General features: G+C 35.4%; 2 protein-coding genes, 1 long non-coding RNA gene and 1 pseudogene across 5 annotated transcripts; all 4 read left to right on the top strand.

Annotated features, from left to right (window-relative positions):
• The first annotated feature begins 2,970 nt into the window (after positions 1-2,970).
• On the top strand, positions 2,971-7,146 carry LOC149564554 (uncharacterized). Its single transcript, XM_089818103.1, has one exon. The coding sequence runs from the start codon at positions 3,168-3,170 to the stop codon at positions 5,313-5,315; it is 2,148 nt and encodes a 715-aa protein (XP_089674229.1). The 5' UTR covers positions 2,971-3,167; the 3' UTR covers positions 5,316-7,146.
• Positions 7,147-31,643: 24,497 nt separating this feature from the next.
• Positions 31,644-40,221, top strand: LOC149564553 (uncharacterized; annotated as a pseudogene). The gene is made up of 3 exons (XR_016361371.1): positions 31,644-32,770; positions 34,919-34,965; positions 38,046-40,221. The product of XR_016361371.1 is annotated as an uncharacterized LOC149564553 (transcript).
• An 859-nt stretch (positions 40,222-41,080) lies between these two features.
• Positions 41,081-42,116, top strand: LOC149564552 (receptor like protein 22-like). Its single transcript, XM_089818104.1, has one exon. The coding sequence runs from the start codon at positions 41,102-41,104 to the stop codon at positions 42,098-42,100; it is 999 nt and encodes a 332-aa protein (XP_089674230.1). The 5' UTR covers positions 41,081-41,101; the 3' UTR covers positions 42,101-42,116.
• A 789-nt stretch (positions 42,117-42,905) lies between these two features.
• LOC149564551 (uncharacterized) lies at positions 42,906-44,980 on the top strand. 2 transcript variants are annotated; one of them, XR_016361853.1, is made up of 4 exons: positions 42,906-43,035; positions 43,872-44,289; positions 44,456-44,585; positions 44,690-44,980. It is a non-coding gene; the product is annotated as an uncharacterized LOC149564551 (long non-coding RNA). The 2 variants fall into 2 exon arrangements; XR_016361854.1 differs by lacking the exon at positions 42,906-43,035 and adding an exon at positions 43,766-43,792.
• The last annotated feature ends 27,109 nt before the right edge of the window (positions 44,981-72,089 follow it).

Raw genomic sequence — 72,089 nt, 5'->3', positions numbered from 1 at the left:
TAGTCTATTTAGGAGTATTTTGGTTATAGCTTTCTTATAATTATTTGATATTGATATACTTATCTTTTAGCATTTCTTTATATGGAATCTTATCTATCGATAAATATTTCTTAACAATATTTAAGGTTTGGGTAATGCAATTTTTAAATCTATTTATTATGGTTTTGGTCATTATGATTTTATTAGTTATAAATATTGTCTATTAAATTTTTTATAGTATGTCAACAAATACTAAATCCTACTTCTCACTTGTAATTACATCGAATTGTCATAAAATAAATTTTTACCAAAGAGCATAAAAAAGATCCATTGGCTACTTAGCATACTAAAATTTAAATTATAAACAAGTTCCATGTAGTGACTTGTATTTGCCGTTATTATTTTTGCAATAATTATAATTAAAAATTTAAATAATAAATTTAGAAATTTTATTATAATAATCTATTTTATTATAATAATCTATCTTTTGAAAACAAAATAGATTAGTTAATTGAAATAGATTTTAAAAAATATTTTAGCATTCTAAAGTTACAATAATTATTTTCCATTTATCTGTAAGAGATTAGTTTTAATCTTATAGATTATATATATTTTTGTTTATAATAAGTTATAAGACCAAAAAATTAGTTATTTCTAATTAGTGAAAATTAATTACTAAGTGAATAATGTTGAATGAATTATTGTATTAATAAAATGTAATAGTGTTAAAATTCTTAACTTAACTTGAATCCTAAATAAATAAAACAATTTTTATTACATGACATTTGAAAAAGAATTATATACCTATGACATATTTTAAAATATTAATAATAAGATTATATTACAAAATATTTAATTATATTATTATATTCTATATAGATTATATAGTAATATGTTTTATATAATTTGAATAATAAGAATAATTTATAGTGTGTGTATATATATATACACATATATGTGTATGTGTATGTGTATGTGTATGTATGTGTGTGTGTGTGTGTGTGTATGTATATATATATGTATGTGTATATATATGTATATATATGTGTATATGTGTATATGTATGTATATATGTATATGTATATGTATATGTATATGTATATGTGTGTGTGTGTGTATCTATCTATATATATATATATATATATATATAATTTAAAAACTCACAATATTATATTATAAAAATTTATATATATTTGTGATATATTATTAATAGATATAACTATATAGTTTTATTTTAATACAATTATATTTTGTAGTTTCATCTTTAAAATATATTAATATTAATATTTGTTAGCGAAAATTTAGCCGAGCAAAAATAATATGGAAGAATTTTGAGAAAAGGGCTCCTATAACACAAAATTGTTAGAGCCAATAGAATTTGAGATAAATAAATTTTATAATATAAAAAAATAATAAATTAAAATCAAAATTTTATAAATATTCAATTTGTGGAAAATAGTTATTGTTCATTGGTGAAAAAGAATAGAACTATTATAATAATTGTGGGGAACTGAATGCAATAGTATATTGCCTACAGCAATACAATAAGAATAACAAGAGTGTTTCTTTCATTGTATTTATCATAAATGATTGATTCCCAATCTATAGATGGATGGTTTAGCATCTTCTGAATTGCCTTTCGTCATCCTCTTCAACTGTCAACCTTTGATTTAAGAAAAAGAAGATTGTTCAGGTCATATAAATACTGTGATATATATGTATAATCACATGAACTTTTAAAATTAAAGCTATCCTTTTATTGAAGTCATGTGAACTATTACAGCTACCTTATATATATAGATAGACAGATAGAGCTTTCTTACTTTCATGTGAACTTATCTCGAAGTCTCTACAAAAACTTGCTTTCATGTGAAAAGCTGACCTCAAAAAAGTGTCGTGTTAATTTGTCAAGTAGTTTAATTATAATGTGAACTTAGCCACAATCTTGGTTTTCCCTCAAACAGAAAATGTTGATACACAGTGGAGCTGTGGTCCTTTTGATAACTTGTATCTTTTGGTGGGATTTATTGCTGCAAAATGCCATCCAGAAAAGTGCGGATTAACACTTCTGGTTGTGGACACCGTGGTTTTCAGATCAGCTGCGAGAGAGAGCCCATGACTAACTAGCCGACTCAATTGCTAGTATTGTCATTTTTATTAAATAAAAAAGATAAAAAGACATTGTAAAATAATTTTGTATCAATTATTAAATCTAAAAAATGGAATGTAAACAGTCCGAAAGAAAAGCTGTAGCTAAATTTCCACCGTCCTTGTTTTACTTGATTGACTGTAGACTTATATTTGAGGGTTGTAATTAAGTGGGTCGAGATACTCTAAGAAAGCTTGATTAACCTACCTTTTCTTTTTGCGTGTGAGAGAACCTTTTATACCTAACCCGATTCTTGACTCTACAAATAAAAGACAAAAGATTTTAACTTTGAAAGATCCTATAAAATTGCATATTAATTTTATACTCAACACGATTCTTGACTCTGCAAATAAGCGTGACTTTATGGAAGGCCACAATCGTGTAAATTTTGAATGGAGGAGATTTCTCCCTACTTTCACTGTGAGAGAGAAAGAGAGTTGTTTGAAGGAAGAGTAGACAAAGTGTAGTTCTGGTGAGAGGAATTCCTTGTTCATCTGAATCATGTGATGCAGATGACAGGAATTCCCTGCTGGATTTGAAAGAGGGCCTCAACTTCACTTTCTCTTTGAACACGTTGCAATCGTGGAAGGGATTTAACTGCTGCCAATGGGAGGGAGTAACATGCCACCCAATCACTGCCCGCGTCATCCCCCTGGATCTCAGTCCTCAGTCCCTCAACGCCTGATGGATTACTGATGTCAATCCCCGCTGGCCATTCATGTCATGGACTGAACTTCGTGGAGGACTATTCCAATAGCGGCATTTGGAGTACTTGAACTTGAGTGAGAGTGCCTTCTTCCCTCCTCTTGAAATCCCTTCACAGTTTTACAAGCTCAGCAACTTGAGGTATTTAAGCTTGCATGACTCTAACTTTGTAGGTCAAATTCCAAAAGAGATCACCAATCCCTCTAACTTAACATATCTTGATCTGTGTTGGAATTTTTTGAATGGTACAATTCTTACATTTCTAGGAAATCTGTCAAAACTGACACACCTTGATATTTATTGGAATTCTTTGAGTGGCACCATTCCATCATCTATGTGTGAGCTTCCAGAGCTCACATTTCTTGATATAAATCATAATTCTTTGAATGGTACAATCCCTCGAGAATTGCATAACCTTTCAAAACTCACACATCTTGCTTTGGGAAATTCCTTGAGTGGCATCATCCCAACATCTTTGGGCCAGTTATTAGAACTTACATATCTTGAGTTGAGGTTTAGCTCTTTGAATGAGACAATCCCACCCTTCTTAGGTAACCTTTCCAAACTCACACATCTTGCTTTGGGAAATTCCTTGAGTGGCATCATCCCAACATCTTTGGGCCAGTTATTAGAACTTACATATCTTGAGTTTAGGTTTAGCTCTTTGAATGAAACAATCCCACCCTTATTAGGTAAACTTTCCAAATTGGGACATCTTGTCCTACACGGAGGCTCTCGCAGTGGTACCGTCTCAAAATTTTTGGGTAAGCTATCAAAGCTCACATATCTTGACCTAAGTTACAATTCTATAAGTGGCCACATCCTAGCATTTTTAGGTAAGCTATCAAAGCTCACGTATCTTGACCTAAGTTCCAACTCTTTAAGTGGCCACATCCTAGCATTTTTAGGTAAGCTATCAAAGCTCACATGTCTTTCCCTGGGATATAACCCTTTGAATGGCACAATCCCAACCTTCTTAGGCAAGCTCACCAAATTAACGAAACTTGATCTTATACACAACCAACTAAATGGAACTTTGACACTTTCTATTTTTGATAAACTCCATAATATTCAAGAGTTATCTCTTTCTAGGAATATGCTGATTGTAAAAATAAATACCACTTATATTCCTAATTTTCAACTTGAATTCATGGATTTAGGATCTTGTAATATACAAGGAAATTTTCCAGCTTTCATTGCAACTCAATACTTCTTACACATACTAGATTTGTCTAAGAACTCTCTCAGTGGAAGTATTCCTGATTGGCTATGGGATTCTAGGCACCTTTATTATCTTAACCTCTCTTCTAATCAATTTGTAGATAATTTACCCTTCAAGTTGCATGGATTTGAGCATAGTGATCATGAAGGCTCAACTATTGATTTGCATAATAATAAGTTACAGGGAAATATTCCCCTTCCTCTACAAAATGTGAACTTCTTGGATCTTTCAGAGAATCTATTTCATGGACCCATCCCAACAAGAATTGGTAAAACTGGACAAGGTCTAGAATTTTTGTCACTAGCAAAAAACAATTTGACTGGTATCATTCCACATTCTATCTACGAGTCAAATAATTTAGAAGTTTTGGATTTGTCACATAACATGCTTATAGGTAACATTCCCTCAAGTTTGTACCAATGCTCAATGTTGTCCATGCTTAATCTGGAAAAGAATGATCTTATGGGCACAATTCCAAATATATTTGGGTACATGACTTATCTTGAAACATTGAAATTGGGTTTCAATAGATTAAACGGGGACATCCCATCGTCCCTTAGAAAATGTACCTCTTTGAAAATCTTAGATTTGAGGAACAACAATATGCATGGGGGTATTTCTACATGGATTGAAAGCTTGCAAAGCCTTCGCATCCTGATATTGAAATCAAATAGATTTGTTGGCCGGATACCTTCAGAATTATCAAAAGTACAAAGTCTTCAAATATTAGATTTGTCAAGCAAAAAATTTTCAGGCATTGTTCCAAGTGGCTTTATGAAGTCGATTACAATGGAAAATCAAACAGAAAACACAGAAACTATTGAATTGATAGGTGGTGATTTTATTTACATAGATAGTATAATCATCAAAAACAAAGGACGAGACATGGAGTATGTGAGATTATTGACATTAGTAAAATGTCTTGATCTATCAGACAACAATTTAACAGGCAAAATACCTTGGGATATTCAATCTCTCAAAGGATTGATAACTCTCAATGTTTCACAGAATCATTTCAGTGGCAAGATACAAAAATCTTTGGGAAGCATGGTACAGCTAGAATCATTTGACCTTTCTAGAAATGAATTTGTTGGGATGTTTCCTGTTGAGCTGATGCATCTTACAGATTTGAGCTACTTTGATGTATCTCATAATAACCTATCAGGAGTGTTACCGCAAGGAGGACAAATGATGACATTTAATGCTTCATCATTTTCCAACAATTTAGATCTATGTAGCCTACAAATTGCAGAAAATTAGAATTAAGCAAACAAGAGAAAAAACCATTGAGAGGAGAAGCCATGGAGAAACCCAAAAAATGGGCTCTACTGAACACAGGCCTAGTCCATTATATTTATAGATAAATATATATTAAATGTCATTTACACTATAGGAAGAGTTAGCTGAAATATTAATGAAAGGCAGTTGGAATGGACGGTGCAAGATCTATGGTCTGTGTTGGGCGCATGCAAAAATTTCTCCTTGGTCTGTGCTGGGCGGCTGGTCTGTGCCGACCATATTTGAGATAATTAATTTATTTCAACATCCCCCCTAAATTAATTATCAAAAGCTTTCACCCTTCTTGTTTCCCCCATCATAATCGCTCTAGATTTTGTACGGATTACCCATAACTGATGCAATATCAAAGTGGTTTTAAGTTCACCAAAACTTCTCAAACATCACACAAGTGGTTTTAAGATCACCACAAACTTCAAGCACTCAAGCGGTTTTGGATTACCACAAACCAAACACTCACTGGTTCTAATGACCACGAATCATCACTACGGGGAAACTATCATCACTCTGGGCCTTTCTCTTTTTGTATCTGCATCAAACTAATTATTGAGTCCATATAAAAAGAAATCCATCTACCGAGATACATGGGTGCCCAGCTGCTGTACTCGCCAGTTCTATAAGAATCCTTTTCACATACATGGTTCATCAATATGTCATACCAAAAACCTTTAGGGTGTCAGGTACAACCGATACTGCACCCAATACATTCACATAGCCCATTAACAATCATCAATAATTCAATTTTTGTCACTTGATTGGGGATATCAATGCAACCAAATTCTGTTACAAGACCACTATCAAGAACATCGTATCTTTCATAATTAGACAGACAAATTCTCACTTCCAATCTCAACACTTTTATCCAATCAGCACACACACATACCTTTGCACCATGACAACAAACTCTAGCATGCCATCTCTTTTCCTAATGAATGCTAACTCCTACAACTGATTTATAATACTCCACGCATATTTCAAAATAAAGTACTATTAATAATAACAAAATTAGCTTTCACCTTCAATTTTAGCTTCCTTCTTTTCATGGCTTCTCTCTTTCTCATAGCACTCCCTTGATATTTTCTTGTCACATTAGAAATATGTATGCAATCTTTGGCTCTCCTGCTTGCACAAAGTTGCTCCACAAACTACTAATCTCTGATTGTCATCTTCATACAATGCTCTGCGTTTGCCTAAACATTTCAACATCACAATAGATGTCCGTGTTGCGCAAATCACAAACCAAATGACCTTCTTTGATCTCAATAGCAATATGAACTTCTTCTAGTGACTACTAGTGAACGTAGCATGCAAGATCTTTAACTTACTGCAAATTTTCTTCTTTCTTCAGAAACAACTCCTTTCATAAACCACACAACAATTTCATCTTTGTCAATCTGCTTCACAGAAATTTCTTTTCTCAACAAACAATCAGCTGTCATGTCTTCTCCTTTATATTGGGCACCTCTCTAGCAACAACCTCTCTAAAGAGTACTTCAGCTTACACCACTTTCCACACCAGTATAATTGTATTATGCTCACTGCAACATTCATTACTACTTGACTTAAAGATCACCATTCAAATCACCATTCTTCATTTGCTGATTTGATAAATAGCATGCATATTACTGTCACATTTAGCTCACTCTGCAAAACAGGATACAACAGTCCTCAGTCACGATCACAAAAAACTTCCTCAAATAATAGCAGCATTTCACAACTCCACACTTCAGCACTCTTTTGCCTCTCTACTCCACACATTAATAGTTTCTACTATTTATCAACCATCTCCAGGAAACTCAGCACTTCATTGAACCATTTAAACCTTCTTAATATATGCTTCAAACAGCTTGCAGAGCATTCTCTCCCTTTAGCTCTGATACCATGTAGAAAATTAGAATTAAGCAAACAAGAGAAAAAACCATTGAGAGGAGAAGCCATGGAGAAACCCAAAAAATCGGCTCTACTGAACACAGGCCCAGTCCATTATATTTATAGAGAAATATATATTAAATGCCATTTATACTGTAGGAGGAGTTAGCTGAAATATTAATGAAAGGCAGTTGGAATGGACGGTGCAAGATCTATGGTTTGTGTTGGGCGCATGCAGAAATTTCTCCTTGGTCTGTGCTGGGCGGCTGGTCTGTGCCGACCATATTTGAGATAATTTATTTATTTCAACACAAATCAATGTGTCATGTTCAAGAAATCATCCTGTTTCTTCGATTGATGGTGAAGAAAATAAAGAAATGTTGGAAGAAGATATGTGGTGGGATGTGGGATTGAGAATGGGCAATGTACTTGGATTTTCAGGCGTAATTTGGATGTTGTGTTTTAGTGAATCTTGCAGAGCAAAATGTTTCAGAGTAATGGATGACACTATTGACTGCCTTTTCCAAGCATTCAGAAAAAGATTTTACAATACAATATAATGATTATATCTTTTGATCTTGATCTCCTTTACGTCTGTATATTCACCATGAAGGAAAAGTAAGTTTAATTCACAAATTTTATTTGTGCTGTTAATGATTTTCCAAGTAAATCACATATGAAAATCACATATTTTCTTTATATTGAAAATGCTTTTGTAGAGTAGCTTAAATCCACTTTGTACAACTATAATAAATGTAATGTTTATGTGTATTATGTCAGGTTCCAATAGCAAGTCTATAATATTATGTTGGATATATAGATCAGGAACCATCATTCACAAATGGAGCATGTTTTGTTCCTCAATAAATGCAATTTCCTCTTGCTGAAAATAGAAATTTACACAACAAATTCCTTCATATCTTTCTACCATTGTTAGTTCTGTGACTGTCAAGTTTCAGTATTATAGAGGTATGGAGAACAAACTCAATTCTCACGTTTCATTGCTTTTCTCCACTACAATCTTTGCTCCACATAATGAATGCTAAAATGGACTTGCAAACATTCACCGTACATAAAGGTTATCATACAATTTCAAAGATTTGATAAGCATTATTACTAGTTCTGATCTTTTCTGTTCATTTAATAAATAATGTCTTTGAGATTTTAATTTTAATTTTTATTTATTAAAGCATTCAATTTGAAACAATTATATCTCTCCTTGATTTTGCATGATTAATTGCAGGACAATGAGCAGAATGGAAAGAATAATTGATTAAATCATTGCATAAACTTGAAGGCTCTATTTCTCATCCACTTCAGGGAGCGCTGCAGTTCAACCAGAGGTGTGTTTAATTTGAGCGACTGTTGTTTCTTGCCTCAGGCTGGATTATTCCGGACTGCTGAAGTTTGATATGATTTCAGTGTGCAGGTTTTCTATTCAAATTTCTCAATTTCTTAGCAAATTTTAGGTGGAGCTTAGGAGAATCATGTATTGGTATAAGGTACCATAGCCGCTCTACTAGAAATTCATGGTACTCACTTTGCATTGAATAATTACTTATTGTGGTTTTGGTTAAAAAGAAATTTGTATGAATCTTATTTGTTCTATGACAGTTGAGGATTTCTAGGGATGTGCAACGAAGGCAGCTTATAATTGACTATTTAGTTCAAAGTTTACAAGGCATGAATCAGAGAAAATGTATGTCCATTCGATTGTTAGGAGTTCAAACGAGCTTGTCTTGAAAGTGGGAAATATGCTTGAAGTCAAGCAGAATTTAAACAAATAATTATTTTATGAGAAGTCTTTTAAAAAAAAATTAATTATTTTATGAGAAGTCTTTTTTACTAATTAAAATATTAAAGTTACATATCTTGTGGACAATTGTACATCTCTGATTTGTTGCCAGTGTATTGTATTTACTATATCTTAAATTGGCAGATTTTGTTGTAAAGTTAAAAATAGGTCATTGCTGAATGTTTAACACTATCTTGCCAAGAAAGTAGCTTTTGTGGGGAAAGTACAAAATTAATTTCAGAGCCAATTTGAATGGTAATAAGAATAATTTCAATTTTTATATCAAGCCTCAATATGTTTCAGATATTAGATAGTGCTATCCCTAAAAAAAATGCTAATTATTATCTGGTTGGCATTAGAGAATCAGTAGTAGAAAGTACAACAAATAGAAAGATTGTTGAGAACAAGAGGAAGGATATTCGCTCCATTGTCTTCAATTACTTAGCTGGGATAATTGTTCACATAGAGCATATGGAAAGTACAGACATCTTCTCTTCAAAGTAACAATTTGGAATACAATTCGTGGCATTTTCATTGCTGATTTCGATGGTAAGAATAATTCCTCTTTTTATTTCAAGCATCAAGATGTTCAAACAATAGCCATATCCACTATTTCAGGCATTAGATAGTGGCACCTCTACTCAATGTAACAGGCCCAAAGAATGTTAAACTGGGAATGAACACACACTACAAATTTATTAAAATAACAAGAGAATATATACAACCTAAAAACTGTTTGGGCAGTTAATGAGCACAAATCTTTCATTTACTTTTTTAACACTCCTGATTCTATTCAGCACAGGATTGTTGGTATCCTACGGTTTCAGATAGGTTCACTTCCTTTGACTTATCTTGGCATTCCTATTGCTGTTTCCAGGCAGCCACGTCTCTTCTGGCAAAATTTGATTACCAAGCTTCAGGATAAGGTAAATCATTGGACTCATAGATGGCTTTCTACTGCTGCCCGGGTTACTCTTCTTCAAGCTGTTATCCAAGCTCTTCCTACTTATAGAAGCATGGTTCATGCTGCACCTATTTACTTTCTCAAGGAGTTTGATGCTCTTTCTCGACAATACCTTTGGAGTGGTAATTTGCGTAGTACTAAATGGAGCTTGGTTAATTGGGCAACTGTTTGTAGGCCTAAAAAGGAGGGTGGTCTTGGTCTTCGTTCTGCTCTATTGAGTAGACAAGCTTTGGCTGCTAAACTTTATTGGCGATGGTGCTCTGGACAGCATCAACTTTGGGCTCGTATTATCACTCATAAATATTTTCATGGTGCTGATCCTTGCTCTGTTTCTGCACTTCCTCTTGAAGGTCGTGGCTCAATGGTTTGGCATACTTTGAAGACAGGTGCGATGTTGGTGAAGAGGGGTCTGTTCTGGATATGTAAAGGAGGTTCTCAGGCTTTGTTTTGGTCTGATGCTTGGGATGGATTCCCTTCCATTTTATCCATATAACCTTATCTCCAGCCTCTTTGTGACTCTTTTCTGGCCGTTGGATGGGATAAAGTGGCTCATTACAAGACTCCTTATCAATTGGGACCTGTTGTTGGTTATAGATGGAAGCATTCCTCTGATTGGCCTCTTGGAGGTACAGACATGGATCGTCAGGAGCTTTCTCAAATTCTGGCCTCTAGAGAGTGTTCCTCTTTGCTTGGTCCAGATGTATTGGCTTGGGGCGGTACCTTGTCTGGTAAATATCATGTCTCTTCTGGGTATCAGGAGATAACTAGACAATTATTTGGGGATGCTGAGGTCCCTTGGTGGAAGCAAGTCTGGAATAAAGTTTCTTGGTCCAAGTGCAATTTTTTCATGTGGCTAGTGGCTCACAACCGTTGTCTTACCTGGGATAATCTTTGTAAACGTGGATTTTCGGGCCCCTCTTATTGTGTTTTGTGTGGTAATGGAGAGGAGTCTGTCTCCCATCTGTTCTTCCATTGCTCCTATTCTACTCAGATATGGCACCTTTGGTGGAGTGCTTGGGGTTGCTCTTGTCGGCATGCTTCCTCTTTGCCTAAGTTCTGGGCTCGCTTGGGTAGTGCTCCCTCCAAGTCTTCTTCTCTCCATGCTGCTTGGATTGCTGGCCCATCTTTCATGCTTTGGCATATCTGGTTGGAGAGGAATTGTCGCATATTCCAAGATGTTCGGCTTGGTGTTTTTCATCTTTGGTGGAAAATATCACATTCTCTCCAGGAAACTATTGTTGTGAAGTGTGAGCTTGATGGGGGTATGGATCCGGTTGATCTTGCTATCTGTAATCGCCTCAATTTTCATCTGCAGGATGGGGTTGCGGCTCGTAGGTTTCCTTCTATGTCCAGGCAGCTTCACCATCAGAGGAAGGGTCGGGTTAACCGGGATGGGCACTGGACTCCTCCTCCCTGTGGAGTTCTGAAAATTAACACTGATGGTTCTTCTTGTGGGAATCCTGGTCCGGCTGGTATTGGCGGAGTGGCTCGTTGTAGTTCTGGGAATGTTAAATTTTTTTTCTCAATTCATAAGGGTGATTATACTAACAACCTCATGGAAGCTCAAGCTATTTTATATGCTGTGGAACGGTGTTGCTTGTGGGGATGGAGTAAGATTATTTGTGAGTCTGATTCCTAGGTGGTGGTGAACATGCTTTCTTCGCAAGAGCTTGAGGATGTTAGTTGGCAGCTGGCCACTGTTGTTAAGCATATTCTTTTCTTCTCTTCCTCTTTTTAGTTCATTAGGTTCAAGTATATTCCGCGAGAATGGAATAGACCTGCTGATTGTTTAGCCAAATGGGCTTCTAGTCATGATCCGGGTTGGAATATTAGGGATAGGGGGCAACTGTCCTTTGAGATGGTGCAAGAATTTGATGATCTTGTTGCTTAGGATCGAGCTCCTTGTTGAGCTCTCCTTGTTGTATTGCTTTCTGTCTTAATAATTTTTTACCCCTCTTTTTGCAAATTGTCGAAAAACTACATCTTAAACTAAAGATATCCCGAATGATTAGTTAGCATTCCCCCCTTAATCTGAAGGGAAATTTTTCATGCCAAGTAGCATTCAAAATTGTTCAAATTTAACACATCCCAGTGCTTTAGTAAAAATATCAGCAATTTGTTCTTTAGTGGAACAATGTTTCGGCTATATAGTTTTTGCTTCAACATGATATCGAATCAAGTGATATTTGGTATTGATATGCTTGGTTCGAGCATGACATTTAGGATTCTTCACCATTTGTATTGCAGAATTATTATCAACAAATAAAGTTGTTGAAGTTGTATGTTTCTCCTGCAAGTCATCAAGAATTTTCCTCAGCCACACAATTTATTTTGTAGCTTGAGTTGCTGCTATATATTCCACTTTAGTTGTAGAGTTAACATGAATTGTTTGTTTCTTTGATCTCCAAGTTATAGCAGCTGATCCTAAGGTCATCAAATAACCAGAAGTAGATAACCCATTATCTTTGTCACCATCAAAATCTGAGTCAGAATAGCCAGTAAGATGGAAGTTTGGAACTCTTGAATATTTTATGCGAAGAGTTTGAGTTCCTTTTAGATATTTTAAAACTCATTGTGATGCAATCCAATGCCTGTCACATGGTTTATGCATAAATTTGGACAAAATTCCAACTACAAAGGTAATGTCCGGGTGAGTAGTGGTGAGATAAATCAAACTTCCAACAAGCTGCCTGTACTTGTTGGATCTTCAAAAGTATTTCCTTCATTGGATGAAATCTTCATATTTTGCTCCATTAGAGTGTAAATAGAATTACAATCTTTCATGCCAAATCTGTATAATAACTCTCCAATATATTTTTTCTCAGAAATAAAAATGAACTTAAGATTTTGAATGACTTCAATGCCTAGGTAATAATGAATTAATCCCAAGTCAGTCGTATCAAAACATTTTTTCAACTCTCTCTTAATAGATTCTATATAATCATCATTGTTGCCTATGATGAGAAGATCATCAACATATACAACTAGATACACAATTGATCTACCAATTTTTTTGACAAAGAGAGTTGCATCATCTAGACTAAAATGCTTGTAGTCTAATTTGAGGAGGTGCTTAGTTAATTTTTCATACCAAGCACATGTTGCTTGCTTCAAACCATACAAAGATTTTACCAATTTACATACCTTTTGTTCCTGGCTTTTGATAAAAAAACCTTGAGGTTCCAACATATAGACATCTTCCTTCAAATCTCTATTTAAAAAGGTTTCTTTTACATCCATACGATGTATATGTCATCCTTTTTGTGCTGCCAAAGAAAATAGTGCTCGAATAGTTTCCCACTTGGTTGTAGGAGCAAAAGTTTCAGTGTAGTCAACACTTTCTCTTTGAGCATATCCTTTTGCTATAAGTCTTGCTTTGTGTTTATCAAGTGAACCATCAGCTTTATATTTGTTCTTATATACTCACTTTTAGCCAATAGGTTTGGCTCCAATTGGAGGATCCACTAACCTCCAAGTTCCATTTTTTATGAGAGCATCATACTCCCTTTACATTGCACTTCTCCATACATCACTTGTTGTTGCTTCTTGAAATGAAGAAGGTTCATCAACAATAGAAAAAATTAATTCAAAATCTTCATACCTCTAAGAAATTTTCTTGGTCTGCATTGATCTACAGATTGATTGCTCTGATGTTTTATCAACCTCTAGAGCCTTTGAATTAGATTCTTCACAAGCTAGTTCACATTCTTGTGCAACAGGTTCTTCACAAATGATTTCTAATTTTTTAGAATTGTTGTCTTCTCTTTCAGTAGTTTTTTCACAAACTATTTTAGATTCTAGAATTGTTTTAGAACTGTTGTCTTCTCTTTCAATAGGTTCTTCATTCTTTGTAACTTCCAAATATTGACCTAGAAAGGGAATCCCCCCTTCAAGAGTTGGAAGTTCATTATCCCATTCATGATAGAATTTTTTTGATTGAAATCTATCAAGATGAGAAGGTTGTTTGTCAATATTGTGTGCATCTTTATCAAATTCAAGAAATATAACATCTCTAGAAATAATGAATTTTTTATTCTCCTCATCATATAGATGGTAAGCTTTGGAAGTAGTAGAATATCCCAAAAAAAATACACTTTCTACTACTAGCTTCGAAATTATTTCTCAACTAAGTAGGAATTAAAGCATAAGATGTGCAACCAAAAATCCTAAAATGCTTGATGCTTGGAAGATGGCCATGCTACATTTCATAGGGAGTTTTACTTTGTATTGCAGCAGAGGGACTTCTATTCTTTATGTAGACAACACAGAGAACTGCTTCTCTCCAAAACATTAATTTAACATTTTAAAAAAATATCATAGATCTTACCATATTCAGGAGTGTGCAATTCATACGTTCTACTACACCATTCTGTTGTGGGTTATATGGAACAATTTTCTGATGCTTAATACCATTTTCTTGCAAATATTTTTCAAAATCTTTAGAAGTGTACTAACCACCGTTATCACTTCTTAGGGTTCGAATATTGAGTTGAGTCTCATTTTTAATCCACAAATAGAAATTTTTGAAGGTATCAAAAGCTTGAGATTTCTCTTTTAATAAATAAACCCAACACATCCTAATATAGTCATCAATAAAAGTTATTATATATTTGTTTCCATTTTCTGATGGAAAAGGCATAGGCCTACACAAATCTGTATGAATGAGACCCAGCTTTCTAGAAGCTCTAAACATAGAATCATGAAAATGTTGTTTATTGTGTTTGCCTAAAATACAAGCATCACATTGAGAAATTTGTTTTGGGATAGTGGGAAGTCCTTGAACTCCATTTTTTTTCATAATTCTGAGACTATCATAGTTTATGTGACCAAATCTTGCATGCCATAACAAGCTGGAAGAAATATTACCACCATACTGTGAGAAATTTGCATAATTCTGAGAACTTGATGAAGTACCTTTCAAATATAAAAGTTTGTCATATTTAACTCTAGTCATTACAATCACATGATCATCATCTCTTCTAATCTCAATAATACCATCAAACATATGTATTGAATGACCTTGTTGTCTAATATGCACAAGTGATATTAAATTTCTCTTCAACTGTGGAAGATATAGAACATTAGAAAGTATGTAATCAGCAAGACTTGGTAATTTAAGTCTAATAGACCCAATGCCTGAAGGTTTTAACTCAGATTTTTCAGCAAAATATACTACTCCATTCACATTATCATTGAATGTCTCAAAAAAATCTCTTCTAAAAGTCATATGACATGTGGCTCCAATATCTAACAACCACGTATCATTCAAACTAGAATTTGAAGTACTAAAAACTTCTTCAATCCCAACATTGCAATGTGCTATAACATAATCTGCAGATTCAGGAGGGTTACCTCTTTCTGGTGGCTTCTCCTTCTTGTCACAAATCTTCTGCCACGGAGTTCGACAAAGATTGGCACTATGACCCATTTTTTCACATCTATAGCATTGTATAGATTGCCTCTCTTTTTGTTGATAATTCCTATGCTGGTGTTGTGGTGGAGAATATTGTCTATCACCTTGATAATTTTTATTCCCACTGCCTCTAGACTATCTTCTTCCACGACATTTGTTGCTACTGTCATGTCTGGAAGGCTCATCTTTGGATGTTTGCCCCTGTTGTTTTTGTGCAAGACACAAAGTCTCAGCATTTGAAAGTGATTCTTTTTTTCCAAATGCTTTTTCCCTCTCTACAATATTCTTCACAAGTTTGTCAAATGTTATATCTTTCATCTTTTCACTAGCTTGACGAGATTCAAGATAGTGTGAATAGGTAGGATAAAGAGCTTTAATAAAAGCAGTGAGTTGTAGATCTACTTTTACACTTGTGGCTTCAATATCATGAAATAAAGCCCTAATTTCAGAGGCTAACTTCATTGGATCATTATCTTTCATTTCTAAGTTGAATAACTTTATTAATAATTGAATGATTTCAAATTCTGATTGATATACATATAGATCTTTGAGTTTCTTTAATGTTGCAAATGCAATCTTACAAGAGATTATATGTCTACTTACCTCTTCAGTAATGGAGGAAGCAATGAGAGCATAAGCCTTTTTGTTTTTACCCTTCTAGATAATGAGTTCCTTTTCATCTGTAGGCTGCTTCGGCTCTTCATCTTCATCTTTGCTTTCACAAACCTCATGCCACAAATCATTGAAAATAAGAGTATTTTTAACTTTTCGAAACCATTCATGATAATTCTCTTTTCCAGAAAGAACTATTCCAACAATTGAAATTAAAGAATGCATTGGAATCACAATTCAATCTAAATTCCTTTTCTCCAACAACTTGGCTCTGATACCACTGTAATAGGCCCAAAGAATGTTAAACTGGGAATGCACACACACTAAATTTTTTATTAAAATAACAAGAAAATATATACAACTTAAAAACTGTTTGGGCAGTTGAGAAAACTCTATTAATTGTTACATAATCAAATTGCCAGAAAACTACATCTTAAACAAAAGATATCTCGAATGATTAGTTAGCACTCAAATGCTAATTATTGTTTGGTTGGCCATACAGAATTAACAACAGAAAGTGATGCTAATGCTGATGGAAAGATTGTTCAGAACAAAAGGAACGACATTGTTCCCATTCTCTTCAAATTTTGCCTGCGATAGCAACTGTGTTAGAGCATATGAAAGGGAAAGAGAGAGCCTTCTCTTCACAACACCAATCTGGAATGCAGGTGAAAAAAGCTTGAATTCCACCAACTGTTCTAGTACAGAGATTGGGATTTAAGATTTTCATTGAACAAAGATCAAAATACATTACTAAAGATTTTGTCTTGAAAACAAATGAAACGGAAAACTCAAGGGAAGGAAAAGAGTAGCCCTTACAAATTTAGAGTCAGTGGATGTCTTGATATGCCCAAGAGCATAATATATTGTTTCCAATCACAAGTGGACCGACGTATACCCAAAAACTGCAAGCAAGAATCTTTATGGTCGAGGAATTTCCAAGGCAACTGAGGCATATTTCACAATTCTGGTATTGTTTTTAACACCTTCAAAATTTTGATGATCATATTCTATTGAAAAACTTAAAAACTACGGATATTCAATTTGGAGTTTTCTTAACAAGCATAACCATTGTGGCAACACAAGATCTAATATCAGCCCTTTCGTATTATTTGAATTGGTTTCCCTAACATTCTAGAATGTGTACACAACCATACCTGGAGAAAATAGATTGCAGAATGCCGAAGAGCAATCTTATATTTGAATCCGTTGGTTTCGCCACAGTTCCTCAAATGAAGGAAGATTGTTTAAACCTTCTAAACCAATAAAGCTTAATAACAGTAAGCCGAAGAAAATTTTCTTTATTTTCATTCTAACAATTTCAAAATTTCTTGACTTTTGATGATCCTTACATTTTCCATATTTGATTGCAATTTGGCTGCAGGTATTGCAACATTATTTATGATATTTCCCTACTGTGTTGAGGGTAGCAACCCCAAGAATCTGTTGTACAAGGAAGATTTCCCACATTTTCCTTCCCAAGAAGATCAGGTGGACAATTCCTTTTGCTCTTTGAAATGAGCACACTAGCATTAACAGATGTTTTGCTCATTTTCCCTTTTTCATTATTTGTTAGTCACATCCTCTGTTTGGCTTTTAGTCTATTCAAAGAGCAGAAACCAAAGTTGACCAATTTATTTTAATTCTATTTATTGAATTATGTATATAGCTTGCCACTTCTTTAATATGTTTTATTTGGGTGGTAGTGTATTGCAAACCTATTATGTGATTAATGATAAATAATAGCTTTTATGATATTATTTTTTTGTGTTATTTTATTTATTTACGTGTACATTACTTAATCTAATATAATAAAAAAAATATTTAAAATTATTCTAAAATATTGTATTTTTTGTTTTTGTTTTTATATGATTTTATCTTCTTTTCTATCTTTTTTATTTTTATTCTATTATTTTATTTCCTTTAATGTATCTTTATTTTTAAATATAAAATTCATTTGTTTTCCTAATGAAAATCATAAGATTATTTTTGATCAGATTCCAATTCCAAATACAATGTTATCTTGATCTAATGAGAATGAGATTGATTATTTCAATGATAGATTTCTAATTTATTGAATATCTCTACATGGATGTTAGTTTTTTCAATAAATCCATTTTCTCAAGTCATCTGCTTGGTCTATTGATGTAATTCTTGGCTTTGTTTTCTCAAAGGAAGTCATAGTTTTCTAAAATTGGCATCCTTTCCTTCTGTTTTATTTTCCAAATAAGATTTTATCTTCCTTTTTATATTTTATATTTTTAGTCTATTATTTTAATCCCTTTAACCTATTTTTATTTTTAACAATAAAGTTCACTTGTTTCCCTAATGAGAATAAGATCGCTTTAGGTAAGTTTCTAATTCCAATAGGATGTTATTTTGGTTCTAATGAGGATAAGATTGTTTCAATGATAAGTTTCTAATTGATTGAATGTATGTAGATGCATACCATTCTTTTTTTCAATGAATCCATTTTGTCAAGTCATATACTTGGTGTATATTGATGAAATTCTTAGTTGTGTTGTCTTCTTTAATAACAAAGGTGGTCATAGATTTTGTTTTGTTTTGTAACAAAACAAAAACTATCGATGCAACTATATGAATTCCTATTTTAACCCAGCATTAGAAAAACAAATTAAAAAGATAGGGTAATGAGAAATTAAAGAAAGTAACTTGAAAGGGAAATTCCTAACGAACATAAACCATGGTAAAAACATGTTTGCAAATTAAATCATCAAAAAGATCAGGTAGAAAACCAATGAAATTAGGAGTAGCACTTCCTCAACTCCAGTAATGCAATCGTCGATGGGAACTCAATAATAACTAAAAGATGTTTCATGTTTCAGCAAATCACAAGGCCATGGAAGGTGCACTCATACGAGAAAATATGCTATGCAAGAACAATAGATGATCTTTTATCCAATTTGTTACTTTAGAAAAATTCATTAACATGAGGCAAACACCTAAACTAAAAGGGCACACAATCATAACAACACGATAAAACCATTGGCTCCATTATTATTCATGAATATGTATTCACAAAAATAACACACTTTGGAAAGAATAACTACACTAAGAATGAGAACACCAATAACATATATTATTGCATCAAAATAATGGCCTAGAGTACATATTATATCCATGTATTTATAAGAAATTATCTCCTCCCTTTGTGTTAGGAGTGATACTTCTTAAAATGAAAACTCATGCAAAAAAACTTATAAAACAAATCTAATTATATCCAAACTGACTCTCTAAATGGTGCTTAGTACACTACTATATTTGAGCCTGAATTATGACCGCCACCTATCACCCAAGTGAGAATACCACAAATTGGCTCCCGTCAGATGGGTGTTGAACTTTTGCTATCGCAAATTGCGACAACAAGGGCATTAGTCACAATTGCAATGGATAAAGCTATCATAATTTGGAACAAGGCAAGGGCAAGAGTTTATCTTTACACCATCCCAAATGCAGTAGTAGACCATCACAATTATAACAGATTAAGCTTTAAGTCTTCCATAGGACCAATGACTATTCATTGGAGCTAGCCATCGCAAGTGCGACAAGTATGTGATAGCAATGTTGTGGAAGTGATGACTATCTGTCAAAATAGTCTGTTGCAATTGTGATGGGTATGTGACAACAATGTTGTGGGAGAGAAAAATATCCATCAGAACAAGCTATTGTAATTGTGACAGCTTGCTAAATTATTTTTTAAAAAAAAATTGGAGGTAAATGTTGAATAAGTATTCCTAGATTCTCCATTAGGACATCACAAAGAGGCTCAAACCCATCTATGATGCCCTAGGGAAGAAAGAGAAGGATTTGTTCTTGGATGCATCATGTTTCTTCATTAGAGAAAGAAGAAGTGCAGCTATAGCAACATGGGACACTGAGTTTTATGGAACACTTGGTTGGGGAACTCTTTTCAACAGATATTTGTTGAGGAGGATGAAGGAGGTTAGACAAGAATGTGCAATCACTTGAGGGGCATGGGGAGGGACATTGCAAATGGAACTTGAGTTGTACATTTAGTTGTTGTTATATAAATTAATGATGTCTTATAATATTTTTATTTTAATAATTTGTGTAAATAGAGAATTAAAAAAAGTTAAAGTTTAAAATATTATATTAATATGTAAAAATATGTATTTAACCATATACTATAAATATTATATTGTATAATATTATTATAATACTTAAAAAACTAATTATTTACAAATGTACATAAAAATAGATTGATGGATGTGTGTTGTCATTTATGGCAACATATGTTTTTGATATTTCATGTTGTTATCGAAGTTAGAAAATTGTCTAACTGTTAGATAGTTTACAATAGTACAAAGATAGTTATGGTCTGTATGGATGATAGACTTCAAGTTAGCTCATGCTTAGTTGAGGATCGATAGTTGACAGTGTCATGATGACATATATCAGTGCACATACATGTACATATAGTATGACACAAGTTAAAGCCAAATTACCCATTTAAGTATTTAATAGAGAAGAACAAAGCATATCAAAAAGTTGGATTGTACAATTTAAGGAATTATTTTGTTAAAAAAATAATTACTAAGTCGTGATGGGCCAATATCCTAGATATTTACCCAAAGTTATTTTATAATTAGTCAAGCATGTGAAAGCATAAAGGCCGATTGAGCAGAGATTTATTAATTTGTGAGATATAAGTAAAGATCATATCTTGCGCAGATAAAGTGTGAAGTGAATGTAATGCAAATGATTGTGAAGAAATCTTAAATGATATGTGAGTCATATGTGATGCAAAATCTAATGTATGATAAGATCAAGTGATAAAGTAGTAACAAAGTATTGTATGTATACCTATACTTGTGAATAACTTAATTATATATTGCATGTTAGGGCAGTGGGCTCTTCTTGCATACATTGTGTTTGGTTGGAGCAACTCCTAATAGGCTTGAGGATTTTCATAGGGTATAGTCCTCTAACAAGGGCTCAAGACACTATATGTACTTCATAGACTCTTAATAGGGTCAATATCCTTAACATGATTCTTTTGTTTAGTGGATTATCTTGTGGATATCATCCCCTCCAAAGTTTTCCCTAGTTAACAAATTATGGTGTTATGAATTCTCTTTGTGTATGGTTATATTTACTATTCAACATTGTTGGTTTACTTTCATATGCAAGTTATAAAGTAATTAACAATATTTAGTTGTGGAAAAAAGTTTGTAGAATACTAATTCACGCCCCCATCTCAGTATTATCTATTTCTAACAATTAATATCAGAACCTAGTTACTCAGAAGAGGCTTAATAGCTTGAGTAAGTTACCCATGGATATGTAACAGTTCAAGAGAAATCTTGAAGATGCTCTTGAGAAAATTGACCTTGTTTTAAAAAAAAAGAGATAACTTGAAAGATAGGTATGAAGATACAAAAGTTTACATTGGCAAACTAAAAGAGAAGATTGATGATCTAAAATATGATAAGGAATCAAATATGTAGACTAGTGACAATGATGAAGAAGGAATTCTCAAGAAAGAAAATGAGATTTTGAAACATGAGTCGAAAATTGTTGAACTTTAGTTAAGTCTTAAGAAAGTTGATAGTAAGAATGAACTAGATCTAAAAGCTGAAAATGAAAACCTTAGATCCCAGTTGACTTAAGTAACACCTGAATTAGGCTCTATTAAGATAAAAACATGCTAAGGTAGAAAACTACAACACTATTGTGAAAGGAGAACTGACACAGGATACATAATAGTTAGAGAAGCTTTTTTCAAGTAGTGATAAAATTGATGATCAAATATTTTATCAAAGACCCTCTTATGATAAGACAGGTCTTGGATATCTTATTGAGAAATCAGCCAAGAAAAATGAAGTTAAAAGGGAACTAGATCTAGTTGTAGAAACCCCAAAACCTAAACAAAATGATCAAAGTAAGATTGAATCATCTAAAGGAGTTGAACTAGTTGATTTGTCTGATACATCTGATGAACCAAAGATAACAGAGTAGGTTGATGAACCTAAGCAAGTTGAATCATCCAAGGAAGCTAGACATAAATTCAGAGGTAGATGTTTCATATGAAATGGAGTTGATCATATGAAGATAGATTTCATAGGTAAGTCTTTTAAACCTATTACTAAATTCTATTGTTATAATTTTCATGATTATGGACATAAAGAAGTAGATTGAAAGAAACCTAAATTTGATGGTAAGAATGGGAATAATATAATTTTTACGAATACTAACCCTCTAGTTCCAATGATGGTAAAAGATCTAATGGTGAAAGGAAATACTTTGTATGTTACAAGTGTAACAATATTAGACATATTGCAAGGAACTGTAGAGCACCTAAAAATTAGAATGGAACCAATTATGTTAGTTATGTAATAACTTTGAACACACATCAAGATTTTGTAGAATGGATAGAAAGAACTTCAACAAGAATCCTAATCACACAAGGAACAATAATAGAAATGACAGAAGAAACAGTAATGGGAGCAACAACAGTCAAAAGGAAGCAATCAAAGAACATGTTGATGAATTCAAAGAGGCAGTTGTGAAAGCGTGTAATCCAGAAAGTTCTTAGACAATTTTGGAAGAGAAGTATTTTGATGCACCTAATGGGAAATTGAAGTCATAAATTGTTCCCGACTCATCTGATTTGAAATAAACATTTCTAGAAGAGACAAAGTGTTACTTAATCAGAACTAATGAGCAATTGTGAATTAGAGGTTGTATAGTCAATAGAAGGTAGTAAACATGGAGAGGAAGTTGTGGTCGAGTGCCCAAGTATTGATATGATCACAAGAAGTTGTGCGAAGGAAAATAGGCTTATTGTTAATCAATGATAGTTTTTGAAAATATGGTAGATGTACATTTAATGCGATGTTATATTTGATTTGAAATTATTTAAGGATTGGGAGAAATATTGTGAGTACTATTTGATTGGGTGAAGAGTTTGGAGTAATTAGCGTGCGATTTGACAATAGATTCAAGTGTGAAGTGAAGCATTTGAAGTGAAAAGTTGTAGAAGCCCTAAACGTGACATTAAATGTATTTTACAAAGCTTAAATTAAACTTTTCAGTATAAGCAGTGAGCATTATGGAAAGCCAATCAGTATGTGATGTCAGTGATAGACTCGGATATAAGTTCAAGAAACACCCATTAGCTTCTTTACTTGATGATCCATTAGGAGCATTTTCTTAAGCCAAATGTACTTCACATAGAAGACATCAGAAGTTACATTCACTATAAATTTGAGAGTATTGGTGATGAAGATATACATAAAGATTTAGGAGTTGTGTGTAATGGAGACCTAACCCTGAAATCTGAATATGCATACCTAAATGAGTTGAATCTAATTAAGTATATGTTCTACACAAAATTCAGCAATCATTAATGGACTATATTTATCCTAAGTAGAATCCATGAAGAGATGTTTTGGATAGGTGATGTACATGTCACAATTGACAATGACCTAATTCATAAGGTCACATATCTAAGAAACAAAGGATGCAATCCAATGAACAACAAGAATGTAACAAAGGTTGTTAAAACAAACCTTAAAACTAAGTTTGATGACATGAACATGAGAGTTGATCTAATTTATGATATTAGAATTAGAATACTAAGCAAGATTGTAGGTTACAAGTTAAACCACAATTGTAGAGTTAGCTTAGTGCCAACAAGATTTTTGCATTCAACATACATCATAGAAGTTGAAAGAAAGAAAGTGAATATGTGTGAGATTCTCAATGTATAGTTGTTGGATAATATTGCTAAGTTGAAGAAGTCCAAGAATACAGTCTTTAGATTTGAATCTCTACTAACACACATATTCTTCTATGCAACCAAGTAGTTCCCTGGTATGACAAATTGGAATTGTAAGGAATGCTCAATGAAGTTAGTTACACAATGTTACAAGTCTAGATCAGAGAATTTCAAAGATAGTTATATTGACAGATTGATGAAGAGTTTCCAATCTAGGATGAAGTTGACATATAGAATCCCTCCTTCTGTGGTGGATAAATATAAGGATGGCATATGTTTCATGGTAGAAACTTGATACTACATGTATGGAGGTAGTAGATCCTAGGGTAAATTTTATTGAACCTATGGGATATGAAATGAGTGAAGAAATCGTTGAAGGCTACACGCATATCATATTGCAGTCAGAGAAGGATATTGAATGTCCTAGATGGGGTACCTATGAGGAAAAGATAAGGGAAGTTCATTGTAAACTTCACAACAAAGAGATTAAGAAGAATGTGGAGAAGAAAATCAAATCCATTCTTAAAGAATTAGGTATGACAAGAGAGGAATTCAATGAGATCAAAGGTATTGTGCTAAAGATGAAAGCTAGTGGGAAGATTGAGGTGTTGAAAGCTACAACTGTAGCCATTGCAGTGCCATATGTGGAAGTGATAGTAGCAGGATCTACTTCACAAATTCCCTTTTTACTGTATGCAATAGTTGTGTAAGTCCAACCAATTAAAGTGCATCAAGATCAGCCTAAAAGGAAATAAGAAGATGATACATTAGTTGCATAGGGGAAGTTAGAGAGACTAGTGAAGGCTAAATAAGAACCTACACCACCATCAAGGAAAAGGGTCAAGCAGACCTCTAGTGGACCCAGAAAGAGAAGAAAGACTCTACAAATTAGTGATTCAAAGGAATCTAATGAAGAAATTGAAGAGAAGCCAATTGAGCAAGTAGTTGGAGAAGGAAGGACACCAACAGGAAAGAAAGCTTGGAAACTAGAGGTAGAGAATCTAAACATGTAGATAATTGACAATGACAATTTTGTTTAGTTGAATAAATATTATAGCTTGTATAATAATATGGATAGGAGACAATTAGAGAATGCTATAGTAAGGAATATGATCTTGAGAAAAAAGAGATTTTATAGCATTCAGAACAAGATTCTAGAAGATCTATACAACAGGTTACTAAATAGGAAGAAAAGAGTGGTAGAAGAAGATACAAAATTGAGAGAAAACATTATTCCAAAATTGTGTGAAGTTAACATAAAGGAAAATATAGATAGAATTGTGAAAGGTATTGAAACTTTGTTGAGGAACAAAAGAAGAGTAATTCTTCTTATGGGAGGCAACTATGAAGAAGTTAAGAAGGAAACAAAAGAAGCCATAGTAAAATATATGACTTCTACGCCTAAGGTGACAAAGGAGAGTGCACAGTCAGAAATAGATAGTCCAGTATATGTGGATGTCAGTACTCCTACTCATGATGAAGAACAATCTGAAGAGACATAACAAGCATGATCACCTCCTCATATAGTTATTTGTATTGAATCCATGCAAGTGAATAGTACTCGCATAACTATAGATACTAAGGAAAATTCTTTTGTAGAATATGGAACCAACGTTGTTGGCAATATTGTTACTTACTCAAGCTCTAATGAAGGGGAAGAAAAAGATTCAAAGGAAAGTGTAGAAAAGAAAATATTAGAAGAAGAGGAAAGGAAGACACAAGAAAAGAGGACAGAAAATGAAAGAAGAAAAGAAAAAGAAGCTAAAAGAATTGAAAATGAGAAAAGGAATGAAGAGAAAAAGAAAAGAAAAAGGAAGAGCAAAAATTAAAGGAAGAGGGGAAAAGAGAAGAAAATAACAAAGAAGAAGAAAGAAGAAAAGAAGAGGAGAAAAGAAAGGAAGTAGAGAAAGAAAAAAAATAGAAAAGGAAAGAAAGACAACTGAGGAAGAAAGAGAGAAAGAAGAAGAGGAGAAAAGGAAACAAGAGGAAGAAAGAAGATTATAGAACTAAAAGAAGTTGCATTAATCCTAAAAACAACTCTAGTAGCAACAATAGCAACCATGAAAATATCTGATGATGATGATGTCTAGAAAGGGTTAATGAGCTCCTTGAGAAAGTTACTTAAAAGGAACAAATTAGTAAAGACCTTGGAAAGAACATTGACAAAATTCTTGGAGAGAAAGCAGAAGACAGTCCACACAACTGTCACAAATCCAAACTTGTAGACAAAAGCAAAAGATTTGGTGAAATATTTTGATGAAGAGTTCACAACCTTGTCAGAAATTGCTTTAGTTCATGCACAAATGAAGCATGATGCATCACTATTTGATATAGTATGTATGAATGTCAAGAATGATTTTAAAAATTTAGATGTGTGCATTAAATAACTGAGGAAGTGCATTGATGAAGATAAGAATATGTATGGATAGTGTGCAATGTCACACAGTTACCTATCAGACTTTGATAATCGGATCAAAGGAAAAATAAGTGAGCTTCATACACTTAGTACAAGATTGCAGCAACTAGAGACAAGAATTGAAGATTTTGAAACAAAGATGGAGAAGGTCCACAATGATGTCAAAGGCATTGAATCTAATAAGGAGATCGAAATAAAGAGATTCTCTATCCACAAAGAATACTTATCACCCAAAATTGCCGTTTTGCAAAGGAAATTGGAGGAGTGTCTTGTAGCTAAGTCATCCTATGATAAATTTGCCTATACTAGCTTGAGAGCAGTAGAATTAGCATCTTATGCGCTTTGCACACTTATCAACATATCTAATATAGTAAAAAAAAACTAGAACAAGGACTATGACAAGCTGAAACATGACTTTACAGATTGCATATCTGAAATGTCCAGCTGATCAACAAAAGGCAACACAGTTTTGTGGCACAATTTTTGACACCTTTTCCATTTTTGTCAAAGTGGGAGAAGTATATGTAAAGAAAATTGTATATAATTGTAAAAGTAAAGTATGTGTATATAAGGGGGAGCTTAGCTACATATCATTGTAAAGGAGTGATAAGGAATGTAATGCTCCATCAAGACATGAATAAAATCTTATGTTTTGAAGGCATTTATTTATGTATGACATCATCTTGGGACTTAGCCAATTTTTCCAAATATTTTCATCAATGCGTTGGGGGGAGGGGGGGGGGATTGTTGAAAATATGGTCAGATAGATGTATGAGTGTTGTCATTTATGGCAACATATGTTTTTTGATATTTTATGTTGTTATCTAAGTTAGAAAATTTACCAAGCCTTAGCTACTAGCCCTTAAAAATTTGCTCCTACACTTCATCCTCTTTTCCAAGCTGGATGATCCTCAATTCACTCCTTGAATGAATATACCTAAATGACTCCACAAAATCCCTTACTTACACCCAACTAAGCCATAGGTTGGCCTAATTCATTACAAATTAAAATAAAACCTTATATTAAATATTTGAATAAGCCACAAGTCAGCTGCAACATAAATTAAATTCCCATACATAAATTAAATGCCAAAAGTTAGCTCATTGACAACTCAACACCACAGAAACCAAGACCAAACTGAGTGTCAGATAAACCAAGCCAAGCATTAGCCTTCAACTCCAACCATAACTAAGTTCCTTCATAGACTGGGCTAACTTGGGCATCACTGCAATGCAAACTATGCATACCAAGCCAAGCTTGCTAGTGTAAACCAAGCCATAGACCACACTGAGTTTGTCAGAAGTAACCCGAGAAATAGAGCACATTGAGTCCTCTAGAAGTGACCAATCAACTCGAGAAACACTGTAACCAAGCTTCATCGAGCTTCCAGTGTGTGTTGAGTTCCTACAACCATTGTCGAGTGCCTTCGATGACTGAGTTCCCCAAGCTATGCCAAGATCCTTCAACAACTGAGCACCCCTTCTTCAACCGAGTAACACACGAAATACTCTCCAAACCAACTACCAAGCCTCCTCCCATAAACTCCAAAGTAGCCACTAAGAAAACCCAAGATGCTCCTACATCAGACTCGCTAGGTAAATAGAAAAGTGTGTCCCACACTTTGATGCCCAAAGAAAGATCAACATCCATCTTCATCTTCACCAACGGTTTCCATTCCAAAAGGGACAAGAAAAGCAATATGCAAATCATCCACATCTACATCCATCTAATAAATACTAGAATCTCAACCATCCAATCAACATGCTCACTCCTAGGAACAAACTAAACATAATGCTTCATCAACAAATCCTCATCCATAGTAGCAACTACAGAATCCACATTAGGAGAAACAAACTCCATATGAGCAACAATATGTAATCCCTCAGTAACGTATGCCAAACTCTCAACACCAGCAATCTCATTGCTCACAACAAGATTCTTTACAACATTTAACACATCACCAACAACAAATTGGTCCTCCATGATCAAGTGTTCTACAATTTCCATGTCAGACAGAACTGAATGATCATGAAAACCAATCTCAACCTCAACATCAAGAAGGTTAGGAATATCCTCAACAACCAGCTCAAGTTTCTCTATAGGTTTTGCATCAGACTCCACAAATTGATTATCAAAACCAATCTCTTCCACCTCGACCTTTCTATGCCGTCTTCTCTCACAGACAAGTCTTTTAACTAGCTAGACAACCCTCTTCCAAATTGGTAGACTCCAACTCTACAAATATCTACAAAATGCCCTCCTCATCCCATCAATAACTTGATCAACCAAACTAGCGTCAACATGAGAAGACACCTTAGAAAGTCCCTTCTCCACCACATCAAAGAGATTTGCAATCATCTGAGGGTCCAATCTTCTTGGATACATCTTCCAAGATCTTCACAAACCCTTTGTAATAAATCCTTCCCACACTCCTTGTGAAAAACTTGAATTGTTTGTAAATCATATCACAACCTACCACTTGGATGAACAACCAAGAATACATCACAAGTCCAGGAATATGGATCTGCAGCACACATCACACAAACTCTCGACAATCATGCTCCATCAAGATCAACCTTCCATCTTTACATCCATCGATCCATCTGCAAGTCCTCTGCAATTGTAAATCAGAACCATGATTTGCCACCTCACAACCAAGAGATCTAGGACTCCAGAAAGAACATTCCACCACAACATCATGATCTACTTAGATCAAATTCTCCAACCCAAGGTCCTGGTGCAAACTGCTTCAACTTCAACACTCGATCTACACACTCTCAAATAACTGAGATCTGATATCACCTGATGCAATGAGAATCCAAGGGTACCCCCACTGGAGGTAATATGGATCTATAAGAATTTTTCTAAGGGCAAAATTCACCCAGGAACTAAGAACTCAAACACAAGCACAACTATAGACTAGAAAGAGAGAGTATGATCAGAATGATGATATATTCAATATGCCATAATCAAGAGTACACTAGTGGTGCCTTTATATAAAGGCCTCAAAGATTCATCTAGAATGCCTCGTAATCAACTACATGATAAGTCATACAACCAGACACATGTCCACCAGATTTGGTTTATCCTCCATTAAGCACAGAAGTAAGTGCGATGATGAGAGGATAAGCCTACAAGGGTGTGACACGCAAATCAGTGTTGTAGACACCATGTGCTAAAATAGAGTTGCGTAATCCTGTGTTGTCAACATGACAACTCAAAAAGGTGCACAAACTCCTAAGTGTCTCACAAATAAAATAATAAAATAATGTAAAATAATTAAATAATGCATTAACCTAAGTAAACTTAAGTAAGTGTAAATAGTAAAGTACATATTTACACCAATAGGATCCCTAGAAATAACCACATAGCGGAAACACAACATAAAGCAAGATCTGATACCAAATCACAATACTTAATTCATAAATATAACTATTTACATGCAATATGCCCGACTATAAGGCCTTCCAGGTCAGGACCAAATGCAACAAAAAATACAAAACAGTTATGCAAGATCCCACAAGATCCAACTCAGAATTCCAATCCCAACTAGTCTAGATCCACACTCTAGTAAAAAAGCTCAAGGAAATCTCAACTTGCACTTGCAAGCCCACCAAGTAATCTCTTTGTTTACCAAGCCTCAATGACTAGCCCTTCAAAATTTACTCCTACACTTCATCCTCTTCTCCAAACTGGATGATCCTCAATTCACTCCTTGAATGAATATGCCTAAAAGACTCCACAAGACCCCCTTCTTATACTCAATTAAGCCACAAGTCAGCCTAGTCCATTACAAATTAAAATAAACCCTTACATTAAATATTTGCATAAGCCACAAGTCTATTGTAACACAAATTAAATGCCAAAAGTTGGCTCACTGACAACTCAGTACCATAGGAACCAAGGCCAAACCAGGCATCAGCCTTCCACTCCAAGCATAATTGAGTTCCTTCACCAACCAAGCTAACTTGGGCATCATTGCAACCCAAACTATGCAGACCAAGCCGAGCTCACTAGTGCAAACCAAGCCATAGACCATGTCTAGCTCGCTAATAGCAACCAAGCAACTTGGGCAACACTATAACCAAGATTCACCAAGTTCCCAGTGTGTGAAGAATTCTTGCAAGCAACGTCGGGTGCCTTCGATGACCGAGTGCCCCAAGCTATTCTGAGCTCCTTCGCCAACCAAGCACCCCTTCTTCAAGTGAGTAACACTCCAAATACTCTCCAAAGTAACTATCGAGCCTCCTCCTGTGAACTCCAAAGTAGCCACCAAATAAGCCTAAGATGCTCCTACATCAGTTGTTAACACGAAATGTGGTCAAATATAAGTCAATATGAAATGTTCCATGAAATGTGGTCAAATATAATTCAATATGAAATGTTAATGAAAAAAGAGAAGAAAGCACAATGTTTTCCTACTTTTCATAAGAAGGAGATTTCATACAAAGGAGCACTCTCTTTATTTTCAATATAATACTACTGATTTGTTACACAAAAAATTGATAAATATATAAATTAAATATGAAAATAAGAGCTAATAAAATATGACAATATAAAACAAAATAATAGATTGAACAAAGGTCAGAATATGTATGATTAATTATAATGTAAAAAGAAAAAGCATAGAAAACTAAAATCAACCAAGAATACATACAAATACTACTATATAATTATATTTAGATACAATTCTTCTGTAATAAATCTAAAACTACCTAAGAATTGACACTCTTTCTATTGCAAAACATGATATAAGTTTGTCACTTCTTTATTAAGATATTTGTTATAAAATATAACATCAACTTCTAATTAGACTATTTAAAAAAATTAATTTATCTTCCATACATTTTAGATGCACCTATTGCACAACTAGATGCAATTGCTATTATCTAACACATACACAAACAAATAAAATTGACACAAGTTGGAATGATTCAAAATATTGTTGTTGGTTAATCATCCTTACGGAGGACAAAACCAGTCTATCAGCCGTATGCTAAAGGAGAAAAGTAAAATAGAGTGAGATTCCAATTTTGTCCCCACAAACTTTTCCCCAATTTTTCAGGAAATTCCACAACTCTATAATGTTTTTTCATCACCCACAAAGTAAACAGTCCGAAAGAAGAATAGCTAAATTTACACAGTTATTGTTTTACATGATTGACTCTAGACTTATATTTGAGGGCTGTAATTAAGTGGGTCAAGATACTGGGAGAAAGCTTGATTAAACTAACTTTTCTTTTCGCGTGTGAGAAAAAAACCTTTTATACCTAACACGATTCTTGACTCTGCAAATAAAAACAAAAGATTTTAAGTTTGAAAGATCCCATAAAATTGCGTATTAATTTTATACCGAACACGATTCTTGACTCTCTGCAAATAAAAGACGAGATTTTAAGTTTGAAAGATCCCATAAAATTGAATATTAATTTTATACCGAACACTATTCTTGACTCTGCAAATAAGCATGACTTTAGGGAAGATCACAATCATGTACGTACAATCGTGGAAATTTTGAATGGAGGAGATTTCTCCCTACTTTCACTCTGAGCAGAGACAATTATAAATCAGCTTCGTTTACCATCATTTTCCTCCACAGAGAGAGAGAGAGTTGTTTGACGGAAGAGTAGACAAATTGTAGTGCAATCTGCAATGAAGGCCGTGAAGATGTTGATGATGATGTTGTTGTTAGTAATTCTGATGAGTCGAGGAATTCCTTGTTCATCTGAATCATGTCATGCAGATGACAGGAATTCCCTGCTGGATTTGAAAGGGGGCCTCAACTTCACTTCCTCTTTCAACACTCTGCAATCGTGGAAGGGATTTAACTGCTGCGAATGGGAGGGAGTGACGTGCCACCCAATCACTGCTCATGTCATCTCCCTGGATCTCAGTCCTCAGTCCCTCAATGCGTCATGGGATCGTGATGAGTTCTGGCCATTCATGTCATGGACGGAACTCCGTGGAGGACTATTCCAACTGCGACATCTCCAGCACTTGAACTTGACTTCGAATGCTTTCTCCCCTTCTCTTGCAATCCCTTCACAATTTAACAAGCTCAGGAACTTGAGGTATTTAAGCTTGTATGACTCTAACTTTGTTGGTCAAATTCCAAAAGAGATCGTCAATCTCTCCAACTTAACATATCTTGATCTGTATTGGAATCTTTTGAATGGTACAATTCCTACATTTCTAGGAAATCTATCAAAGCTCACACACCTTGATCTCTCTTGGAACTCTTTGAGTGGCACAATTCCATCATCTATGTGTAAGCTTTCAGAGCTCACATTTCTTGGGCTGAGTTCTAAGTATTTGAATGGTTCAATTCCTACATTTCTAGGAAATCTGTCAAAACTGACACACCTTGATATCTCTCAGAATTCTTTGAGTGGCACCATTCCATCATCTATTGGTGAGCTTTCAGAGCTCACATATCTTGAGCTGAGTTCTAATTCTTTGAATGGTACAATTCCTACATTTCTAGGAAATCTATCAAAGCTCACACACCTTGATCTCTCTTGGAACTCTTTGAGTGGCACAATTCCATCATCTATGTGTAAGCTTTCAGACCTCACATTTCTTGAAATGTCCCTTTTTCTGATTTGATATGTTATTTCATGCCTCTAATCAGATTTTCAAAATCAAACAACTGATATCACAAAGATCCACCAAATTCCTCCAGAAACTCCAAATCGGGTATGTTGAAAATAGTGCTAAAAGCTTCACAACTTCACAAATTATTAATGAATCTGAAAATGGAAATTTTTACAGAACTTTCAGCAGCATAACAGCCTACAAATTGACATTTCCAGATCCGTATAGCCTTTACAAACAGCTCGAAAATGTAGGACCAAAACTATGCTCATCGGGCTCCCGAAATAGCACAAAATATGCCCGAAAACACCACAAGAACACTAATAATCTATCTCAGAAGTTTAATCACGTCCCAATATATATATTCAGATCTATTTTAACAGCTTAAAGTATAAAATACAGTAGCAACCAAAATTGATATGAAATACTCAACCGGAAACACCAAACTCTCACAAAAATACACTCGGAAACTCACAAATCTGCACTGTTCAGCACAAAGGCAAACTCTGTATGAGCATGCACATGGAATGGCTTCAAACTCCCGTCCTTAGCCTTCCTGGAAACCTGCAAACTCCCGTTCTTGGGTCTCCCTGGAAACCTGCAAACTCCCGTTCTTGGGTCTCCTTCTCCACAGGTTTGGCAGCCTCTGAAGAATAACAAAGAATGAGCAAAAATCAAGTTCTGGAATGAGCCCAAAATGCCTCCAAACCTCTTTAAAAAGGGCATAACTGTAACTCACGTCCAAGAGAGGTTAATGAAACATATTTTAATAATAATTATCATTTATTAGTCCAACGGTTTCCAAAGATTAACTCCCTTTTTCCGAAACTTCACTTTCTTGGGCCTGCCTGTCTTAGCAAAGATTATTATTTTTTAATTATTTGAAAAGGGGACATGACAAGTCCTCCCCTCCCAAACATTGCTTGTCCTCAAGCAATGGCTGAACAATAAACCAATCAATCCTCCTGGATCCCAAATGTAGTCATGAACTATACTACTACCAATTAACACAGACTCCTCCAAGATCCTCTGCAATATGACCAAGAGGAATCCATAATCAAACTGGAAATTATAGCTCAACCAAACTCCAAAATCACCATTACCACAGTCAAAAAGCCATGAGACACAAACTCTTAGAATATCAAAACCCAAGTAAAGTGGACTACCATCATAGTAAATACCATCAATGCATTCCACTGGCCTATATGGAATGTACAATCCAACTCTGCAACAATGGTGAATGCTCTCAAATGAAACTATACCAAGTATGGAGAATCCACACACTGTACAACTCCTGCAGTCAACACAACTCTGTAGATCATTGGCCACTGTCTCATAACCATAACTCCCATGCACCCCTGATGGTGAAAAGCCATCACAAGATAAACAACAAGAAATGGAACCCAAACCAAATTTTCCTGCCATCAACTCCTCAGCATAAGGATCAATTTTTAACTGATGTACATACCCTGCAATATAATGTTGATTAAAAAACCCAACCTCAGTCAACAGCTCACCATGAACAAGTGATACAACCCACTGCGACTGATCACTAGCTAAGTCAGGAGATGTCATAGCCAAAGGAGTAGAATCAATAACAACACTTGCTGAAGCATCACTCCAAAACTCCTGCTCTAAGTCATATATTATCAAGCTATCAACTACAGAACCTGTCGCCATGTTGTGCCCATCACAACTCTCATCTCGAGGCATCAAACTATTCCATAACTGATGATAAGCACTAGGAACCAAAGTACATCTCTGTATCATAATCTCATCAACATGGTCATCAAAGGTAAATTGATGAGCGTACCTCACAGTGTAATGCCGATAGAATGCGCCAATCTCAGTCAGTGGCTCAGACTGCAATCCAGATGTAACTAACTGCAATCGATCATTAACCAAGTTGGAACTGACTACTACCTCTAAAGAGATTGCGAAGGGAGTAGTATTACTAGTAGGAACCATGCCAACTATCAGCTCACCAACGTCACACATGGTCTTTGATACAACATCTCTAGTCTTCGTGCCATTAGTACTAGAGGTCACCACCATGTCAGGCACACCACAAAAATCTGCTACAGTACCCAACTCAATTGAACTTGACTCTAGTGGGAATGAACCTGATGTGCCAATGTTAGTATCAAGGATGGATGCATCCCCGTCTCCATTGTCTCTAACAATCTCGGCCATGGACATCCTCGGATCACCAAACACCATAGCTTGTGACTGTATAGAATTAGGTAAAGACTTTAGTCGCTCTAACTCCATGGTCACCTTAGCCAAATGAAACTGTGACTCCTTGAGAGCCAACTGTGTACTCTCAAGAGTCTCAGAAGTCACCTCAAGCTGCTCAGTAAGCTCACTCACCTCATCTTCCTTGGCCAACAATGCATCATATGTTGTACTGCCCCACTCCATAAGATAATCTCTGTCGGCTACCAACTGCATATAATTTTGTCTCAAAATCCGAATAGCCTCCCATAAAGAGTGGATCTCTGTCAAGGAAAGATAACTTCCTCCCTGCTCAACACTAGTAGGAGAACCCCATCCATAAACTGCTAACAACTGATGAGCAGCATCGAAATGTTGGCAAGTGATAGCAATGTCTTGGTCACTAACTCTCAACTGATTAGACACATGATGGCACTGGTTTGACTGTCTCCTACAAACCTCCTCTGATGCACTATCTGAAGGAGTGTCCTCAAAGTTACTAGTCTCTAGAGTATTACCATCCATATCCTGTGAATCAAATCTAAAGCTCATATCAGCATACAAAGTATCAAAAACATTAGCATTTCTGTCCAACTCCTCTATACCCAAGGGAACTAAGTCTTCAAAACTGCCCACTGCATCCTTCTGGATGTCATCAATGCCAATATGATCCTGGGACTCATCTATACACACTGCCAAATATGAGATATCATCAACACATTCTAGCAAGTATGGCCGACTGGATATATGAAAAAAGCCCAACATTGGTGTATAAAAACTAATCCCAACATCAGACAAGATACTGGCACAAGAAAAGACAACACCGTGTAATCTGCTAATCAAATCCATGATAGCACCCAAACAAACACTGCTACCAAAAAGTGTTAAAGATCTCCAGTCAACTGAATCCCAAATGCCAATATAACAATCTCGAGTCCATATCCGTAAACTAGAATCAACTGGTAACTCAAGAAAACTCCTCATCTGAGTAATATGACCAATACCAACTAACTCCACATACCTATCATGATGAGATAATGAAGTCACACTACTATCTTTGTTCACCTTCAGCTGGCTGGACAAATCATGTGAAGTACTACCAGCCTCAACCTCATGTGATGAAGCATCTAACTGTGTCTGGTACTCTTTCTCAGCAAAGTCATGAATGCTCAATGTCTGCTCATCTCTACCAGGTATCTCACCATCCTGCACAACAACATCCTCATAATCATCATCTGAACCCACTACACTGAAGTCACTGCCTGTTGTAACTATACCATCCTGAATACCTGTGGCATCACCCTTTGACAACCTGTAAACAATTGTCTTAATTTGAGTATCAAGTTGACCGTTACTATCAATCTGTGTAATATCCTTTCCCACCACCTCCTGTGGCAGAGTAGAATCTGAGACCTCTACCTGGCTATCAGCTAGTTTCTCAAACTCCTCATGCAAGTTCTTGGGAATTGTATCATCTGTCCTATGAGAAAATCTGCCAAATAGAAATCTAGTCAACTTATCCACCTTAGCTGGGTCAGATAACATGTCATTCATTATACGGTGGTGCTCAACCAACTGTTTAGACATGTCATGGCTTATTTTCATAAGTTTATCTCGAATGTCTAAATAACCATCCTTTCTACTATTTTGACTCTGGCTATCAATTGTCCAAGATCGTTCCCTCTGAGACTCTGTACTATACCTGTCCATTCTGGATAAAGTAGAGTGTAACCCCAATAGGATATAACTTCTTCAAACACCAAGAACTAACATGCAAATGATTAGAAGTAGCATGCAACCATAGATTTGGACATGCAACTGATTAGAAGCAACATGCAACCACCAAATTATGACATGCAAGATCTGGGTAGTTGTCAAAACTGACATGCAAGATCTGGGTACTTGTCAAAACTGAAATGCAAACTTCTACAACCACCAAATTCACCAAGAACTAACATGAAAATGATTAGAAGTAGAATGCAACCATAAATTTTTACATGCAGCTGATTAGAAGCAACATGCAATCATAAATTATGACATGCAAGATTTGGGTAGTTCTCAAAACTGAAATGCAAGATCTGGGTAGTTGTCAAAACTGACCTGCAAACTTCTACAAACCCTCAAGCTGGCAAGATCATGGCTCTGATACCACTGAAATGTCCCTTTTTCTGATTTGATATGTTATTTCATGCCTCTAATCAGATTTTCAAAATCAAACAACTGATATCACAAAGATCCACCAAATTCCTCCAGAAACCCCAAATCGGGTATGTTGAAAATAGTGCTAAAAGCTTCACAACTTCACAAATTATTAATGAATCTGAAAATGGAAATTTTTACAGAACTTTCAGCAGCATAACAGCCTACAAATTGACATTTCCAGATCCGTATAGCCTTTACAAACAACTCGAAAATGTAGGACCAAAACTATGCTCATCGGGCTCCCGAAATAGCACAAAATATGCCCAGAAACACCACAAGAACACTAATAATCTATCTCAGAAGTTTAATCACGTCCCAATATATATATTCAGATCTATTTTAACAGCTTAAAGTATAAAATACAGTAGCAACCAAAATTGATATGAAATACTCAACCGGAAACACCAAACTCTCACAAAAATACACTCGGAAACTCACAAATCTGCACTGTTCAGCACAAAGGCAAACTCTGTATGAGCATGCACATGGAATGGCTTCAAACTCCCGTCCTTAGCCTTCCTGGAAACCTGCAAACTCCCGTTCTTGGGTCTCCCTGGAAACCTGCAAACTCCCGTTCTTGGGTCTCCTTCTCCACAGGTTTGGCAGCCTCTGAAGAATAACAAAGAATGAGCAAAAATCAAGTTCTGGAATGAGCCCAAAATGCCTCCAAACCTCTTTAAAAAGGGCATAACTGTAACTCACGTCCAAGAGAGGTTAATGAAACATATTTTAATAATAATTATCATTTATTAGTCCAACGGTTTCCAAAGATTAACTCCCTTTTTCCGAAACTTCACTTTCTTGGGCCTGCCTGTCTTAGCAAAGATTATTATTTTTTAATTATTTGAAAAGGGGACATGACATTTCTTGGGCTGAGTTCTAAGTATTTGAATGGTACAATCCCTCCAAAATTGGGCAACCTTTCCAAACTCACACATCTTACTTTGGGAAATTTCTTGACTGGCATCATCCCAACATCTTTGGGTCAGTTATTAGAACTTTTATATCTTGAGTTGAGGTTTAACTCTTTGAATGAGACAATCCCATCCTTCTTAGGTAACCTTTCCAAACTGGGACATCTTGTCCTACATGGAGGCTCTCACAGTGGTACCGTCTCAGCATTTTTGGGTAAGCTATCAAAGCTCACATATCTTGACCTAAGTTACAATTCTATAAGTGGCCACATCCCAGCATTTTTAGGTAAGCTATCAAAGCTCACATATCTTGACCTAAGTTCCAACTCTTTGAATGGCACAATCCCAACCTTCTTAGGCAAGCTCACCAAATTAACGACACTTGATCTTAGACACAACCAACTAAATGGAACTTTTAACACTTTCTATTTTTGATAAACTCCATAATATCCAAGAGTTATCTCTTTCTAGGAATATGCTGACTGTAAAAGTGAATGCCACTTATATTCCTAATTTTCAACTTGAATACATGGATTTAGGATCTTGTAATATGCAAGGAAATTTTCCAGCTTTCATTTCAACTCAATACTTCTTACGCATACTAGATTTGTCTGAAAACTCTCTCAGTGGAAGTATTCCGGATTGGCTATGGGATTCTAGGCACCTTTCTTATCTCAACCTCTCTTCTAATCAATTTGTAGATAATTTACCCTTCAAGTTGCTTGGATTTGAGCATAATTATCTTGAAGGCTCAACTATTGATTTGCATAATAATAAGCTACAAGGAAATATTCCCCTTCCTCTACAAAATGTGAACTTCTTGGATCTTTCAGAGAATCTATTTCATGGACCCATCCCAACAAGAATTGGTAAAATTGGACAAAATCTAGAATTTTTGTCACTCGCAAAAAACAATTTGACTGGTGTCATTCCACATTCTATCTGCGAGTCAAATAATTTAGAAGTTTTGGATTTGTCAAATAACATGCTTAGAGGTAAGATTCCCTCAAGTTTGTGCCAATGCTCCATGTTGTCCATGCTAAATCTGGAAAAGAATGAACTTAAGGGCACAATTCCAAATATATTTGGGAATATGACTCGTCTAGAAACATTGAAACTGGGTTTCAATAGGCTAAATGGGAACATACCATCGTCCCTTAGAAATTGTAGTTCTTTGGAAATCTTAGATTTGAGGAATAACAATATTCATGGAGGTATTTCTACTTGGATTGAAAGCTTGCAAAGTCTTCGCATCCTAGTATTGAAATCAAATAGATTTGTCAGCCAAATTCCTTCAGCATTATCAAAGCTACAAAATCTTCAGATATTGGATCTATCAAGCAACAAATTTTCAGGCACTATTCCAAGTGGCTTTTTGAACTCAAGTGCAATGACAAATCAGACAGAAAATACAGAAACTCTTGGATTTACGGGTGGTGGTGGCATTTATATAGATAGTATAATCATTAGAAACAAAGGACAAGACATGGAGTATACAAGAATATTGAGATTAGTAAAATGTCTTGATCTATCAGACAACAATTTAACAGGTAAAATACCTTGGGATATTGAATCCCTAAAAGTATTGATAATTCTCAACATTTCCAGAAACCATTTCAGTGGCGAGATTCCAAAATCCTTGGGAAGTATGGTATGGCTAGAATCACTTGACCTTTCCAGAAATGAATTGGCTGGAATGTTTCCTGTTGAACTGATGTATCTGACATATTTGAGCTATTTTGATGTTTCTCATAATAACCTATCAGGAGTGATACCGCAAGGAGGACAAATGATGACATTTGATGCCTCATCTTTTTCCAACAATTTAGATCTCTGTGGCCTACAAATCAATGTGTCATGCTCAAGGAATAAACCTGTTTCTTCCAATGATGATGAAGAAAACAAAGAAATGTTGCAAGAAGATATGTGGTGGGATGTGGGAATGGGAATGGGCAGTGCACTTGGATTTTCAGTTGTAATTTGGATTCTGTGTTTGTACGAATCTTGGAGAGTAAAATGTTTCAGAGTAATGGATGCCACTATTGACTGCCTTTTCCAAACATTCAGAAAAAGATTTTACAATACAATATAATGACTATATCTTTTGATCTTGATCTCCTTTAGTCTGTATATTCAACATGAAAACAAAGTAAGTTTAATTCACAAATTTTATTACAAATTTTATCACATATTTTCTTTGTATTGAAAATGCTTTTGTAGAGTAGCTTAAAACCACGTTGTACAACTATAATAAACGTAATCTTTATGTGTATTATGTCAGGTTCCAATTGCAAGTCTACAATATTATGTTGGATATATAGATCAGGCACCATCATTCACAAATGGAGCATGTTTTGTTCCTCAATAAATGTAATTTCCTCTTGCTGAAAATAGAAATTTACACAACAAATTCCTTCATATCTTTCTACCATCACTAGTTCTGTGACTGTCAAGTTTCAGAATTACCCAGGTACGGAGAACAAACTCAATTCTCATTTTTCATTGCTTTTCTCCACTACAATCTTTGTTCCACATAATGAATGCTAAAATGGACTTGCAAACATTCACCGTACAAAAGGTTATCATACAATTTCAAAGATTTGATAAACATTATTACTAGTTCTGACCTGTTCTGTTCATTCAATAAATAATGTCTTTGAGATTTTTATTTTTTTATTTTTTTATTGAAATATTCCCCTTCCTCTACAAAATGTGAACTTCTTGGATCTTTCAGAGAATCTATTTCATGGACCCATCTCAACAAGAATTGGTAAAATTAGACAAAATCTAGAATTTTTGTCACTCGCAAAAAACAATTTGACTGGTGTCATTCCACATTCTATCTGCGAGTCAAATAATTTAGAAGTTTTGGATTTGTCAAATAACATGCTTAGAGGTAAGATTCCCTCAAGTTTGTGCCAATGCTCCATGTTGTCCATGCTAAATCTAGAAAAGAATGAACTTAAGGGCACAATTCCAAATATATTTGGGAATATGACTCATCTAGAAACATTGAAACTGGGTTTCAATAGGCTAAATGGGAACATACCATCGTCCCTTAGAAATTGTAGTTCTTTGGAAATCTTAGATTTGAGGAATAACAATATTCATGGAGGTATTTCTACTTGGATTGAAAGCTTGCAAAGTCTTCGCATCCTAGTATTGAAATCAAATAGATTTGTCAGCCAAATTCCTTCAGCATTATCAAAGCTACAAAATCTTCAGATATTGGATCTATCAAGCAACAAATTTTCAGGCACTATTCCAAGTGGCTTTATGAACTCAAGTGCAATGACAAATCAGACAGAAAATACAGAAACTCTTGGATTTACAGGCGGTGGTGGCATTTATATAGATAGTATAATCATTAGAAACAAAGGACAAGACATGGAGTATACAAGAATATTGAGATTAGTAAAATGTCTTGATCTATCAGACAACAATTTAACAGGTAAAATACCTTGGGATATTGAATCCCTAAAAGTATTGATAATTCTCAACATTTCCAGAAACCATTTCAGTGGCGAGATTCCAAAATCCTTGGGAAGTATGGTATGGCTAGAATCACTTGACCTTTCCAGAAATGAATTGGCTGGAATGTTTCCTGTTGAACTGATGTATCTTACATATTTGAGCTATTTTGATGTTTCTCATAATAACCTATCAGGAGTGATACCGCAAGGAGGACAAATGATGACATTTGATGCCTCATCTTTTTCCAACAATTTAGATCTCTGTGGCCTGCAAATCAATTTGCCATGCTCAAGAAAACAGCCCGTTTCTTCCAATGATGATGAAGAAAACAAAGAAATGTTGCAAGAAGATATGTGGTGGGATGTGGGAATGGGAATGGGCAGTGCACTTGGGTTTTCAGTTGTAATTTGGATTCTGTGTTTGTACGAATCTTGGAGAGTAAAATGTTTCAGAGTAATGGATGCCACTATTGACTGCCTTTTCACAACATTCAGAAAAAGATTTTACAATACAATATAATGATTATATCTTTTGATCTTGATCTCCTTTACGTCTGTATATTCAACATGAAGACAAAGTAAGTTTAATTCACAAATTCTATTACAAATTTTATCACATATTTTCTTTATATTGAAAATGCTTTTGTAGAGTAGCTTAAAACCACGTTGTACAACTATAATAAACCAGGCACCATCATTCACAAATGGAGCATGTTTTGTTCCTCAATAAATGCAATTTCCTCTTGCTGAAAATAGAAATTTACACAACAAATTCCTTCATATCTTTCTACCATCATTAGTTCTGTGACTGTCAAGTTTCAGAATTACACAGGTACGGAGAACAAACTCAATTCTCATTTTTCATTGCTTTTCTCCACTACAATCTTTGCTCCACATAATGAATGCTAAAATGGACTTGCAAACATTCACCGTACATTATTACAGTATTATTCACTTTCAAAGATTTGATAAACATTATTACTAGTTCTGACCTGTTCTGTTCATTCAATAAATAATGTCTTTGAGATTTTTATTTTTTTATTTTTTTTATTAAAGCATTCAATTTGAAACAATTATATCTCTCCTTGATGGTGCATGATTAATTGCAGGACAATGAGCAGAATGGAAAGAATAATTGATTGAATTATAGGATAAACTTGAAGACTCTGTTTCTCATCCACTTCAGGGAGCGCTGCAGTTCAACCAGAGGTGCTTTTAATTTGAGTGACTGTGTTGTTCCTTGCCTCCGGCTGGATTATTCCTGACAGATCAAGTTTGAATATGATTTCAGTGTGCAGGTTATCTATTCAAATTTCTTATTGTGGTTTTGGTTAACAAGAAATTTGTACGAGTCTTATTTATTCAAGGTTAAAACTGTTAAAAGGAATATGCAACGAAGGCAGTTTATAATTGACCATTTAGTTCAAAGTTTACGAGGCATGAATCAGAGAAAAAGTATGTCCTTTCTACATTATCATTCGATTGTTAGGAATCAGAGAAAATATGCTTGAAGTCGAACAGAGTTTAAAGAAATAATTATTTTACGAATAGTCTTTTTTATTAATTAAAATATTAAAGTTAAAGTTACATATTTTGTGGACAATTGTAGCATCTCTGATTTGTTGCCAGTGTATTGTACTTTCTATGTTGTAAATATTTGATATCTTAAATTGGCAGATTTTGCTGAAAAGTTAAAAGCAGGTCATTGCTGAATGTTTAACATTGTGTTGCCAAGAAAGCAGTTTTTGTGGGGAAAGTACAAAATTAATTTCAGAGCCGATTTGAATGGTAATAAGAATAATTTCAATTTCTATATCAAGCCTCAATATGTTTAAACAATAGCCCTGTTTCAGATATTAGATAGTGCTAACCCTAATAAAATGCTAATTATTATCCGGTTGGCATTAGATAGAAAGATTTTTGAGAACAAGAGGAAGGATATTCGCTCCATTGTCTTCAATTACTTAGCTCGGATAATTGTCTTCTCTTCACAATAACAATTTGGAATACAGGTGATAAAACTCATAAAAGCTTAAATTCCAACAATAGTTCTATCGATTAATTCTAACTGACGAATTTCAATATGATTTCAGTGTTCAGGTTTTCTATTCAAATTTATCAATTTTAATTAGCAGAAAAATCAAACAGGTTTTTCCCGAATGCTGAAGATTGTGTGACCTAGAGTGTGGTGTTTTCAGTGCTGATTTCGATGGTAAGAATAATTCCTCTTTTTATTTCAAGGATCAAGATGTTCAAACAATAGGCTAATTATTGTATGGTTGGCCATACAGAATTAACAACAGAAAGTAATGCTAATGCTGATGGAAAGATTGTTCAGAACAAAAGGAACGACATTGTTCCGATTCTCTTCAAATTTTTGCCTGCGATAGCAACTGTATTAGAGCATATGAAAGGGAAATACAAAGCCTTCTCTTCACAACACCAATCTGGAATGTAGGTGAAAAAAGCTTGAATTCCACCAACTGTTCTAGTACAGAGCATGGGATTTCAGATTTTCATTGAACAAAGATGATTTCATTTCATCAAAATACATTACTAAAGATTTTGTCTTAAAACATAAATGAAACGGCAAACTCAAGGGAAGAACACAATATATTGTTTCCAATCACAAGTGGAGTCTGGACCGACGTATATCCAGAAACAGCAAGCAAGAATCTTTATGGTTCAGGAATTTCCAAGGCAACAGAGGTATGGTTCACAACTCTGGTATTGTTTTTAACGTGTTCAATTTTTTTATGATTATATTCAATTTAGAGTTTTCTTAACTACCATAACCATTGTGGCAACAGAAGAGCTAATATCAGCTCATTCGTATTATTTGAATCGGTTTCCCTAACATTCTTTTTGTGTACAGAGCCATACCTAGAGCAAATAGGTTGCAGAGTGCGGAAGAGCAATCTTATATTTGAATCCGTTGGTTTTCTAAGCTTTCTCAAATGAAGGAAGATTGTTTAAACCTTCTGAACTAATAAAGCTTAATAACAGTAAGCCGAAGAGAATTTGCTTTATTTTCATTGTAACAATTTCAAAATTTCTTTACTTTTGATGATCCTTACATTTTCCATATTTGATTGCAATTTGGCTGCAGGTATTGCCTTATTTATGAGATTTCCATCCCTACTGCGTTCAGGAATCTGTTGTACAAGGAAGATTTCCCACATTTTCCTTCCCAAGCGGGACAATTCCTTTTGCTCCTTAAGATGAGCAGAGTAGCATTGATAGATGTTTGCATAGTGAAGCTCATATTGTCTTTTTCATTATTTGTCAGTCAGGCTTTTAGTCTGTCCAAAGAGCATAAACCAAAGTTGGCTAATTTATTGTAATTCTGTTCATTGATTTATGTATATAACTTGCCCCTTCAATAAATATGTTTTATTTAGGTGGTTGTGTATTGCAAATCTATTATGTGATTATGATAAATAATGGTTTTTTGGTTTTTTTGACTAAAAGAGGGGTAAAAATTTTATTGAATACCAAAGAGAGCAGAACAACACAAGAAACAAAGAGAACTACAAAGCTTTATCCTAGTCCACAAGTTGAACCAGCATCTGAGATAAATCAAGGGGAAGCATCCTATGATCAATAATGTTCCAATTTGGACCATGCTTAGAGGCCCATTTAGCTAGACAGTCAGTCACACCATTCCACTCATGAGGGATATGCATAAAAGACACAAAATCCAGAGAATTGCATAACTGAATGATCTGTTGAATAACTAGAGCCAAATGTCAATCAACATGCATAAGGTTCCTGCTATTCAATAAATTCACAACCACCTGCGAGTCAGTCTCACATATAATTCTTTTCCAGCCATGTTGACAGCACTGTTCCACTGCAACCAAGATAGCCAGAGCTTCCATGAGGTTATTAGTATGGTAACCCTTGTATATATAAAACAGAAATCGAATATCACCAGAACTATCACGCCCAACTCCCCCAATACCAGTCGGACCAGGATTTCTCCGAGAAGAACCATCAGTGTTGATTTTAAGAATACCCACCTTAGGAGGAGACCAATGCCCCTCACGATTAACACGCTGAGAGGGATGCCTAGCTCTACTTCCAAAGCAATTGTGTGGTACCGAGGGAGTAGTGCTCTAAAGAGTAAAGGAAAGGCACTTGTAAATACCAACATCACTAGGATCCAAGCCTCCACCAATATCACATTTAGCTAGTATAGTTTCATGAAGAGAATTAACAATTTTCCCCTATAGGTGCCTGATCTCAAATTGCACATCATGAAAGATCCTCCTATTCCTCTCAAGCCAAACATGCCATAAGATAAGGGAAGGGCCAATAGTCCAAGCAACCTGAAGAAAAGAAGTCTTGGAGGGGGGATGACCCAAACGGTCCCAAAATTCAGACAAAGAGGAGACATGCCAGCACGTGCATCCCCACACACTCCACCAGAAGTGCCAAATCTGTTTTGCAAAGGGGCACTGGAAAAAAAGGTGAGAGACAGTCTCTTCACTTTTGCGGCATAAAACACAGATGGAAGGCACTTGGAAGCCTCGCTTGCAGAGATTTTCCCAAGTAAGACAATGGTTGTAAACTAGAATCCAGAGGAAAAAGTTACACTTAGGCCATGAAAAACTATTCCAAACTGTCTTCCACCAAGAGACCTCCACCTCACCAAAAACTTGCTTCATCAACACAAGGTATCTTGAAGAAACATAATACTTGCCAGAAGAAGCACCTCCCCAAGCCAAAACATCAGGTTCCTGTAGAGAGCTGCACTCCCTAGAAGCCAATATCTAACAAAGTTCCAACCAATCCCCCAGAGAGCCCCCAAGCGGCCAATCAGAAGAATTTTTCCATCTGTAACCCACAACAAGGCCTAGGTTATAAGCTTCTTTGATGATTAAGCTGATAGGCTTATTCCTAGGAGAGTTCTGGTCAGAATGTTGTGACATGCTGGAATTCTAGGATGCCGGAGAGAAGAAAATTTGTTAGAAAACATGAAAAAGTTGTTGGTGACATGTCTAGTGTTTGCATTGACGTTGACATTTCTTATCAACAACCTCCTCTATATGTTCCTTAGCAAGAATGCTTGCACAAATGTAATAGGGTACATACAAGAGAATTTGGCCTTTGCCAGTATTTTCACTTCTTCGGCTAGAGTACGAAACTTTAACTGGAATACAAAAGTTGTAATTATCGCATGGGAAAACAAAATGGTGGTTTTTTCAGGCAATTTTCAAAATAGTTGAATTTCATTCTTAATATATGCAACCTATCGATTTGAGATGAGAGATTTGTTTGTAGAAGGGACCCATGTTTACTGTGTGCACACAAAATTGGTTTGCAAGGAATCATTTCAATTGTATTAGTAGAAGAGAATATATGTGCCAATTCATTTTGAATCATTCTAATGTTCATGGATGTTACTAGTGAATGAAAGATAAAATATTAAATTGTTTATCTAGATTCTTTATAAAAATATTACAACCATTAATATATTTATGAATTGGGAAAATAATTTTTATTTAAAAAAAAACAAAAGGCCTGTGCTAGTAGATATATATTAATATAAAAGATTTTTAACATAAGTAGTAGATGTCAAGAAGTCATAGAAGTTACAGTAGCAATAGAAGTATAGAGTCTATAAGCTTAAACCACAAACTTAGCAGAGAATCAAAGAAGTAGAATTAAGTCTAAATGCTTAATATGTCTAGGAGCAATCATGAACACCACACAAAAATTATAGATTAAACTACGAAAAAGTCCATGCTAGGGGGTTTCTCTGTAACTGCCAATAGGTCTACCAAAACGCAAAGGCTGGCCGATGTCATCACTATGAAAAGAGTATGCATGATTGGTATGGTGAGTTCGAATTTGCAGTCTGTAATTTTATGCATTGCATTCCATTTATCAAGTAAGACAATGTGAACTCATCTAAGCACTCTCCTGTTATCAAAACCCAATTCTTGTTAACTCATATTTGAAGTGGATGTTTCACATGCAAATGGAAATAATCTGACAAGTAAATAGCCTATTCCTTATTATGTGTTAACATTCTTTTATGATTCTTGATCTAGTGGAGTACTCACTTATTCCTAGTTTCAAAAATTTCAAGTTATCAGAGGGAGTATTGTTCATCTCTCTTTTTATTTAAAAAGCACGCAACTAGGAGGGTGAGTTGTAGGTTTTCCTTGTTTCAGTATTGTCTGGTTCGTAAATTTAAAAAGAAAGAGACACGAGGCTAACAACTTTTGAAAATAAAAATAATATTTAATGTAGAAAATGTTTTATGAAAAATAGATTTATATAAATGTATAAAGGCTCTTTTATTGTTTTCACACAATTAAACTCTATTAAACAACTACTAGCCAGTTTGAATCATTCAAATTACCTCAACATTTTTTTTAAATTAATAACTTAATTTTTGTTTTCTTTATTGATGGTAAAGTGCATATCAAATAAAACACATTTTCCTCAAAAGTAAAAACTTTAGAAGTGCTCCTTAAAAAAGTATGTGAATATGCACAATGATATTTTTAACATATAAAGGAACTATTGTGGTATTCAAAACACACGTCCCATTCCTCGCCAAGAATGGGGACCCCCTAATTTTTTTGACTCCCGGATTCACAATTCAAGAGTCGGAAGAAGAAAAATTCGTTTAAAAGTTAGTCTTAGATTTGAAAAACATAAAACAAAAAATAAAAAATAAAAAATAAAAATAAATTAATTAATAAAAAAATATAATATAAAACTTTCAAACCAAAAAATAAAAAATAAATAAGTCCTCAAAGGGGACGTTCTTTTTTTTCACTTGCATTTTTCTCTCTATCCAATGACTGATCAGGTTTTCTTTCTCGTGATGCACAAGTAACATAATCAGATGACGTCCACAGCCAAATCAGCAACGAAACCAGTTGTTTACAAGTTCCAAGGCGTAAACCCAAAATCAAGGTTACTCGATGAGTACATTGAGATTAAAGATACAAACCTTGGACACACCGACTTAGGAGAATTCTTGAGAGTTAGCAACAATCCGACAGAAAAATCATCCTTGAGGTCTGCATTAATCCGATCTAAATTAGTGAATGCAACATCACATCCAATGTCGGTATAGTCAGTTGAGTTGATCATGACCCTATCTTGGCATTTTATTCCTAATGAGGGGACAGTTAAGAGCATCACCGGAGAAGTGGTTTTGGTTCTACGACCTAACAACATCGAGAGAGTTTTACATCTACCTAGAGTAGATCAGTTCATCGGACTCTCCAACGAAGTAGATGAAAGATGGTATAAGGATCATCACCAAGAGGCTATCGACATCATACATTCCTTATACTTCATTGAGAAGCCACCTTGGAGAAAGATAATCAGCAAAGTGGATATGACTCAAGGATACATGAAGGATGACATTAGATACTCCATTATTCTTTTGAGCAAAGTCATGGGCTTACCTACAACAGGTCATCTCACTCCATTCACGATCAACTTCATTGAGACTATTAGGCATGCAAAAATACCACTAGATTGGGCCACCATGCTAAGCAAAAACTTGTGTGATCAGTTGAGGATAGTAAAGAATAATAAGAAGTTCTATATGACTTCTTATGTGGTGTACTTACTTGCAGCTAGGGCAACGAGCTATCCTGGGTTATACAAGAAAGGTAGTATGCAGGACCCTAATGCATGGCCATATATAATCTATCCTTAGTTGGTGAAGAAGAAGCTTTCGCCACAGAGAAAATAGTACAAGATTGTAAATGATGCCTTCATCTTTGCCATCATTCAATTCATAGAGGGAGATTATGGGAAGAGATTGTCCAAGGAAACATAGGCACAGATCATAGCTCTCAAAGCATATTTCATCTAGTTCAAGACATTTACATACATTCGGGTAGGTGGTGCATCTATAAATCCGAAGAAACTCCCAAGGTACCCTAGTGACAAGTTGGTCCTAATGGAAATATCCTAGCAGATTGAGTCAGCTTATGAGAGGATCAAAAGACAACAGAGACCTTGTTGGGATTGGTCTTTTTTAGTTGGAGCATATTAGGTGAAGAGAAAGCAAGATATCCTGACTTTCAAGTGGGAATGGGAGAAATACCCTCTTGAAGAGTATAACTCTCCTCGGCCATTCTTTGACAATGTTGGTAAAGTGGAAAATTTGGTAGGAAAGGAGTTCTATCATGAGGATGCCATTGAAGATCATTGGATGAACGTCACAAATGACTATTATGTCTGCATTAGAGACTATTGTAGGATGACTTTGTATCTAGCAGAAAAGGCTCTCCATTTGACCATCCCTAATGAGATAAGGCTACAAGACTCCAAGGAATTATTGGATCCCCTATTCAATACAGATAAAGTTGGTGAGAGACCCATTCTGAATGCAGAAGTTGATAAAGAGGAAGGAGATGATATTAATCATTGAGTGAGACATGTCATTCAAATGACAAGGATTTGGATTAGGAAACCCTTTGCACTTGATCCAATTTTGGATACAGTGATCTTCCATGTACATGCTCACCCAGAAAGGGGTAAGGGAAGGAAAGTCATAGTTCCTATCTTTGCACTCCAATCTCCTATCAAACCTGAAACAGTCTACCAGTTTGATCGTCCAGTGGGAGACTACCACCCTTCAGAGAGGAAGGTAAAGAGGAAGAGAGCCCTCCTTAGAGGATTTAGATGGAGCATGTTGAAGAATAGGTCTCTTCCTAGCAATAGGAATTGAGTCCGCAAGAGCCCTAGGATGGTGGAGCTTCTCATATCTAGGTTGAATTTCCATTGCCTCCTATTTTGTCAAGTCAACAAGAAGAGGGAGAAATTCTAGAGACCTTGATTCCTCTAATGCACGAAGAGCCCGCTTCTCCTATGGTTTTGCAGAAACAAAAGAGGATCAAGGTTAGAATGAACAAGAGGCAAAGAGTTTGTAAAAGATTAGTGCCTAATTCATCTATTCCTGAGACCATTCCAGATGAAGAATCAAATGAGGAGGAAAAATAATCAGATGAGGAGGAAGAACATGTACCCTTACAAATGAGAACTCAGTTGGAAAAAGCCACAGAATTGGAGAAAAGAAAGAGTACCACAAGTACCCTACCACCCACCCAAGCAGAACTTGTAGAACTCTCTTCTTCGGAAGATGAAGTGCAACGATGGGTGAATGAGAAAAGGGAGCAAGGTGAAGATGTTCTCTCCATCCCAGATTTTGATTTCATGCCTATGGATACAAAGTTAGTTGGAGATAAGATTAGAGACACCCCTACAAGTGAACTTCGACAGCAAAACTGGATGCAGATGCCACCAGAAACACAAGGTCCTCATCTCACTCCTCCATCTCCACCATAGGTCACGATGGTAGATAAGGGTTCAGTCACTCCTCCACCTCCAATTTTAGAAGAGGAACATGTTCAAAAGGAACCATCATTACAAGAGCAACCAGAACCAAGGGTTATTTATGAGCCATCAAGGGAGGCACATATAGTAGAATGTGTACAACAATCTTCTTAGGAAGTTGAGGATCAAACTACAGGATCTACAGAGACCAAGACTACAAAAGAAGAGTCCTCACAGCAAGAGACTCCGAGCAAGAGTGATCAAGGGAAGGAGGTAGTTGAACACATCCCTTCATCATCCAGAACCAAGGTTGTAGAGAGACATATCCGAAGATAGTTTTAGAAAGAAATAATGAGAAGTGCTAAGCATCAGTTCCGTACTTCAGAGGATGATATTTGTGATATTGCAGAAATTTTGAACAAGCCTGAGTCTCCATTACATGATGCAATGCCATTGCATTCATCACTTCCATACAGAACAAGGACTTATTTGCACAAGTGGCTCACCCTCTCGAAGGTACCAATACAGAAGCTGTTAGTCTTGAGGAATATGGAGTGAAAGATATTATGTTAGGAAAGCCTACACGAGATACATCCTGATAGATGATGACTATGGGAGTCAAAGAGGTTCTTAGACACATGGAACATGATGAGATTGAAATTAGAACACTTCATAGATAAGTTGAGATCCTAAAGGGATATCTAGCTAAAGTTATAGGTCCTCTTGATGCTGATTGCCATGAGGAGACTTTGAATACCATTCTTAGAGAAGGGGAAGGTGTATTGTTGGGTAAAACTAAGGTTCAATTAGATGGCCTTTATATGGATATAGTTGAATCAAAAATTACCCCTAAAATGTCAATCTGGGAATTGTGGACTTGCGAGAGATATCACGACTGTTTGCTCAAGGGGTGAGGATAGGAAATCAAGAGGTTTATGAGTGCAATTATTACTTGTCAATAAATTGAAATATCTAAATTACCACACATCTAAGACTTCTTTTACAAATGGATTCTAATCTAAAGTTCACACCTGGAAACAAAACACAATGTCTTTATGAATGCTATGAATATTATCAACACACTTTAAACAATTAATCACAAATATTTTTAACACTCCTTTAATTGATTAATCCTAAATACTATTAACAATCAATTACAATCTTTTAAACAATTAATCTCAATGAATGTGTAATCTGCTTAGACTGTGACAAGAAGTTGTTTCCAACGAGCTGGTTTAAAATACAAGATGCAGCAAGAAGTTGATAAAGGGTGACGGGGGATATTGTGAATGGCGATAGAAAGTTGTGAGTATGATAAATATTATGGTTTAACGACTGAAAGGATATAGTAAAGGGAATATAGAAGATGATATTATGAGTACCAAGGCTGAATGGGAGCGGTAGGAAGAATAGAATGAATAGTATTATATAACATATTTATGTATTAACATCAAACAATTCCTTTATAAGACTGTCGCAATCAATAATTCCATCAAACAATTGAATTCATGATTAATTAGCAAGCTTTGTGTGAATTTGATTAGCAAACATATATGGCAACCTTATTATAAATGCACACAATCAAAACTAAGAGAAACACACACAATCAATAATACTGAAATACTTACAAAGTAATCTACTAGAATCTCACCAAGTTTCCCAAGAGGGGGCCCTCCTCTAGTTTACGAGGTGAGAGATAAAACACCAACTGCTACTTGAAAATTGTGCTTAAAATTTCAGAGGTAGTCTGGAATAGAGTATTTTTATAGATTATCGATGATATGTCTTTTAATTCACATTCACTTATATAGCCTAAAATCTTTAACCATATTAAAAACTACCTAGAATGGCTGCTGGCCTGTTTCCTAAACATGGATAATAGTTTGTTTTGGTCGCTGGCCATACATAACAATTTATAAAATTGTCTGGCTAAAATAGCATATGGCCAAAATAGAGCCATTCAAAACTATTTACTTAATGTAACAAAACGATAACTTCAAAAACTATTCTTCCAGCTGAATGGCCGACTCCATATTCTCGCATCTTTAGTTCTTGTAGCAGAATAGATCACAATATATCAATATGCATACATTAAACATCCACTCTTTTCAAGAAATATTTCAAACCTTAAGACTTTATTAAATGCATTATATTCCTCAACAATTAATGGCATAATAAGGGTTTAGACAGGCTTAAGACAAGGAAAAAGTCATAAAGAGTATACAAAAACAAAAGTAGTTTTCACACCCATCATTCCCCCCAGCTTAGAGGTTTTCCATGTCCTCATGCAATTGAGGTGTTTGGCTAGATCCAATAGGCTTCACATTAAGTATCTTTGTATCTGCTTCAACTCTGGTTGCACCAATGGTTCCCTTTTCCTGAGAGACGAGTGCTTGTAACTGTAATTGCAACTGTTGATTGGATTGTTGGAGTTGAGTGACCATTTTCCATAATTGTGCATTAGAAGAGAGTGACATACCCCATTTAGCATCAAGAACTTCATAAATTCCACTTGTTCCTGTAGCAATTGGATTAGGGTCATTCTGAACTATAAGAGTGACAAGGAGTTTATGTTTATTAATATCAACCATCACAAGGGCAGTTTTAGGAAGAGGATGCTCGACATTTATACCCTGATAAAGGACCACATTAGTATGGGTATTGGAGTGTTCCTGTATTACGGTCTCTTCTTGTTGAGCATGTTCTTCATGGACATATTTTTGTAATTTTGTAGTTTCAAGATCCTCCTGCTAATCTTCCATAGTGCCTCTTCGTCATTAATCTCAACATTAGTGTCCTCCCCAACTTCTTCACCAAATACTTTGCTAAAATTAGTATCATGGTGTGCAATTTCTTCTTCATTTTTTTGTTCAAGTGGCTCTTTTTCTTCAAAAATTGGTTTCTCATGGGTAGAATCTTCTTTTTGCTATTTTTGTTTTTTATTTCTACGCTGTTGGTTCCTTAGCCTTCTTCTGGGTGTTCTTTGTCTAGGGTTCTTTTGTTCTCAAAATCTCCATACCATCTACGGATTTTATTGTTTCAACTAACCCTTGTAACTTATCAGGGGCATGTTGTTTTTGTCATGTAATCATGGGATGAGGGCTGAGTTTTGAGATTTCCCGTTCCGCTTTTCCTTTAAGCTTTAAGGTTTTTTCTTTCGGTAGGCTTGAGGATTTCAAACACCGCTTTTTGGAAGAACCGGCTTCAGGGGTATCATTGGCGGCAGGATGTTGAGGATTTTCCATAGGGGTCTGATTCACAAATGCGTCCCATTCAAGAGCTAGTTGAGCTAGGCGAAGGTTATGGTTGACAATGAGCTTAATTAATCCATGGTGGGCCAAGGAATTAGCATGCCCCCAATTTTATTGGTCACAAGACCATTTTAAGGAACAAAATAGGTAATAGGGAAAATTAACAAGAACACCATATCGCAAATCTAACATTAAGCAGAAATGTTGGGCAAATACATACTTGAACTGCCCTTCGCAGGTGATGTAATGAATTAAGAATTTTGCTACAGAATCTCATGGCTCTAGAAGTGATTTCCTTGCTACCCCTTGCCCCTGGACATTCTCAACTGATTCTCCTCGCTGTAAAAACTACTTTTTGTGAGGCTTCAAATCTGTAACCCTGGATGATGGAGTAGGAAAGAAAAGGTCACCAATTTGGAGTAAACTAGTGACTTTTGCAACTGTCCCTACGTTCATAGGAAACTGTAATCCTCGAATAGTAGCATGAGTTACCTGAAATCCTGAGGCAAATTCTGGGGCTATGGTCACATCAAATCCACACAGGTGTTTGAAGAAGGTTATACATCCAGCATGAGTAAAAAATTTTAGTGCTTCCTCATCAGCATACAACTTATCCAAAGATTTTGGCTCAAAGCGAAGATGTTTTCCCCCCATGACAAGTGACAAAATTTGAAAGGTTTATCACAGTGGAGAATAAGTGAAAAACAACAACGAAAATGAAAATGATAGGAAATATGAAATAGATTTAGCAACAAGGAAATGAGGATAATACCATCAAAAAGTAGTAATAATGGCATGATAAATATAATTAGTTGGTAAGGACAAAAGGCTCATGTATAAGTGATGTGGCACAGAATCGTGAATAATAGAGAGAAGCGTGTAATAAATGGTGTGGAAATGATGACTCAATAAGGACATATGATAACATGGCACATAACCCCCCCATCTTAAGTGGTTGATCCATCCCGAGCATGCCAAATAATCATTAAGAAAATAAAATACAAAAAATAAAGCAGAAGGTGAGAAAATACTTCCTGACGTGGGGACATCGAGGAACACGAGGTGAAGGCGTCAGAAAATCCAAGGAGATCGTCATAGCAAAATAGGATAGAGCTACCAACCGTGAGGAGAATGATAGCAGGCACGTGAGGAGGAAGAAATAATCCACCGTAAAAAGATTTGCAAGGAAGCGACCACCATAGTGGAAAGAAACATTGCAGTGTAGGCCACCGAAGAATGCGAAGCGACAGGAGGTCCATTTTGGAGGAACGCCAAGAGAATGGTGACATGATCTAAAAACCTAGTGTCACAACCAACAAGGAAGAAAGAAGTGTGACAGGAACAAGGAAACCTCCTATCACAGCACCAGTTTTTTAAAAAAAATTATTTATTTATTTATTTTTAAAATTTTTTATTTTGAATTTATTTACAACACAATAATGCCAAAAAATTAGTTTTCAATGAAGTATCGCCTGGAAGCACTGGCAAACCAGTTTTCACGTCCAAGAGGTCGAATAACTACAAGTCGCTGGATTACCCAGTTTTCAACAAGTAGTTGGCCAACAACGCCAGAGACCTGGTTTTCATTGTTGGATCTTGATTCTTTTTTTTTTGGAAATTTAATAATATATATATATATATATATATTTAGTATATGATATATTATCAATACTAAAGGAGACCAAAGGGAACCATGGTGAGTTCCTTGGCAATCTCTAGAAAGAAAGTGTCCTTCGAGAGAGGCCTCTTATATAGCTTCAATCGATGACCATTAACAAGAATCTTGCAACATTCGAAATCCACAATGCAGAGTTGAACCACACCATTTTCATACACATGGTCAATTTCATAAGGTCCAAGCCACCTTGTATGAAATTTTCCTTTAAAATCCTAGAATCAGGAGTCGTATAAAAGTGCCCAATCACCAGGCTGAAAAGAACATTGACGAATGTGTTTTTCATGCCACAATGTTTGTTGATTTTGAACAAGTTTAGTATGAAGAAGTGCTTCTTGATGTAACTTATCAAGGGAGTGGAGTTGTGTTAGGCATTCCTTTTGAGCATTAGAGAGACTCAATTTGAGTTCAAGTGTAGTTCGAAGAGTCTTAATCTCAAACTCAATAGGAAGTACAACCTTCTTACCATAAACCAATTCATAAGGGGTCAGACTAGTGGTGGTCTTCCACGTAGTACGATAGGCCCACACAACTTCAAAAAGTTGTGTGGCCCAATCACTCTTATGAAGTGCAATAGTTTTGGTAAGAATATTCTCCAGTTCCCAATTAGTCACCTCAACTTGTCCATTCACTTGAGGATGATAAGGTGATGATTTCCTATGGTGAATCTCATATTCCTTGATTAATACAGAAATAAGGTCTAAAGTGAACTGAGGTCCTTGATTGGTAGTAATTTTGCATGGAACACCAAAGTGAGTGAAGATTTTAGAATATAAGAATTCAGCAAGTTTGGTATCCTTGGCATGTTTTAGTGCAACTACTTCAACCCACTTTGTGACATAGTCTATGCAAACAAGAATATATTCCTTGTTTTTGGAAGGTGGGTTAATAGGTACAACAAAATCAAGACCCCATTTTTCAAAAGGCTCAATAGAAAGCTGAGGGTGAAGTGGCATTTCATCTGATCGTGTAAGACGACCCATGCGTTGGCACTGGTCACAATGTTGAATGTAACGTCTACAATTCTTATGGAGTGTAGGCTAGTAATAACCTGCAGTCAAAATCTTGTGAGCAATTCGTTGAGCAGCAAAGTGTCCTCCACAAGGTTCAGTATGACAAACACAGAGAATGTCAAAGACATCTTCCTCAGGAATGCAGCGGCGCATGATATTGTCAATGCTGGTTCGGAATAGAAGACCATTAATCCAAGTATACTATCCACTAAGGCCACCAACTTACGACGGTCACGAGGGGAGAAGTGTGGTGGACATTTGCATGTAACCAAATAGCTGGCAATGTCGACATACCATGGAATTTTGGCAGAGATTGAAAAGAGGTGTTCGTCACAGAATGAGTCATCAACATAAACAACTTCATTATCTGACTGAGGTATTCAGGACAAGAAATCTGCAAGCACATTTTCTCGACCAGGGTTATCAAGTATAGTGACATCAAATTCTTGTAATAAAAGTAACCATCTAATAACCCTACCGGTTACCACAGGTTTATTCATCAAAAATTGAATTGCTGAATGATCAGTATGAACAAACACCTTATAACTAGTAATGTAGTGCCAAAATTTATTAATAGCATAAACAACAACTAAAAATTCTTTTTTTAGTTACCGTATAGTTTACCTCAGCACCAGTGAAATTCTTGCTAATGTAGTAGATTGAATAGAAGAGATTGCCCTCCTTTTGTCCAAGTACTGCTCCCATTGAGAAATCAAAAGCATTAGTGTGGATCTGGAATGGTAGTCCCCAATTAGGACCTCTAAGAATAGGAGTAGTTACTAACTTGTTCTTAATGGTTTCAAAGGCCTCTTAACATTCGGGGGTCTAGGTGAAAACATCTTTAGCTAATAAGGCAAAAAAAGGAGAAGCAATTTTACTAAAGTTCTGAATGAATCTCCTATAGTATTCGGTGTGACCAAGGAAACTCCGAACATCTTTTTGTGTCGAAGGTGTGGGGAGATCTTGAATTATTTGGATCTTTTTGGGATCAACCTCTATACCTTTTGATGAGATTAAATGACCTAAAACAATCCCTTTTGTCATCAACATATGTCATTTCTCATGGTTTAAAGACAAATTAGTATCAATACATCGCTTAAGCACTTTCTCTAAGTTATCTTTGGCTTCTTCAAAGGTATTTCTATGAACAGTAAAGTCATCCATATAGACTTCTACACAATCATTAACTAGATCAGCAAAGATGCTTAATACTGCATGTTGAAATGTTGCAGGAGCATTACATAACCCAAAAGGAAGAACATTGTATGCAAAGGTTCCCCATGGGCAGGTAAAAGTAGTTTTGTCCTGATCTTCTAGGGAAATGCAGATCTGGTTATAACCACTAAATCCATCCAAAAAGGAGAAGAATTGCTTCCCTGCAAGAGTATCCAAGACTTGATCAATAAAAGGTAATGGAAAATGATCTTTCTTAGTAGCCTTATTTAAAGCTCAATAATCAACACAAATACGTCACTTACCATTTTTCTTTGGAACGAAAACCAAGGGAGATTCCCACCTACTATCTAAAATTGGATAAATAAATCCAACATTCAAAAGTTTTTGGAGTCCCTCTTTGACAATATCACACAAGGCAATATTGAGTCAGTGTTGTGGTTGTCGAACTTGGCGACTTCCCTCCTCAATATAAATGTGATGGGTACAAGTGTGAGGATGAATACTGCACATGTCTTGATATTCCCATGCAAAAGCATCTTTATGTTCTTTAAGCATACTTATGAGATCCTTAACCTGAGCTAGTGTTAATTGTGGATTAATATTAAGGGTATACCCCCAGGTAGGATTTCCATAGGTTCGGATGAGGTAGGTCTTGATGATGTTTCTGGTTTTTCTAAAGATAATAATGGACTATATAAACATGAATGTGGCAGAAGTTGATGTAACGTGAGAAAGTGTTGAATGGATATAGGATTGCCAACTAAAGGAAAATTCCCAAAAGGATAGTCAACAGTCATGTGAGAAGGAAAAACCATAGTTTCCAAGATATCATTAGACCCATACCTATTCTGAAGAAAATTTACTAGAATGGCCTCATCAGTAGGATCTTCAAAATACTGTACTTAGCCAATGGTGAGGACTAGAACATAGTCATCTGAATCACTATCGACCCAGGTTGGATCCTTGGTATCTAATAATGTTTGAGCAAGAGGATATAAGGTTAACTCTTTTGTTTGCTCACCATTAGAAATAATCATGTTACCTAATCAACAACTAATGTGGGCATTGGTAGCTGCTAGCCAAGGTCTTCCAAGAATGAGAGGATATCCCCCCAACTTAGCTTTAGGCTTAAGGATCATGAAATTGGTTGGATAATCACAACTATCAATGGAAAGAATGACATCTTCTATAACCCCTTTTGGTCTGACTAAGGAGCGATCAACCATTTGAAGCACTATAGGAGTAGGTCTAAGTCCTTCTAAGGATAATTTTATTTTTGTTTCATTTGTCATTACATTTATAGCAACACCTAGATCCACAAGTGTGTTAGGAATAACAATTGTACCGATACTTACCTAGATGACAGGACTGCAAGGATCTACATATTTTGGAATACTAATATTCCCCAACATTAATTCTGCAAGTTGTCCAATCACTTGAACAATTTTTGGATCCTTCTTTTTCTTACGTCAGGTACATAATTCTTGTATTGTCTTGTTGTATACTGGTACATCCTTAAGAGCCTGCAAAAGAGGAATTTTGATGTTAACATTGCGTAATTCATTTAAAATATCCAACTAATGATGTGCCGGCTCTTTAGACTCTGGCTTATGAATGAATCAATTAGGAAAGGGTGGTTCTTTTTTTGGCTCCTCTTCAGGTTCATCTGGGATCTCTATGATAGTAGGTCCTTTAAGAGCTTTCCCAGATCTAAGGTGTACACCATCCAACTCAACTGAGTTAATAGGATAGGTGGGCAAACTATTCACTTCAGTGTGATAGATTGGTTAAGGAGGTTTATTATTGGGATTTGGATTTGGTTGAGTTGGCATGGATGTGGGTTTAGGTGGTTGTGGTGGATTGAAGGTGGGTTCAAAGAAGATGGAGGTATGGGAGGAAGGAATTTTTGAGGCTGTTGGTAGGGGATTATTAATGGTGGTGGAGGAAAGGACTGTTGCAAAAGATAAGGTTGCATATACGGTTGTGAAGGTTGATATGATGATTGAGGAGGTGGATATGCAGGTTGCGGCCTCCATGTTTGATGCCATGGCTGTGTACTAGGCTGAAAGCTTTGGGGCCATTGCTGATAAGGTTGAGGTTGTTGATAACCTCCATACCATGGGCCTTGGTTAAAGAATTGCTGAGGTGGTCCAAAAAAATATTCATTGGAGAACCCTCTAGGTAAAAATTGGTGTCATGGAGCCATATAATAAACTGATTCTTTGATATATTCCATAGGAATCATCCCTTCAAGAAGCTTCCTCAAGTGATGCTACATGGGTTCAATTATAAGGGAAATCCTCCAGTCCATGCTTCTTACGACAAGTTGGACAATATACGGCTAAGGCCTTTTCAGCTTCCTTGTGTTTCCTGCGAGAATACAACATGTCAATTTGTTTGCCCATATGATTTAATAAGTCAGTTTTAAGATCTTCAAGTAAATTACCAATTTCACACTTGGAAATACTTGATACATTATCCATAGTAGAAAACTTACTTGAATTCACGCAAATAGATCGATGAGACTGTGAATAATTCTTACATATATCGCAAATATCTTCAAAAGACATTTTAGAAATATCATCTTTTCCAATCAAATTTAAGGCATCCATGGTTTCATTGTGAATTCCTCTTAGGAAAAGCATCTTGATGGTTTTTGAATTTAGATCAAGACATCATGAGCATTGTAAGCTAAAGGAAAAATGTTCGAAGAAATCTTCAATTGACTCTTCTTCTCGTTGAGTCATGCAAAAGATTTCATCCCATACTTGGTCTTTCAGTACTCCTGATATTTTGATAGAAAAGCATCTTTCATTTGGTTCCATGTCCTAATGTCCCTAAGAATCATAAACTATCGTAATGTAGCATCTTTCAAAGTAGCTAGAGAGAGCTTTAATTTTTGTGCATCACTTTGATAATCATAGCTATTACAAAGGACATCAAATTTGAACATGAACATATCAGGATCCTCGGAGGTTAACCCTCAAAATATGGGAAGTGCTAAGTGAGGGATATTTTTCATAGGAGCATCATCAATGGGAGGCTGAATAGGAAATTTGAAGGTTGTTTTATGTTGAACAATTTCATTCCTATTGTTTTCAACATTATTTCCCCCTACATTGTTGTTTTCGACATTGTCAGCTCCATGACTTCTTCCAAAACTTTGGTTGCCCAAGGTGTAAAATATGTTTTAAAGGGTTGTTCCTGAGGCTCTGGAGGCTTACTACACCTAATCTCGTATGATTTTGCAAACTGTTCAGCAGTTTCGAAGGGTGTAGTAGGAGAGGTGAATCGAGAGAATGGCTAGATTTTAACTTCACTGCTTGGTTTGGTTTCAATGGTTGATGGATTTTTCTCTTTTCGTGATTTTTGATTTTTTGAGCTACCTACAAATTCATTCTTAACAAATCTACCTTGACTATCTCTAGGCCTATTCATGCACCTAAATGATTTACTACAGTGGAAACCAAAGGTAATCTCCTAAGCAAGGTCGACAATTGCTCAAGATTTCTCAAGTGCTCATTGTTCCTATCTTGACTTATTATAATTTCACGCATTTAATATCTCTCCTTGGCAACGGTGCCAAAAATGTTGGGTAAAAATGAGGTTCAATTAAATGGCCTTTATATGGATATAGTTGAATCAAAAATTACCCCTAAAATGTCAATCCAGGAATCATGGACTTGCGAGAGATATCATGGCTATTTGTTCAAGGGGTGAGGATAATAAATCAAGAGGTTTATGAATGCAATTATTACATGTCGATAAATTGAACTGTCTAAATTACCACACATCTAATGCTTCTTTTACAAATGAATTCTAATCTAAAGTTCACACCTGGAAACAAAACACAATGTCTTTATGAATGCTATGAATATTATCAACACACTTTAAACAATTAATCACAAATATTTTTAACACTCCTTTAATTGATTAACCCCAAATACTATTAACAATCAATTACAGTCTTTCAAATAATTAATCTCAATGAATGTGTAATCTGCTTAGACTATGACAGGAAGTTGTTTCCAATGGGATGGTTTAAAATACAAGATGCGGTAGGAAGTTGATAAAGGGCGACAGGGGATATTGTGAATGGCGACAGAAAGTTGTGAGTATGATAAATATTATGGTTTAACGACTAAAAGGATACAATAAAGGGAATACAGAAGATGATATTATGAGTACCAAGGCTGAATGGGAGTGGTAGGAAGAACAGAAGGAATAGTATTATATAACAGATTTATGTATTAACATCAAACAATTCCTTTATAAGATTGTCTCAATCAATGATTCTATCAAACAATTGAATTCATGATTAATCAACAAGCTCTATGTGAATTTGATTAGCAAACATATATGGCAACCTTATTATAAATGCATGCAATCAAAAGTAAGAGAAACACATGCAATCAATAATACTAAATACTTACAAAGTAATCTACTAGAATCTCACAAAGTTTCTCGAGAGGGGGCCCTCCTCTGGTTTATGAGGTGAGAGATAAAACACCAACTACTACTTGAAAACCATGCTTAAAATTTCAGAGGTAGTCTGGTACAGAGTATTTTTATAGATTATTGATGATATGTCTTTTAATTCACATTCACTTATATAGCCTAAAATCTTTAACCATATTAAAAACTACCTAGAATGGCCGCTGCTTGTTTCCTAAACATGGATAATAGTTTATTTTGGCTGCTGGCCATACATAACAATTTATAAAACTGTCTAGCTAAAATAACATATGGCCAAAATAGAGCCATTCGAAACTATTTACTTAATGTAACAAAATGACAACTTCAAAAATTGTTCTTCCAGCTGAATGGCCGACTCCATATTCTCGCATCTTTAGTTCTTGTAACAGAATAGATCATAATATATCAATATGTATATATTAAACATCCACTCTTTTCAAGAAATATTTCAAAATTTAAGACTTTATTAAATGCATTATATTCCTCAATAATTAATGGCATAGCAGGGGTTTAGACAGGCTTAAGACAAGGCAAAAGTTATAAAGAGTATACAAAAACAAAAGCAGTTTGTACACCCATCATGTATGGCTTGATCCATTTTTGAAAGCTTGTTAGGAATGGTGGGATAGCCTTGAGGATAAAGGTATCACTATAATCACATTAAGTTTGAAGTTTTTGCATGCTATGTAAAAGAATGTTGATAAGATCATGGCAATTTTGAGGTAGGACTTCAGTATCATGGATGAGGTACAAGCATGGAGAAAATATTTGCAAACTCTACAAGCCATAAAAGGGCAAAGGTACATTAGACATGATAGATGATTGGATAGAGAAGATTTCTAATGGAAATAAAGTGATGGAAACATTACATGATGAGATACATAGGCTCAAGGACCAAGCCCGAGAGCAAATTTTGGAAGTAGAAAAGTTGTATAGTGATGCATGCTTGGATATCTTTGAAGATGAAGAATAAGAGAAACTATTTCTAGTTGAGGTAGTCGTAGAAAATTTCAAGAAGAATTTAGAGAAAGCATCCAGTGATGAAGACATCAAACAAGCCTTCAGTACAGAGGAAGCACTGTTAGAGTTGGACTCCAAACTTGGAGATTTTGCAGAGACTCAGATTGAGGTGGACAACTATAGGTAGAAGGTTAAGGATAAGCATGAGGCTTTGGATCTTTTAGATGCTACTAAGAGTATTGAGATGATAGAGAAATTCGAGGGCAATATCCAAACATAGCTTTAGGATGAAGATGAACAAAACCCTAATGCCATAATTTCAATTTTGACACTTACTAAAATTTTGAGATTTTGACCCAGTTGAGGTTTGTAGCTCTATAGCTTTGCATTTTCATGCAGCTTTGTGGGTCCATAGTTTCGTAGCTTCGTAGGTCTACAGCTCTACAATTCAGAGGTGCACCGACAATTGATTGTCAGTTCCAAAAATATCACTTTCCATGCATTGGGAACACATTTTGATGGCAAGTTAACTCTGACACATGCCTAGTGTAGGGCTAGCTTCTATTTTTGGCACCTCCATGCACTTCCACTTTGACTGATGGCTTTCTCCTACTTTCTCTCTCATGCTTTCATTTTTTTTGACATGTAAAGGGCTCATGCATCCAATTAACGAATAAAATATGGATGAAGTCCCTCTAAGCACCAGTTAGATTGTTAGTTTGTATATATTTAGTTTTTTTTAATGTTTTAAAAGCATTTTATTGAATCAAGATATCTCTCACTCTCAACACATATTGAGTAGAAAATTTGTTATAAATACCCTATTGTAAAATGTGACAAGGGTCACCATTATTATGCAATAAAATTATGTTTTTGGTGCTCACATTTGGAGTGTAGTTATTCTTGCTTGAATGTGTCATATTTTTGTGGATTTTATTCATGAGATTGTGATTAAGCCAAAGGTTTATTATGTTGTTTTTGGTTGTGTGATCTTTTAGTTCTGGTGTTTGCTATAGATATACAAATTCTATTGACATAACGAGTTTGAGAAGAGATCACCCGATTGTGTCTACATAGCTTTATATCTTGCATGAGTGCACTTTTCGTGGCCTTGCAATTTGATGAAGAGTGAAACATCATTCAGTTTGTTAAATATTCTCAGTAACTATTGCATCAGTGGATTCTAGGAAGTGTTGCTCCTATTTTCATTGGTTTCCTACTAATTTCTTCGAAGGTTTAACTCGTAGTGTGTTGTGTTCTGTAGCTTATGTCCATTTAGAAATTTCAATTTCAAGTTATTTGATTTCATGTTATTTGTTTTCAGTTTCGTTATTTTCTTTGCTAACCACTTAGTAGAATAGGAACACATTTTAGCTACATTGTTAGAATTGCATTCATTGAAAAATAGAAAAAATACAAAAATATTATTCTTTTGGTGCGATATTTTAAGATAGTGAACATATTTACTTTGATTCTAAGATAAAAGATTCTTCGGTACCAGCAAAGTCCTCGTTATGAACACTCACATTTATCTTCTACTGAGCAGATTTTGGTACGTTGCAAGACAAATACTGAACCTTCGATCGAATCCTTAAAAGGATTTTCTTTTTAAGAGAGGAATTATGCAATGGATTCTTGCCATTAACCTTGTGCAAAATGAATGCCCAATAGAAGTTGTGCTAGAAGGAGGGCCCAAACTAAAGAACATACTCCCAGAAACGAGGAAAATTTGACAAAGTTTCAAAATTTTTTGCACCCTTGCAATAAACTGCATTCTATACAAGTGCAAAAAATACTTCTAAAATTTTCAAAAATTCAGGTACACAAGTCCGTCGGTACACAGGTCTACAGATCCCCAGATCTGCAAAACTTTGTGGTGCACAAAATCTAGAACTGTGATAAAGTGTACTTTTGTAGAGGTGCACTTTTCTCCAAAATTTGATGCAAGCTGGAGGATATTGATCCAAAATCCCCATTTTAGTGACCATTAAGATCTATTCCAAGTACACATGAATTTCTCAAGCTTACCCACTTCCGTAAACCATGTAGTGACAAGGGAACATCCCATGTTCAACCACTCCCTTTTGAACTTTCATCATCTTCTTCAACTCCACCTCCACTCGAACCACCTCGTGAACCACCACATAGTCTGATAGCTACTCCCCAGCAACGACTGTTATGTCCACCAAATCCTCCCATGGCCTTCTTTGCAAATGTTGTAGACTCACCAATAAACTTGAGAGGTGCACTCCATGACCTCCCAAAGAATCTCGAGAAGTTTTACCCAAGATTCATCTATGGTGAAACATGAACTATCAAAGATCATGTCAAAGTTTTCAAAAAAATTTGCAACCGAAATAAAGTGGCTAATGAGGACATGGTTCTTCATTTAGTTCCCTACTCTTTGGGTGAAATTTCTTTGGTTTAGGATGTCAGTTTGCCACCTAGATGCATTGGAGATTGGGATACATTCAAAAAATTGTTTTTGGAACAATTCAAAACATTCATCAATCTAGCTATGATACATCAACAATTCATATCAATAAAAAGGGACCCAACTGAGATAGTTTCATGCTTCAACCATCACTTTCATATGGCTTATCGCAAGTTTGAAATGCCATACACAATATCGGTTGAAGCCGCCATTTAGATTTATTTGAATGCTATGGACCCTCTTACTGCAATCTTTCTGAGAAGACTTCCTGTAGTGAATGTTGGCACATTAGAAAAAGTCTTAGCAAAAGCGCTCACTTTCACAAAGCAAGCCAATCCTAATGGAGGAGGAATGATGCTTCTAGCACAAGCAGTCCCTACGATGCCAACATACCCTGTGGGAGCACCCATCATGCCTAGCCAATTCATACATATGAACCTGGTTCCATTGTAGCAGACACCCACTCCACAAACTCAAGCAATAACATATCTAGGGTATGAGCCCCCAAAAACAACTTTCTTTGAACATAAAGCAATGGTTCCTGTGGAAGCAAATAACAATCTTCTTTTGAAAGTTGGTCAAATGAAGAAGACCATGTCACAAATGAACAACGAGCTAACATGTCTTAGATTGTCACAAGGACAAAATAACAACTTCCACAAAAATAATGGTGGCCCCTACAACAACAATTTTGGTCAAAATTACAATAGGAACTTCAACAATAATAGTAACAACAATGTAGGAAACAACAATGGCAGAGGAAACAACTTCAATCCTTTGGATCACAATAATAGAACACTTGACCGAATAATGGAAGCATTCTTGCTAATAACAACAACAAAAAAATTCAATATGCTAATATCAATCAGTATGATGATAGCCAAAATGTGCCTAGCAATGATGGTTCGTACTATAATGGTAATCAGGAGGTGAATCAAAACTCACAAGTGAATGAAAATCCTCCTCCTATTCAATTCAATGCGATGCTATTGGAATCTTATGATTCTAAATAGAATGCACAAGTGGAACAACAAGAAAGTGAGGAATTCTCATTCCCATTTAGTCAAGAACCCAACCTTCAACACGATGAGATGTTTGCCTTTCGAAATGACAATCGAAATACATATAATCTTAGAAATAGAAAGGATCCCTTGATAGATGGAATTGCTCCTAGTTTGTAACCAACTCCACCTAATCCAAGAGCAAACAACAATCTGCCATTGGTACGACCAACCCAAGGAGGAAAATAGTATCAAAATCAAGTTAATATACCAACAATACTGAAGAATCCTACTTGGTCTACTGAAAAGTATAATGCAGTAGAGGATCTGAAGAAAACTAAAGCTAATATGTCAATGTTTGACATATTGTAGAATTTTCCACAATAAGAGAAGTGCTCATGAAGAAATTGGATAATACAAAGGGTTCTCACAATACTAATGTTGTCCCTCAAAAGACAATGTCGCAACAAGTAAATGCTGCAAAAGCGATGCCCACTATGTTCAAAGACAAAGTTGAGGTACCCCTATTTTTGCTGAGCATAAGGATATATGGGAAGAATCTTCACAATTTCCTCATTGACTTAGGAGCTTCATGTAACATAATTCCATTATCAATAGCCCAAAGGCTAGGAGTTAGCCCTCAACCCTCTAACTAAGTGGTGATACAGTTGGATAAAATAGAGGTAAAAATCATTGGAGTATTGAAAGATGTGTGAATACACTTAAAGGTTGATCCTTAGATCCAGGATATTATTGACATACATGTGGTTGATATCCCAGAGACATATGGATTACTTCTTAGTAGAGAATGGACAAAATGTCTCAGAGGATGGTTCTCTACGGACTTCACTCAATTGTGTTTGCCATGGAAATGATTGAACAATCAAATCAAGATAGATGATGAGCCGAAATTGAAAACAATGATTACATTTTACAATGCCCCAAATGAGATAGTATTCTTACAATCAGATTTGGGTTCATACAAAGTGATGGTATTGAATATGGTTCCAAAAAATACACCTCAAGATCAAAATCAAGAACCTAAGGTGCTAGTATCCAAAAGTGAAATCATGACACAATTCATAGACAATATGGTGACTAATTTACAACATTTAGGAGAAGAAGCTGACCCCAACACCCTCCTCCTTCCAAGATTTTGTCGATTACACAAAGTTAGTCACTCTAAATTTGAATGTTCATCATGTCAAGCAATAGTCATGAAGGTATTCACCCACATGATGGAAAACAAGGATACAAAGACCTCAACAGTTGAACCCACAAAAAGTCAAGATTCAATGAATTCATCCAACCTTGCTGAAAAGATTGAAGAAGAAAGTGAAGATCTAAATGTATCATATAGTGATACCTCTTCAGATGGTGGAGGTTTGTCTTCTCCTCCTCTAGGGATGATTAAAGTTCAAAGAAGAAGACAATATGTGAAAGGTAAAGGATGGACTTCATTAGTCACTCATCCTAAAACTAAAGTTGAGGAAATCAAAGAGCTAATAGGGGAAATTTAGGATAAACAAGAAAAACACACACTTCCTCTATCTATAGGTTATGAAGGGGACTCATCAAGTCTTGCACAAGGAAAGTTACAATGGGTTCCTAAGAAAAAATCATTCAAGGCTCAAGTAAAAGAGAAGTTAAGGACAAATAAGCATAAAGTCAAAAAACCCTAGGAAAATGCAATTTGGACACTCCGCTTTAATGGTTTTAGGTGCAAGATGGGAGCCAGTGCAGGTATCGAATTCATCAACCCAAAAGGGAGATCTTTTTATGCCGCATATTGATTGCAATTCAGATGTACCAACAATGGTGTAGAATATGATGTGTTAATTTGAGGACTCCTCTTTGCACTCAAAAAGGGAGTCACAACTCTTAAAATTGAGGGGGATTCCCAATTGATCATACGACAAGTAAAATCCATATATTCTTGCAACGAAAAAAGATTACTTGCTTACAAGAAAAGGGTATGGGACATATTGGATGAATTTGAGGCCTTAAACATCAAATCCATTCCAAGGAGAAAGAACATGGTAGAAGATGCTCTTGCCATCTCAGCTAGTGCGTTGCAACCAGTTGAAAGAACCAAGTTGAAAATATTTTCAATAGAATTGGTTGTCATTCCCTCCATTCCTGATAATATCACCAATTTTCATGTCTTTTAGGATGATCAACATATACTCAAGTTTATTATGTGTAGTCACCATTTTCAGGGACAAGAAATTGATGATACACCAAATGACAGAACTGAAGATGATGGATTTGAAGATGAAGATGGAATTTTGAATTTAAAATCTAACACTATTCTGAAAGGGATGGTCAAACTTGAACACATCTTTGACTGTGATGAATTGACACTCAATAGAAGGGAAACTCAAGAAAAAGGAATCGAAGAATGTGATTTGTACAATTTGGGTACCGATGAAGAACCAAAAATGGTACAGATAGGAAAAGTGTGTACCTCACAAGAAAGGGAAGACATGCTTAAATTACTCACTGAGTATAAGGATGTCATTATCTGGAGCTATGAGGAGTTGAAGACTTATGATCCTATGATTATCACACATGACATCCTGTTGAAACCTGATGCAAAGTCATTTTGACAAAGACAAAGACTAGTAAATTTGATTATCGAACCACTTATTATGAAAGAAGTAAAGAAACTACTCGATGCTAAGATCATATTTCCTATCCATCATTCCACATGGGTGGAAAATTTGGTTCTTGTGTGGAAGAAGATCGGAGAGATTCATCTTTGTGTTGACTTTCATAACTTGAATCTAGCATCTCAAAAGGATAACCATCCTCTACCCTCACTAGATGAGGTATTGCATACTGTTAATGGTTCAAAGATGATGTCATTCTTGGATGGTTACTTAGGATATAATCAGGTGATGGTTGACAAAGAAGATAGGCTAAAGACTACTTTCACAACCAATTGGGGAACATTTTCTTATAGAAGGATGCCTTTCGGATTGATTAATGCGGGAGCTACATTTCAATGAGCAATGGATGAAGCTTTCAAAGGATTGATAAATAGGTGTATAGTCATCTATATGGATGACTTGACTATCTTTTCAAACGATCAAAGTGTCCATATTTCTGATCTAAAGAAGGTATTCAATAGATGTCATAAATATGGCATATCCCTCAATCCCAAGAAATGTTCATTCGGTGTTACTAAAGAAAAGCTCCTAGGACATGTCATTTCTAAAGCCAAAATATTCATTGATCTAGATAGAGTTGAGTCTATTTTGAATTTAGCACCTCCACATAGTCAGAAGGAATTGAAATCTTTCTTTAGAAAGATAAACTTTGTACGCAAATTCATAAGTGGTTTCACAAAGATAGTCCATCGCCTCAATGATTTACTCAAAAAAGGGGCTAAGATAGAATGGGTACCAGAAATAAAGAAATATTTTGAAGATACTAAGGTTGCCATTTCCATGGCCCTAGTTGTGGTGAGTCCAGATTACGAGTTATCATTCAAGATCTATTCCTTTGCTTCCAAACACTCTTGTGCAGGGATCCTGACACAAAAAAGAGAGAAGGAAGATGAGCGACCAATTGCTTTTATGAGTTTTCCTTTGAAGAACATAGAGTTGAAATATTCAAATCATGATAAATAGTCCTTTGCATTAATCAAGGCAGTAAAGAAGTTTCATCACTACATACTCAGAAGTAAGGTGTATGCAATTGTACCTGATCCAGTAGTAAAGATACTTTTGATGCAGAATGAATTTGGTGAAAGTAGAGGAAAGTGGATGGCCATACTTCAAGAATTCAATCTCAAAATTCAATCTATAAGATTAGTCAGAAGTCAAGGGTTATAAAAAATGATAGCTAATAACCAAGATGGAAATGAAAAGGAATTCAAGTTTGATAATGAAACATATAAAGATGATCAAAAGAAGATGGTTGTATCACAAGTTGATATCAACCAAGGTGTGGTGACAAATGTGTGGTACCAAGACATTTTTTATTATCTCTTACAAGACCAATGCCCCAAATGGATGAATAGTTCACAATGTAGGGGATTTAAGATGAAATGTGAGTCTTACATGTTACTTGATAACAAGTTGTATAAAAGGAACTATGAAGGGATCTATTTGAAATTCTTAGGACGTGAAGAAGCTAAGGATGTCTTGGAATATTTCCATGACTAGTATGGTATAGGACATGGTTCAGCATAAGCAAAAACTCACATGATTCTAAGATTGGGTTAATTTTGGCCATCAATATTTAAGGATACCTTTAAGCACGTGCATTCTTATCATATATGCCAAACTAGTGCTAACAAAGAGAGGCATCGAATGATGCCATTAGAATTGGTGTATGAGGTACACTTCTTTGCAAAGTAGCGAGTGGATTTCATAGGTCCAGTCAATCCACCATCATCAACTACACATACATTCATCCTTACAGCTATGGATTTTTGTACATGATGGACGGAGGTAGAAACATTTAGAAATTGCATTGCTAAGGTGGTGACTGACTTTTTGGAAGAACACATTGTTGCTACATTTGGAATGCCATTCACCCTTGTGTGTGATAACAGATTTTCTTTCGCATCTGCATTCTTGACCCAGTGGGCATTTGAAAACAAGGTCATTATCAAGTTCTCTTCAAATTAACACCTGCAAGGAAATGGGGTAGTGAAATCCACAAACAAGAACTTGATCACAGTAATAAAATGACTATTGAAGGAGAATCCTAGGGATTGGCATACACAACTAAAATATGCCTTATGGACAAATTGAGTGAGAGTAAAAAATGCCTCGGGGACTTCTCCATACTTCCTCATTTACAGACAAGAACCAGTGTTCCCACTCAATCTCAAAATTTTGATTTTGAAATTCATGAGTGGGTATGCTGAGGATGCTGATAAAGTTCAAATTAGATTGATGAATCTTCTAGAAATGGATGAGAGATGAACAATTGCATTAGAGCACATGGCTAAACATCAGGCGGTTGTAAAAAGATGGTTCGACAAGAGGGCCATGATCAAATCATTTAGGATTTCTAACCTTGTTCTACTCTGGGATAAGGCAAAAGAAAATTCAGGTAGTCATACCAAGTTTCAACACTTGTGGATGGGCCCTTATCAAATTGCAAAAATTCTAGGAGAAAACACTTTTAGGCTTAGTTCCTTATAGGGGGAATATATTCCCTTTCCCATAAATGGGCAATTTCTCAAGT

Source organism: Cupressus sempervirens, chromosome 3 (assembly GCF_028749045.1).
Source record: "Cupressus sempervirens isolate cs-2001-9-10 chromosome 3, ASM2874904v1, whole genome shotgun sequence".
In the NCBI taxonomy this organism is placed as follows: Eukaryota; Viridiplantae; Streptophyta; class Pinopsida; order Cupressales; family Cupressaceae; genus Cupressus; species Cupressus sempervirens.
This window is presented reverse-complemented; position numbering and strand designations above follow the sequence as displayed.

Excerpts from the sequence above, each read along its gene's own strand:
- LOC149564554 (XM_089818103.1), top strand. The coding sequence starts at position 3,168 with ATGTGTGAGCTTCCAGAGCTCACATTTCTTGATATAAATCATAATTCT.
- LOC149564552 (XM_089818104.1), top strand. The coding sequence starts at position 41,102 with ATGACTCATCTAGAAACATTGAAACTGGGTTTCAATAGGCTAAATGGG.